General features: G+C 42.3%; 4 protein-coding genes across 8 annotated transcripts; 2 read left to right on the top strand and 2 right to left on the bottom strand.

Moving 5' to 3' along the window:
- Positions 1-6,970: 6,970 nt before the first annotated feature.
- On the bottom strand, positions 6,971-16,500 carry LOC133888608 (probable DNA primase large subunit). Of its 2 annotated transcripts, none has more exons than XM_062328911.1 (20): positions 16,123-16,500; positions 15,960-16,021; positions 12,144-12,247; positions 11,955-12,036; positions 11,821-11,880; positions 11,634-11,688; positions 11,305-11,324; positions 11,117-11,200; positions 10,970-11,034; positions 10,576-10,624; positions 10,444-10,491; positions 10,263-10,352; positions 10,122-10,181; positions 9,969-10,028; positions 9,704-9,778; positions 9,543-9,628; positions 8,441-8,534; positions 8,248-8,355; positions 8,074-8,148; positions 6,971-7,386 (listed from the first exon to the last, which is right to left on the bottom strand). In XM_062328911.1, the coding sequence occupies exons 1-19, from the start codon at positions 16,262-16,264 to the stop codon at positions 8,116-8,118; spliced, it is 1,377 nt and encodes a 458-aa protein (XP_062184895.1). In that variant the 5' UTR covers positions 16,265-16,500; the 3' UTR covers positions 6,971-7,386; positions 8,074-8,115. The 2 variants fall into 2 exon arrangements, with proteins under 2 accessions (XP_062184895.1, XP_062184896.1); XM_062328912.1 differs by having other exon boundaries at positions 6,971-7,383.
- A 14,754-nt stretch (positions 16,501-31,254) lies between these two features.
- Positions 31,255-33,376, top strand: LOC133889764 (B3 domain-containing protein Os04g0386900-like). Its single transcript, XM_062330236.1, has 4 exons — positions 31,255-31,348; positions 31,736-31,802; positions 31,900-32,099; positions 32,970-33,376. Exons 2-4 carry the CDS (start codon positions 31,745-31,747, stop codon positions 33,273-33,275), a joined length of 564 nt encoding a protein of 187 aa, XP_062186220.1. The 5' UTR covers positions 31,255-31,348; positions 31,736-31,744; the 3' UTR covers positions 33,276-33,376.
- Positions 33,377-47,957: 14,581 nt separating this feature from the next.
- Positions 47,958-53,264, top strand: LOC133888196 (uncharacterized). Of its 2 annotated transcripts, none has more exons than XM_062328347.1 (6): positions 47,958-48,326; positions 49,047-49,258; positions 51,032-51,313; positions 51,827-51,949; positions 52,733-52,855; positions 52,943-53,264. In XM_062328347.1, exons 1-6 carry the CDS (start codon positions 48,140-48,142, stop codon positions 52,943-52,945), a joined length of 930 nt encoding a protein of 309 aa, XP_062184331.1. In that variant the 5' UTR covers positions 47,958-48,139; the 3' UTR covers positions 52,946-53,264. The 2 variants fall into 2 exon arrangements, with proteins under 2 accessions (XP_062184331.1, XP_062184330.1); XM_062328346.1 differs by having other exon boundaries at positions 47,959-48,326; positions 52,948-53,264.
- Positions 53,265-53,672: 408 nt separating this feature from the next.
- Positions 53,673-56,745, bottom strand: LOC133889727 (uncharacterized). Of its 3 annotated transcripts, none has more exons than XR_009903927.1 (6): positions 56,448-56,745; positions 55,446-55,549; positions 54,768-54,881; positions 54,244-54,327; positions 54,008-54,146; positions 53,673-53,916 (listed from the first exon to the last, which is right to left on the bottom strand). XR_009903927.1 is itself a non-coding variant. In XM_062330183.1 (6 exons), exons 1-5 carry the CDS (start codon positions 56,635-56,637, stop codon positions 54,090-54,092), a joined length of 549 nt encoding a protein of 182 aa, XP_062186167.1. In that variant the 5' UTR covers positions 56,638-56,745; the 3' UTR covers positions 53,673-53,951; positions 54,072-54,089. The 3 variants fall into 3 exon arrangements, 2 of the variants coding, with proteins under 2 accessions (XP_062186167.1, XP_062186168.1); XM_062330183.1 differs by having other exon boundaries at positions 53,673-53,951; positions 54,072-54,146; XM_062330184.1 differs by lacking the exon at positions 54,008-54,146.
- Positions 56,746-67,148: the final 10,403 nt, after the last annotated feature.

Genomic DNA, 67,148 nt, shown 5'->3' with positions numbered 1-67,148 from the left:
TGCGCTGTGTGAATAGTAACTACGCATATGCGCATAATAGTTTCATCGTATATATATACGGTGAGTCTATTCTATATCTAGGTATACTGTAGTTTACTGTTGCATCACCCTCTAGTTACAACTCAAACAATTGTCAGTTACAATCTGCTAGGTAGAGCAGTTACAATCATGTGTCCAAAAATACATAATTGCAGCACGAGAAATTAACGAGATATGTTTTAGATTATACTACGATTACAATTGTGCTTCTTAGGTTGTATATCATTAGACAATGAATTCTTTAGTAGTTACATTCATCCATAACACAATTGCAACTCAATTTTTTTTATTTATGTCTTTGTAACTACCAATCTTATGAATTGTAACTTTACTATTTTTAGATTGTAACTGTAAATGATATAATAGTAACTAGAGTTAAAACTAAACATATACATGTATATATGTATATATATATATACACATTCAGAATCGATCCTGCACATTATACAAGGAGCCCGACGTACCTCAACTATACGAGCGACATGTCCATGGCTGAGGTGGCGCGCCATGTCTATGGGCCATTTGCAAGGTGGAAACTACTATAAATAGTCAATAACACGGTGCCTCGAGCCTGCACTACACAAACCAACATCAACAGCGCTCTGTTGTGCAATGGACATAGGTTTCTACAAGCGTGCCAGAGGCATCAAGCACAAGACGGCGATGCCCTCCTACCCCCGCCAACCTACCGCGGCGGCCCCAACCACGCTTGCCCAGGCCGGCAGCAAGGCGAAAACCGCCGCCGCACCGTGGGCGCCGGTGCCAGCGCCACCTTTGGCAGTGGTCGCCGTGGACAGCAGCGGCGGACGCGGCGGCGGCGACGCGGACGCGGACGCGGACGTGGACCGCCGCGCGGCCATGTACATATCGAGGGTGCAGGAGCGGCTCCGGCGCGAGCGCATGACCGAGGACTGGAGGAAGTACTACGGATCGCAGTTGCCTGGAGATGCCACTGTGCATATTAGTTGAGTCATGCAGCTCATGCTGCCGTGCACTTCGTAATTATATGAGGTCATGAGGTGTGTACGCATATGATGATGTGTTCATTTGAGTCTGCTGAGCGAGCAAACTGTGTAATACTCCGACTGGTCACGAGGGAGTGTCGTTTTACGTGTCAATAAGGTCTTCGAAACACAATTTTATCTTGTAATATAATTAAAACGGTTACTATAGTTATAGTACCCTCGAAAAAAGTGGTATAATTGTAACACTACAGGTACCTTTTTGACACAGATATACGTGTATACCAGCAAGTTGACTACGTGCATACCAAAACATCTCTTTTTGTTTAACTCTCGACTGAGTGAGGGTGTTTTATGTTACCTTGACTGAAATTGCATGGGTTGGGAGAGAGCTGAGTCCAATAGACTTGATGATAATGTATAGAGTCGATCATTGTGTGCTAATATAGGCTAGAATAATGTTACCATACTAGAATATAATATGTTACTATATATATACTTAATACCCCTCAAACTCAAGGTGGTATAAGAGGCTCAGAAACACTAGTTTGAGTAGATGAAGCTGATGATATGCTTGAATTTGTGCTTTGGTGAAGAAGTCTACAACTTGTAACTCTGATGGCACATAGTGAAGAATAATGGATTTTTGATGACAATAAGATCGAGTAAACAAAGCATCAACACCAATATACTTTGTGAGTTCATGCTTCACAGGATCATTTGCAATTTATATAACATCAGTATTATCACATAGAAGAGGTGTGGGTGCTTCACAAGACACATCAAAATCAGCCAACAACCAGCGAAGCCATATAATCTCTGAAGTGGTAGTGGCAAGAGCTCGAAATTCTTCCTCTGTACTAGATTGTGATACAACAACCTGTTTCTTAGACTTTCATGTAAGAGGAGAAGTATCAAGAATAATACAATAACCAGTGACAGAACAACAATCCATCAGATCACTCGCCCAAGTGGAGTCTGAGTAAGCATAAAGCTGAAGCGGACTAGAATGGGCATAGAACAAGCACTGTGATAATGTTCCCCTCAAGTAATATAATATCCGGAGCAAATGTCCAAAATGCACAGAAGTGAGAGCACTCACAAATTGACTCAAAATATGAATTGCATGAGCAATATTAGGTCTGATGACAATGACATAAACAAGGCTACCCACAATACACCGATATCGAGAGGGGCCCTCAAATGGTGTACCATCGGTAGGATGAAGTTACAAATGAAGCTCCATAGGTATAGAAAATGTCCGGTTATCAGTAATGTAGAGCTAGCCATAAGATCCTAAATGTATTTAGATTGAGAAAGAAACTCTTTTCAGAAGTCATAACTTCAATCCCCAAAAGGTAAGTAATAGCGTCTAAATCAGACATTTGAAGTTGTTCACTGAGTTGCTTCTTCACATAAGCAATATGCTTAACATCATCTCCTGTAATCAACATAAAGAAGAAGCAAAGTACGCCCTTTTGGAGATAGATGAATAAATAAAGTAGGAGCATGATCACTAGGGAAAAAACCAGGAGCCTGTATAACATAAACAAACTGCTCAAACCAAGCACGAGGAGCTAGTTTGAGGCCATATAAAGCACAACGAAGATGACAGATATATCCTGAAGGAACATCAACACCTTGGGGTGGCTGCATATAAACTTCCTCATGGAAATCACCATGAAGAAAAGTATTCTTAACATCCATCTGAGAGATAGTCCAGCAACAAGTAGTAGCCACTGCAATCAAGGTATGAACTGTGGCCATGTGAGCAATAGGAGCAAATGTCTCATCATAATATTGACCCTTGGTCTGTTGAAAACCTCTAGCAACAAGGAGAGCTTTGTATCTCTTAATAGAATCATCTAACTTTGTCTTAATCTTAAACACCCACTTACATGTGATAGGAACATTATGAGATGGTAATGGAACAAGATCATAAGTTCATGTATGATCAAGTGCAATAAGTTCCTTAGACATAGCAGACTGTCACTCAGGAATATCAGATGCCTCATGATAAGCAGATGGCTCCTCAACGACAACAACACTCACACGAGGAAAACCAAATAGTCGCACAATCACATAGATTATAGCGAGAACCAGTAGGCAAATCATCAACAACACCAGGATCAGTAAGGACATGAGCATCATGATTGGCCGAAGAGGTGGGATTGGACGGGTGATAAGAAGGAATTGTGTTCCGACAAGAATAGACATGGATGATAGGCGAAATATATGGTGAGGGAGCTAAATCTGTGGCAGGAGTGGGTGAAGGAGTTGAACTTGAATCAAAGGTGGGTGGAGGAGGCAGAGGAGATAAAATAGGGGCATAATCACCAGATGAAGGAGGAAGACATAGGAAGGAAGTTGACTTTGTGGGAGAGGATGAGGGTTGAGTGGAGGGATTATAGAAAAAGGGATAATCCTCAACAAAGGTCACATCAAGAGAAATATGCATGCAACGAGAGGAAGGATTATAGCAATGATAACCCTTATGCTCAGGACTATATCCAAGAAAGACAAACTAAACCGATTGAGCAAACAACTTATTCCGTTCACGAGGTGCAAGCAGGACATAGCAAGTACATCCAAAAATCCGAAGATGATCATAGTTAGGAAGAGTACCAAAAAGAGCATCACCAGGGCATTTTTCAGCGAGCTTTGAAGGCTGCTATTGATTAATAAGATAAACGGCTGTAGAAACAGCTTCTTCCCAAAAAGAAGAAGGAAAAAAAGATACAATGAGGATTATACGAACAGACTCTACAATATAGTGATGTTTTCATGTAGCAAATGCCATTTTGAGCATAAGCCACGAGGTATGAGAACCGAGCAAGAGTGCCCTCAGAGGTGAGGAACCAACGAAAAACTGAAGAGAGATATTCTCATCTAGAGTCAGAGTGAAAGATTTTAATGACAATAGAGAATTGAGTGTGTACCATACAAGCAGAAGATTGATATATAGAATACAACTATGAGCGATATTTTATGAAATAAATCTAAGTATATCGAGAATGTTCATCAATAAAAATGACATAATAGTTATAACCACCTTTCGAGGCAAAAGGTGAAGGACCCCATGTATTGAAATGAATAAGATCAAAAAAAAATGTGGATTGGAAAATACTACTGGAATATAGGAGTTAGAGCTGTTTACCAAGCTTGCAACCCTTATAGTGAAAGTGGACTCAATGGGCGTATAACCTAAACGACCTTGACGAATCAAAGTAGACAGACGCGATCCACATAAGTGACCAAGACGATGATACCACTTAACAAAAGATGAAGTAGATGACAATGCAACAGATGACACACGAGCGATAGAGCTGGTGGAAGGAGGAAGACGCAAAGTGTCCAGAACGTAGAGGCCAAGAGACCCACTACGACGATGGTCAGTCCCTCACACTCCCGCTGCGAAGATCTTGAATAAAACAAGATAAACATCGAATCCAACAAAACGATTTGGTCAGTGACGTGACCTACGGAGAGAAGATTAATAGATAACTAAGGTAAAAAATGTAGAAAGTGGAAAATACACTCTAATAAGTACAGAGAAAGTCCACTCTTAATAATTAGGACCATCAAATTTAATAGAGATAGCAATTACACTTGCATGCAACATATTAGAAGCAAATGGCAATAGCGACATCTGATGAACAGTAATAGCAACTGTGAACAATAACAGTGGCATCAGATGAACAAGTGCAGCACAGTGGTAGCAGATGAACAGTAGCAGTAGGTGCACAGTAGTAGTGCAATAGCAACAACAATAGATGAGAACAGTGCCCGTAACAGATGAATACATTCCCCTGTTCTCTGTAGAGCATAAGCAGATGTGGTGCCTCCGTGAAGAACTCATAGCCGAATTGGATAGCATACGTCTGGATCTACTGGGCTCCGCAACAGGCAGAAAGGACACGTCCGCGAGGCCCTCTGCGACAGGCCTCCGCAATGGGTGGCAAGTCTCCTCAAAGGGTGGTAAGCACCCGTGACAGCGGAGGAGCGCACGCGACAGCAGAGGAGTGACCAGTGGAGGAGCGCTCGCAATGGCCGCAACGGTGGAGGAGCTCTCGCAACGGGCGGAGAAGCACCTGCGACGGGCTACGATGAGCCTCCGTGACGAGCGGAGACGGACGACGATGGGCCGCCACGACACGCACAAAGTGGCATGAATGGATGCATCTCAAGCGCGAACAAATGGATCTAGAGCACGGACAGAAGAGGCAGCTGTGTGACGATGTAACGACAGATGTAGACGGCACCGATCAGGAGATGGAATCGGCTCGACAGACGTTAGACGGAAAAAGAAATCAGATCGGAATTAGGTAACCCTAGTTCTAGTTCTGGGCTGTGATATTATTTTTTAAAAATAGATATTATTTTAGAAAATTGATTTTATTTTAAATAGATGTTATTTTAGTTTTTTAAGTGGTGTTTTACTTGAGTGTTCATATTAAAGGATATTGGAAAATAAAATTTCAATTCAATTAGTGTGATAGATTTGTGGTTTATATGCTATTGATTGAATGTTGAAGAAATCAAAAGGGATAAACATGTCATGTATGAGAATTTATTGCAACTTTATTCTATGTGCTGAAAGTTAAAACGACATCTAAAAGAGAACAGAGGTAGTACCATGTTACCCTAATTGGAATTGTGTGTTCTGAGAGAGCGAGTCCAATATGAATTATAATAATATGTTACCATACCAGAATAATGTATTATTATATGTATCCTTAACATTTTACATGTATCCATGTAATTAATGTTAGGTATATACATAGATGCTCCTGTCGCTAAGAACATGAAGCACATGTAAATGAGAGGAATTGGTGTAATATGATGGATTGTTAGAATACTAGAAACCACACACCTGTTACACACATGAAATCAATAATATTGTGATGAGGACCAAAAAATTTTATGGGAAAAAATAAAATTACAACATCAAGAATAAAACCCATGGCTTAGATAATCATTGTTATTTCAATATATTTTTTATTTGATGTGCTTTTCTTTGGAATCTTAGATACTTAGTTAAAATTAGATCATTTTTTTCTAGCTTAAATAATATGCTTATAATGAAAGAGAGTATTCACCGAGCAATGTAATCAAAATAACATAACGTATGGATACATATCAACGATAATGGAGCTCAAGTAGACGAAGAAGGCGACGTAGCTGATGGCAGGGGAGGGAATGCCAAGCCACCGGTTGACTTGTAATGGATTCTTTGCATATTTTTGTCATGTTTAGTTCAGACTACTTTCAATATTATATTCTTCCTTAAAATGTTGAGATTGACATCACACCATAATGTGGATTTCACAATCTGCTTGACCAAACCACGATGAAAACAATGCGACTTTTACAAGGACGTAATGAACATAAAATTACAAATGTGTTACAAAACTAAAGATCATTGCAATCAACGATAACCGAAACATGTATAAGAAAAAAAATTCTAAATTATTCATGATCAATGCACAAACTAATTGGGTTAGGATGTTCCAAACATCACAGCACACAACTCACTTGTTTCAAAATGCAAAAGGGGTAAGACAACATCCAAGATGTAACGTTTGCAAAATATGCATTGCTTAATGCTTCAGGCAGAACTCATGGGTCATAGCTACAAACATGAACAAATCAAACGTTGCAGCATAACTGATGCAACGTTTGCAACTCAGTGGCCCCAAGATTACATTAGTAAGAGGGATCTGTAAATTTAATATTGATTCACTAGGGATCTATGTATGCATGCCTCTACCTATTGCTGTTCGCAGAGTAAATTACCACTCTTCTACTAGTCTATTACATATATTAAAGGGACCAGAGTTTGAGCAATACTAAGATCAAGTTACTATAGCTACCGTTTATGTGAGTTCGACGTATATATATATACATATTTATTTGAAATTCCAGAAAAATAGCAAAAGGAATAATAGTTATATTGATAAATAGGCTAAAATAATCTAAAATACATAGAAAAATATCTAAAACTCAAAAAAATATGAAACAAATTTAGTTAGATTCGTATTACTGTTGTCTACATGTTAAAATAATGCGCATGCGTGAAAGTAACATTGTTTTCTGCATAATTAAATGAATGTGTTAAATATTGATAAATTCATAAATAAATATTGAGATGTCCAAAAATGGTAAATCCAACTTTTTTAGTTTTCTTTTATTATGCTCTGTGCAACAAAAAACAGGGGCGGCGTAGGCACACCAATCCATCTAGTGTACAATGTGGCGCCATAGCTTGCACGGTAAGACAGGTCGCTGTTGGAATTTGGAAACAGCCAAGAACAGCATTCCGGCAATTTGGCTAGGCGTGAAAGATCAGCTAGCGATCACCACATATAGATTCGACGCTGGTCTGCTGCATGGACATAAAATACAATTACATGGAATTAGACGTTGGAATGCAGCATGCCTAGTATAAGTAAACCTGAGTTTAATTTTTTGCATGACAAGGAAGCGACAGGTTCCTCTTATTTTCCACCCCAAATCACGATATTAGTAGCTAGAAATTAGCATGATTCTTATTCTATAACTACAAGCTGATAGGAGTGACAGCATTTAGTATACACAAACTCCAGTAAAGATCCTGCTCCAGGAACTAACAGAGGACCTGTACGAATTCAATGCACCAAAAATCCAGTAGCAAGACAACCAGGATGAGGCAAAGCCACATTCTTGGAGAGTTTACAAGTCATGCATAAATCAGAACTTTACCAAATGAGTATGGTAAGCTTCCAAAACGGAAAAGGGAAAGGAAAAAAATCTTAGGACTGTTGGAAGTCGTACACTTAAATGATGCATTTTGAAGGTTCAGCTGTTGCCGATCCATTACAGTTTAGTAACATGAGCATTATTTACTTGAGCAACCCAGAAGGAAATTCCAGCAGAGATATGGATTACATATTGTCATAAAGAGGAAATGAGTGCAGCATGTCTGTTATTTATCATTGCACTTTAGTAATTCATTAAGTCTTCAATCGGTTGACAGGTTAATAATAGATCATAGAATGCTAAGCAAAAGCTGAGTGGTGTCCAAACTTGGTACCTTTTTTTTGTGAATGAATGCATATTGCAGCAGCAATACAATTTAGGTCGCTGATTGGCTCTCCACTGTTTGGTTCTGTGCATTGAGACGTATTTATTAATTTGAAAGATTAACGGACTTGACAAAAAAAGCATAAGAAAAACAGTCACGTGTATAATAAACTATTACACTCACTTTGGCTCTCAAAACTTTCTGGCTTTCACTGAAATATTGGTTTGGGTGGTTGATTCCAGAATCACATGAGACACCATGCGTTGCCTCAAAGGTCAATGTGCAAGCTAGCTGTATATTTAATTATGCCAGATGAACCAGTCAGTTTAAGGATAGCATAATGCTCAATTAAGCTAATGGAGATGAAGTACAGCACCTGGTAATGCCTGTTCTTCACTTTATCCATTATCTCTTCCAATGCATATCCACCGACACCCAGTTTGTTGAGAGCTGCTCGCAAATTTTCTTCACTGCAAAAACAGTACACCAGAGGCAAAGACATGGAGCAAACATTAGGTACAGAGTAGGGTAGCATTATGGCTATCTCTGCAAAGGCGCAAATTGGCAGGTTAAGTGACTTCACAACAGATGGTGTTGTGGTCATAATCAAGGAAGAAACCCCATCATGGACAGCAGGAACAAGGAGACTAGACGAAACCATACTTGCAGCAATTACGACAACATAACTCACTGCTTTGCTTAGTAGTTTCGTAATGTAATATTTGGTTCCACCTGGCCTAGTTGTTAGGTTTTAGCATCTTTTCTTGAGCCTTTTTACAATCCCTGGAGAGGTACCACTAATTATAACTTGGGAGGTACAAAAAATTAGTACCTCAGGTAGCAAATTTTGGTACCCCCCCAAGGACTTAAAAAAGCTCTTTTTTCTATATTACTATGCTACCGTACAAAAAAATGAAAACCAACTTTACTAGTTATTCCGTAAATGAATTATTAGCATTTATGATGCTGTTCCTTTAAAAGAAAAGTAGTGCTGCAAAGGTTTCCCAACAATATGGACTTGACTAAAGAAAATGTTAAAGGGATCACAATGTTAAATTGCATTCATATTTGATAAAACAAGTACCCTCGGAATATAAGCTTATTTTTTTGCTGGGTCTGATTTTTTCATTAGAAAAAATGGAAGTTGGAGGGTGTTGTATTCAGATTTCTGGGTTTTAAATGATATCTTACTTCCACCTCGAGGTTCAGGAGTAATCTAGTAACTTATACTAATTCCATCGGATTCAACATGCTGTTATTCAAGCCGAAGAATATTATTAGCATGTAAATCAAAGGGACACCATATTATCACATACTAGAGAGACATGCTAGGCAGCAAAGGGAAGACTGGAACAGAAGTAGCAAACATACGAAGTGCTACTGCTAACAGAAAGTTCAGAGCACCCAGTAAAAATATTAGTTGCTTCTCTACTCTGTTAGTTATTGTGTACAGGAAGACTATAAGGATGAGATCATACCCAAAATGTCGATAAGGGCAACCATGGTGATCACCAACACCAGGTGTTGCAGAAATGATCTTTTGACATGAATATGGAGTGTAATCCTGGAGCAGCATTTGTAAGAGTAAGTAATAACTCCAGTGCCGTTTCAAGTTATGCACATAGCATGAGGGGCTTACCGTCCTTTTTCCTTCTTTTCCATAATTATGTCTGATACTATAGGCATATTCCTTGTCAAACCGCTCAGAGCCAACCTTATCCAAAGAGCATACACATCAAGGATGCAGAAATGTTCAACTCAGGAGACATTATATTTATAGCACATTAACTCAACGTGCAATACTACATGTAGTGACATTATTCCAATAAAATGTTTTCTTGGCACAGTCACACTTTCTCATAAATAAAGTCGCATATTTACATTATCTAGGAAAAGATAAGTACCTTCTGAGAAAATTCCACTCTCCAAAACGCAAGAGCGTCCTCCAACTTAAGTCCAGCACCCTAGATCATAAAGTTCAGAAGTTACCATGACATAATTTTAGGTACTTACAAAACCTAGTTTCAGACTTTCAGTCTAATTCATTCAACTATTACCTTAAGAAATAGACCAAACTGCATTCTACCCCCATGCTTCAGATGATGGTTCTCTCTCAACTGCGCAAAGAAAAAGAAAACACTAAGTAACATGTTTCTCACAAGGTAAGTATATCAACAAGAACTTTTAAGGTTCCTCACCTTATCTAGCATATGGCACATACAAAGAGGGAATGAAGTTCTAGCCAGTTGGTCGATATCCTTTAGAGAAATTTCGGCAGCATCCTTTGGCTGTGTAAAATATTATATTTAGTAGGCCAAACAATTCAAGTGATATGCTAGCAACATTAGGGCAAGAAAATATAGTTAAATAACATCATACCTGAGAGTAATCAGGTCCAAAATATGCATTGCTTAATGCTTCAACAATCTGTCAAAACAAAATTAGGCATCATAGAAGTTATTAAAAGATCAGTCTGAAAGAAGGGTAGGAAACTGGTACACTGATACTCACAGGAGTCAACCTGTCCTTTTCTTGTTCCTTAATGGTTGCCGCCCATTTTCTGTACATTAAATAATTTGACACATCATAGCTTAACACGAGTAATACTAATGAGTAACGACTGGAAAGTTGAAACAATGTGAAGACCATGCAACAACTATGAACTCAAGCTTTTCATTTGTCTAAACATGAAAATGGACAGTGTTTGCAAGGCACAAATGTTATATGTCTATAGGGTAGACAGCAACTTGTGCTTTTTATTCTATGTGAATTAAATTATTTGCAAACAACAAATCGGTAGGTAAGTATATATAAAGCCACAAGAAATATTTCCTGAGGAGACTTAAGTACCCTTTCCAAACATGTTAGTAGGTACTGAGCAAAGTAAAACAAGTGTGCCATGTACCTGTTTGTTAAAACAAGTGCCTTTGAGATATTGCAACGGAATTGGGTAACCACAAGCGAAACCACCTAGCAAATTATACAGATATGTTATAGATTGAACATTAACCAAAAAGAAATAGAATTTTTCTATGTCATATTCACAGCAAACCTGACTCATCGCAACATAAGCATAGCCTTTAGAAAGAAATACTCGGCGGCTGGCGACAAGATCAGGAACTTCCTCAAACGGTACCTTAATAGGATTCCAATATGATTTACTTGAATTTGTTGTTTGCAAAAAACAAAAAATCTAAATGAATACAGAGATTAACAGCAAAAAAAGGTAGGTGTACATACCTTGAAGAACACAGATTCAACTGCCAAAACAAAAGGTAAAAAATGAATTAGCTCCTAGTGAACGAACAGAATGCAGATAACAGAACACCATTCTACTCAAAAAGCAAACGAAAATTGATGACAAAGTTTGATGTGGTAACAGTTTCCCATAATTGTTCTAAACATTACAACACATTTCCGTTCGGAAGAATCCCAAAGTTCAGTTACAATGGTCTAGCCTCTGTTTGAGTATGTTAACCGCTTAGATGATCCATGAAAAATATTAATCATTGAGAAGCATCCTATTCTGTAACTCATTCTAACAGTGGTGAATAAGAATTGTTACATACCAGTTGCAGATTGAACAATGGAACGTGCAACTTGGCTCAACTTGTCTTTCACAGCCTAAAACATGAAAACAAGAACATTTCACTACTGCACCATGCAAACAGGAAAAGGCCAACCACAGCTGTTCTACATTGTTAAGCACCAGGATCCAAGTTCTCAACAGATCTATTAAGTGTTCATAGTCCATACCTCAAATTCGGAGTGTGGCAATGCTTTGTATGGCAGTTGAAACTCACTCATAAGCATCCTCTACAAAGTACAGTGCAACAGTTAAAGCTAACTATTTTACTTATCAATTATATGATAAATAGAAAGGAATTCACCTGTGCTTCCGGACTCTCGAGCCGAAAGCGATACCGAAAAAGTGTAGTCTCCATGGAGAGAAACCACTTTCGCAATTCTTCCCTGTGTGGTGTGTATCAAATATAGCTTTTCAGGAAGTTGGTCAGAGAACCACAAGCGAACCTCCAAGGTTACTACAGTCTGCAGAATGCAAATGTGAGAAAGCTTACGTTCTGCAGTAGACAAGGCGGAGCACAAAGTGGGATATTATATCCTTGTTCAAAGTCTCTGCTGGATCCTGGTGCCTCATGTGTGCCTTCCACAGCTCACTAACCTGAAGTGAAAGCGAAGCAGTAGATATTTCAGTTTAAATAAAAATTTCAAACTATTGTCAAAGTACAATGCTAAGACCATATTGCAAAAAAATCGCATTATCCAACTTCAATCTATGGAGAAAGCAACAACGACAAGTAGAAATTTAAATCACCACTAAGCTCGTACAAAATGAGAAGCTACACTTGCCCCTTCTGTGGGGAAGCTACACTTTAGGATCGGAGTTCGATCACCATATTGCGTTGCTGACCGATGGAACGCGTGGTGGAATCCTCATGGCGTGGAGGGGGGGGGGGGGAGGAGCTTGCTCCGCTGTCTCCTCCCGAGTCGACGTCTACTCGGTGTCTGTCCAGTTTGCGGGGGTCAACGGCCGACACTGGTGGCTGACGACAGTGTATGGCACTCAACTGGACGTAGATAAACTCCTTTTCCTTCAAGAGTTGTGTAATGTGCGCTCCAGATGCGCGGGCCAGTGGGCGGTGGCTGGTGATTTTAACATGATTTACAGGTCGGCTGACAAGAACAACGCGAATCTTGATCGCGCCATGATGGGTCGATTCCGCTGCCTTCTTGATGACGCTGAGCTTAAGGAGCTTCCCGGACAGCCTCCTTCAGAGCACAGCGGCAGGCACTTCGGACCACTGCCCGCTAATTCTAAGCCTTAAATACAACTTCCAAGCCACGTCGCCTTTCTGCTTCGAAAGCTTCTGGCCTGGCCTCGCTGGTTTCCAGGAGGTGGTCGCCCAGGCCTGGGCGAAGCCGGTGGAGGACGCCTGCCCAATGCAGCGCTTGGCGTCCAAATTCTCGAACCTCACCCGATGCTTGCAAGTCCGAAGCCAACGGGCTACTGGAAATATCAACAACCAGCTAAATCTGGCCCGGGAGCTCCTCCATCGCTTTGACATAGCACAAAACAACCGGATTTTAACATCTTCTGAGATTTGGCTACGTCGCCAACTGAAGAGACACTGCCTGGCTCTCGCATCCTTCCAGCGCACTATTGCACGCTCTCGGTCGCGCCTAACATGGCTGCAAGAGGGAGATGCTAACACGTCCTTCCACTTGCATGCGAAGTTCCGTACACGGAGGAATTATATTACTTCCCTAAAGGTTGATGACCGTCTCCTTACCTCCCATGATGATAAAGAGCAGGCGGTCTGGGATTTCTACCACAAATTACTTGGCACTCCACACCATCGACAAGGCAGGCTAAATCTTCCTTCTTTCCATCCGGTTGGTTTTGATCTGGGAAGTTTTAAAGTTCTGCTCACTGAGTTTGAGGTGTGGGAAACTATTAAGAAGCTGCCGCTGGACAATGCACCATGTCCGGACGGGTTTACGGGTCGCTTTTACAGAGAGTGTTGGCCGTTGATCAAAGAGGACATAATGGTTGCGCTCCACGCTTTGCACTAGGGAGATGGTCGGAAGCTTCATCTCCTAAATTCCGTGCTGCTGGTACTGATCCCTAAATCACAAGACACTGAACAAGTCACTGATTTCAGACCCTTAAGTTCGATCCATAGTTTTACCAAGCTCGCCACTAAGATCTTAGCAAACTGTCTTGCGCCGAGACTGGACTCGATGGTGGCCGTGAATCAAAGTGCTTTTATCAAGAGACGATGCATCCATGAAAATTTCCTCCTCATCTGACAAATGGCCAAATGTCTGCACAAACAAGGAAAGCCCTGAATCCTGCTAAAGCTTGATATTACGAAGGCGTTCGACTCTGTGTCTTGGCCGTTCTTGCTTGAGGTGCTCGAACATTTGGGTTTCGGACCTTGGTGGAGGAGAATTTTATGCAACCTGTTCGCTTCCTCTACAACTCGAGTTCTCCTCAACAGACACCCGGACGCGGTGATTGAGCACCGCCACGGCCTGCGCTAGGGCGACCCGTTATCCCCATTGCTCTTCATTTTAGTGATGGATGTGCTAAATGCCTTGTTTGTTAAAGCCGCGCAGGAGGAACTTCTTCCATTGTCCACCAACGACATTGGTCACCAGGTCTCCATGTTTGCGGATGACATCGTGCTGTTCCTCCATCCATCACCCCAGGACTTGGCAATCACCAAGGGCATCCTGGACTGCTTTGGAGCGGCATCAGGCCTCTGCACTAACAAGCTCAAAAGCTTTGTTATCCCAATTCAATGCAGTAAAGCAATCTGGAGCTGGTGCGCTTGGAGTTGCCATGCGTGGTGTCGAGCTTCCCTTGTAAGTACCTGGGCGTTCCCTTGTCCATTCGGAAGCTGTCCAAGGCCAACCTTCAGCTGATTCTAGACGGCGAGCTTTTCTCTGGAGGGGGCGACACAAAACGCAAGGAGGCCATTGTGCGGTGCCTTGTTTGCCGACCGCACAAGCTTAAGCCTCGGTATTTACAACCTTGAGGTTCTTGGCTGGTCGCTCCGATTGAGGTGGCTTTGGCAGCAAAAGGTGCATCCAGACCGGCCATGGGTGCCTCTCAGCCTCTCCATTCAGAAGAATGCATACGCACTCTTTGTTGTTTTTGTTACATCAGTTGTTGCTGACAGGAAATCCACTCTCTTTTGGTCGGACCGATGGCTGCAAGGCCGCTCCTTGAGGGATCTGGCGCCACACCTAATGCCGTTCGTGGCGAAGAAGGCCTTTGCTGACCGCACTGTCTTTGAATCTCTTCAGAATCGCTACTGGATCTGCGACATTCGGCCCAATCTTCCGCTTCTAGCGGACTAGCTCCGTGTCTGGGACGCTTTGGAAGGGGTGGTCTTAACGGAGGGGCTCCCTGACCAACATCTGTGCCTGCCTTCGGCCTCGGGCACTTTCTCCTCTTGATAAGCTTATCGCCAGTTCTTTATGGGTTCCATCGTCTTCGAGCCATATGAAAGGGTTTGGAAGACCTAGGCGTTGTTAAAGGCCAAATTCTTTATCTGGCTAGCTACACTTAATAGATGCTGGATGGCGGACCGTCTGGCACGTCGAGGGCTTCAACACCCAACATGTTGTCCGCTCTGCAATCAGGCAGAGGAAACGATGCAACACTTGCTCGTTGGGTGTGTGTTCGCCAGGGAGGTGTGGTTCAAGGTGCTCCGGCGCATCGGCTTACATGCTTTGGCCCCACAGGACCCGATGATGGCTTTCAAGACTGGTGGCGGAATGCACCGTGCCAAACTCCCAAAGGAGCTTGGAAGGGACTCAATTCCTTGGTCATCCTGGTGGCATGTTCCATATAGAAACATCGCAACCGCTGCGTCTTTGACAATGATCGACCTGGTGTATCACCACTTCTCAATAAGATCTTTGATGTGGCCGGCCTTTGGGGAACTGCGGGAGCAAAGGGTTTACATTTGTTGCTTCTTTGAGTTTTCTATTTCAGGTCGTTTTTCCTTTAATGGCGCGCATGTAATCATCTACTAACCCGGCTGTTGGTACGGCATTGTATTCGGACGGCTCTTTTCCTTAATATAATGGCACGTAGCTCTTCTGCGTGTTTGAGAAAAAATAGTAAAAAAGAACTAGAAATTTCAAGCAGTAATATAGTCTATGAGTTAGCGATTCTCCATTTCTCTAGCCAAATCTAGCTCACGCCAAGGTCTAAGTCGTACACGAGACCACGAGATTCACTGAAACTTTCACCTACTTGTGCACAAAACCGAAATCTTCACTAGAAAAATGCTCCAACCATAGTTTCCTCCCCTCAAATCACCCCCCAAATCAGAGAGCAGCGAGGGAGAATCGCTTACCAGTTTCTCCATCTCTTCCGGCCTCTTCCCCCGCGAGAGCCCATCCGAGATCCCCTTCAGAACTGCCCGGCACAGCACAGCAAAAAACGCACCGCGCTTTAATCGTTAGACAGATCTGAAGAAGAAGGAAGAAAGGGGAAGAAGCGAGCAAGCCCAGCCGCACCACGGAGGCGGTCGATGGCGAAGAGCTCGAACTCCTCCAGCCGCACCTCCAGCTGCGGCGCCGCCCGGTAGGTCGGCAGGCCCCTCGCGCCGCCTACGCCGGCCGCAGCCGCGAGCTGCCGGTGGGATCGGACAATCTCCATCCCGTTAGGATGAGTCGCGGCGATAAAGCGAGGCGCTTGCTCTCCTCTCTCTCTCTCTCTCTCTCTCAGACTCGGGCGGGGCGGGCCGGAGAAGGGAGTGGGGATTGTTATTTCTCGGGGTTTTGGCGGGAAACGGGCTTGCTTTTCCCGCGAGGGAGGACGACGACTTGGTCCCTCGTCTCCGCGCCCGGTTGGGCCTAGCCTAGGCCAGCCCTCTTCCGGCGTTGCGACGCGGAAGATCTTCCCGGGCGCGAAGAAAGCGCAGCGTGGATGGATCTTTTGTTGCGGCCCAAATGTCATGGTGGCTAAGGCTGGCGAGCCAACGGTGCATTTGTTTGGAGGGAAGGTTGAATGAATTAGGATCATCTTTGATTTTAAGAATACGATCATCCAAGTTGTTTGTTCGATTAAGTGGATAAGATGAATTAATTTTATATTTAATTGCAGGGATGAGGGTGGATATGATGAGAATAATTAACTAAATTATATCTCTTAATATCAAATAATAATAGTTTATCATACACAAATCGATATGTACTAATGCTTATCAGCGTTAATCTTACATTATTAATTACTAATTAACAATAAGAATGTTAATTATCACTAATTATTCTCTAATTGATACAATTATACACTAATCAACATACTATTATACTTATCAACCATAATATCACAATATTAAATACTAATTAGTAATATAACATGATCAAGATTAGATAAGCTGGATGGCCTCATTTGGCAAAAAAACTGACTCACTTTATCCAATATATATGAGAATATTCTTCAAAGTGGATGACCATATTCTATTCATTTTTCAACCAAACATTTTAAAAGGATGAATCACCATATCCCATCTAACCTCATCTTACCAACCAAACACACCTTAACAGATTGATGAAACCGGCAGGGGCTCAATCCAAGCATGCTCCCAAAGTGCCAATTCTTTCTCAAGTTCCACCAAACGGGCACATACTTCGACCACTAGTAAAATTCAACCGATTTACTTCAGTTATGATAATCTTGGTGGAAGTATAATTCATTAATTTGCATGCTACTCACATCATACCAACATGCAAAAAAATAATTTGTAAAAATATATAGCAGGCCTTGAAAACTAGGTTGTTTTTTATAAAGCCACCGACGTGAACGATTATATTAGATATGAAAAAGAATTGACACCAGAGGTGGTGAAAATGTTTAGTTACAACGCCATAGGCCAGAGAGGGAAATAGGCCATATGGCCAAGAAACAAAAATCTTGAGTTGAATTCTCCCGACTCATTCGAAGCTCAATTAAGACCGACGAGCCCACCATGGTGAGAATTCCCTCACTGCTATTAAAAAACTTCATGTTCGTTCACTATCATTAAAAAAATTTATCTTACTTACTTGCCATCGGTTTTATCTTTTCTTCCCTCGGCTCACTCCGTGGAGCTGCCGGCAGAATTGAAAACACTGTATATGGTTACTGTTTCAAGGGTACTGTTTGTCATGACAGCAGCCTTCGATTCGTCCAAAAATAAATGGTTTCCTAGTTCTCTAAAAATTATAGAATTTTTTTATATGTTTCATAATCTATGTGTAATCTATTTTAATTAGATTTATCGAAAAAGTTTGCATAGAATTTAAATTAAAATTTTCTAAAAAGAATACTTTTATAACTTCTAATAATTGTTAGTACCTTAAATAAAATCACAAAATTTAAAAAAAAACACTAATATTTTTCATATGTGATAGACGAATTTTTAAAATTATTTCTAGACCTAGGTTATATGGTGAAAAAATGAGTTCTTTTGTAATGTTAGAAATAATTTTAGACATTAATCTATCGCATAAGAAGAATATTAATAATTTTTTCTAGAATTGTATTATTTTATTTGAGATCCTAACAATGGTTAGAAATTATAAAAATAGTATTTTTTGAGAATTTTAATTTTAATTATATATATATTTAGGTAAATCTAATTAAAATATTTTGCATATGGATTATGGAACACTTACAAAAAGTTTTAGAATTTTTGGAGAAATAGAAGACCATTTTTTATAAAAGGCCACAGTGCCCATAAACAGTATCAATGTGCAGTACCCGTGTGCAGTGTTTTCGACAGGAGTTCTGCTGGCAGTGTCACAAAGTGGCAAGGAGGAAAAAGATAAAATGGATGTCAAATAAGGAAGATGAAAATTTTCAATGGTAGAGAGGGAATATAAACTTTTTTCAATGGCAGTGAGGAAGTTCTCCCTATATTATATTGTAGGTTGATTGGTTGCCCGCAAGAGAGGAATTTGGCCTGATGAATGCATATAATTTCACATAGAAGCGTGTTTGGTTGCTTGTGTATACTATTTCAGCATAACCCAACTGTCATAGTATTGAGTAAGGGGACGTTCTGGCTAACAGATCCCACGAGGATATGGTAACTGGGGGAGATATTTTCTGAACCCTGGCCCATTGCATAACCAGATCAAGGCTCGCTCGACCAGCATGAGCTTGCGCAAGCAGCCTCCTTGCAATATATTGTGATCCTGTGGGACGTCTATACCAAATCTTTCTAATCGTATTTATTAATTTTTGCTTAAGTGTTTTTCTTCCCGAGGCACCTTCTTAAGTGAACAAAGTCATGGTAGCAGTGCCCTGTCTCGTAGCATTAAATACTACAGAGGGGTTTTGCGGACCGACTTGGCACCATGCGACAAATGAGACAGGGTCTGCAGAACAACCAGGCAAGTGGATGAGTTTGTAGGCGGGCTCACAGAAGGTTGGGACAGAATGGTTTAGGAGATAAGCTTGTGGCTCAAGGCGAGGGGACAAGCAGGGCTACCGAGGTAAAGTAAAAGTGGAGGTGTCTAAGAGGATGTGATGGACCCCATAGTACCACTAGTGCAAGGTGCAGTGTGCACGTTCCGTGTGGTGATGGCCTGAGAAAAGAATATCTAGCTATGTATAGGTTTACTGAAAAGGGTCCACTTGTAAGTTCTTCTTCTCTTGTATATAGGGGGATGAACGGGTCTAGATTTGGAGGAGGAACTCATTGTAATCAATTCATAAACACTCATAACAAAATATACAAGACATAGAGTTGTTATCCTTCAGGAGGCCTGAACTTGGATAACTCCTGGTTTTCTTGAGTTCATCACACCATAAGCATCATTCACGCACCCATCGACCAGTACACTTCGAAATCGTTGTCTGGGATTAACCCACGACAGTTGGTGCACCAGGTAGGGAGCGTATTTCTACGTTTTAGTAAGTGTTGGAGATTAGATTAGGCTACCCATGGCCAGATCCACGGCAACCGTTGAGTCATGTTCCGAGGACCCCGATCATTGTGAGGTATTCATCATGGGATACGACCCAATGAGCCCGGTGTGCTCCAAGTATGGGACACCAAATCGGAGTCCGAAGGCTCCGAGGCTCAACGGGAAGTTTGCATGATAGTTCATATAGCGGGGGCAACGGAGGCTCCCATGTTTCGGGTGCCAGTGATGATCCCCAGGCCACGCACCCAGAGGAAAACCAGACCGGCGCCAGGCAAGATCCCTAAATAGGTAAGAGGGTACCCTGAAACTGATTGAATGTGTGACCTTTTAGTCAGGGTCATCTCGAGGACAAGAAAAATGGTCTTCCACTCTTCAAGTTTCTAATAGAAAGAATGACCACTTTCGGCGGATACTAGCAATGGGGGCAGCCTTCCAGGATCTCAACAGGTGACCTTTTTCTCATCCTGTACTGACTACTCCTCAACCAGAGGAGAAGTGATTGCCCTATTTTTCAGCTACCCCCACAAGTTACGGGAGAGGTACTGGTCGTCGAGCGGTGAGGGTTTCTATGACCAGAGATGAATAGGCATAGGACCTCGCATGTCGATAGGCTGTTCACGTTGAATGGACTGGGGGCTGGAGCGATCTCGACCCTACAAGCCAGCGACATCTTCAGGTACACATTTCAATTAAATTTTTAGAGCACCAAACAATGTTGCAAGGTATGATGACATGTTATCTGGAATACGAGCAGCATCCGCATGAGGAGTAAAATACCCACTAGCGATGAGAGACTCGCTGCTGGCTGTAAACCAAGTGCAAATGGTTTCCTGTGCTCGGACCAGACGAATGCAACATACCTCTCCGAAGTGAGAAAGCTAGAGCGACACTTTATCGGTTTTGAAGTTAAGCACGTCCCTCACAAGAACAACCTCCTAGTGGATGAGCTGGCCCATCTAGCCTCTTCTTGCGCACCTGTTCCAGTCGTAGTCTTTGAAAAAAGATTCACACGACCACCCACCATACCATTCTCTTGTCCTTTCACTGTCTGGGGGCTTGTTATCGTGGGACCATTCCCTAAAAGCCTAGGTGATTTTGAATTCCTGTTCGTGGCAGTCGGCAAATTCACTAAGAGGATCGATGCCAAGCCTATTAGAAAATTCACTATCACAACAGCAAATAAGTTCACACGAGTGGGGTAGTGCGATTTGGCCATGGAAAACACATAATTACGAACAAACGGAACTCAATTTGCCAGTCGGAGAATGCGATCAGTCGTTTTGAATGACCAACTACTCGCACGACGACCAGGAACCATGGCGAGAGGACAATACAAACCCGAGCAAAGAGTCCCACAAACATGCTCAAAATTTGGGCAGCTCGATACCAACAGGGCCTCAGGCGCTACCACGACCACAGGGTGCGGGAGCAGACATTGGTCATAGACGATCTCGACCTCAGACGAGTCCAAGAATAGGACATGTCCTAACAGGCTCTTCCCAAAGGGGGAGGGGTCCTACAGAGTGGTCTACATTTCCTGATCTGACACAATTGACTTACCCACAGAGGATGACCACAAATTACACAAACACGCGGAACACGAGTTCTATGTGTAAGGCTACTCAAAGACGAGTTTGTTTTCTATTTTGTAGGATCTTTCGGACGAGCGTGGAACATAGCTTGTAAGTTTTTCAAATTCAAAAACCAGACTCTGTTTTGCAGGATAAGCCAGGTATGAACGGTCTCACCAAATTATAAGTTTTTTTTTAATTCATAGGCTTGACCGCCTGGTCAGTAGTTTTTCGGCCGACGAGATGGTCGGGGGATAGAATTTTTAGGATATGTAGTTTGTTTTTATGCATCGTACAAGTTTTGTTCTACACGATCGATCATATAGATTGAGTAGGAGTCAAAATTGTTCGCACAATTTTGAAGGTATGGGCGTCCGAGGGATGATGACCACGAGGCCATAAGTCCTAGATCAGGTCGAGTGCTGGTCACCCCCAATGGGCTTGTTGTGCTAAGGGTCATCCTAAGTGCCAGGAACCTTAATAGCGAGTACCCCGAACTTACTCACCACTCGAATACAAGAGAAATTTACATGAAGAATGGTCCTTTAATTACAAAGAGACCATCTAGGCATCTCCTAGGGCCTGTTTCTAAACAGTCTATTTAGTACACACGGGACCCAAAAACATAGGGCAGTGGTTCAAACTGAACAGACAAAAGAAGAGAGCAGACTACGGGCATATACGAATTGAAGAGGTCATGGAGCTCCTCCGTGGTCATCATGGATCCGCCAAAACCCTCAGAGACCGCCGGGATAAGGTCAATATCCAAAAAAGTGCTCGTGGACACAGGCTAGGGCAAGACAAGAGCCGGTGGTTCTGACATCTAGCAAGTGGTTGCCCATCGTCACACGTGGTCTGTCTTCAAGGCCACTCACCTCCTCGGAGGCCGCCAAAAACCAGTCGATGTGACTGGTCATGGTGTCTCCGGGAGTGGGGCGAACCTGAACGCGGGCGGTCCACATTAGCAAGTCGAAGGGTGCACAAGCAAGGCTGAGGTGATTGTATAAATATAACCACCGATGTTTGCTATCTCGGGTTATCCATTCCAGGTCTCTCTGTGCCGCGAACAACTCCTCCCGATAAGCTGGTCAAGGAAACAAGTCACAAGCCATGCAGAGTCAGCTAATTAAGCCTCACTTGGCCAACCGAGAACTACACAAGACTAAAGAGTCATAGGATTGGCGCACCTCTGAGATCACTCTGCAAGATCTCTCACTCGGCCGCAAACCCAAGCTCGCACTCGGCCACAACATCCAGACTACGCTGGTCAACAAGGTCATCGGTCTACATGGTCGGGGGCTCCGTGCAGGTAGGTGGGTCAGTCAGTCCTAGTTGCACTCCATCTACAGGCGTGGACGAGGGCTCGGAGCGAGGAGGAGTCTTGGTCAACTTAGGGATTCTACGACTACAACGCTGGCGTAGTCTCATCAAAGAAGTTAAAAGCGTCATTCAGATATATTACAAAACCTAAGTTACAGTCCAGTCTTTACTCCTTGATAGCCTCCACCCGAAAGACAAACTCAACGTAAACCACCGCCCCTCGGAACTCCTCCTGCAGCCTCTCCTTCATTTCTGATCTAGTGACTGCAGCCCCCTCCCGAATGAAGTCGAAGTTGAAGTTGGGATTACAGCTGTGGTAGCATCATAGAACGTACCCTGTCACGTTCCTCACCGTCTGCGCTGCATCCTTCGCGCCCCTCATCCCCAGAATACCTGAGAGCTTATAAAACTTCTTTGAGAGAACCTTAATAGTGTAGGCCCGAGCCTGGGCTGTGCTTTGGTCCTTCGGCTCAATGGCCCCCAACTCGAGGCTCTCCAAGGGATCCTTCAGCGCCTTAAAGGAGAATGATGTGGTTGGTGCGCTCGTCCTCCTTAAACCAGGACTGCTCAGCAGCAAGCACAGCTTTTTCCCACAGGAGCTCACCATACTTTTGCTGAAGCAGGAGCTCTGCCTCCTTTTCTTGTCCTCGATTAGCTTGCGGACAGAGGCTGGGAAGCAGGCAATTAGGGAGAGCAAGTCAAAGGCTGGAAAGGGTTCCACGACCGGCTTCGTAGGCACGGGAGCCACGACCAATGCTCCTGATGTCGATACTGTTGCAGGCGGGGGAACTGGAACATCGTGCTGAGGTGCCAATGGGTGAGTTACGCCCGAGGCCGTAGGTGTGGTCGAGGAACTGCATCAACAACAGAATTACAGAATTAGGAAGGAATAGGAAACTTGAAGCGCTTATGCCTAACTAGAGATCTTACCGAGGCAGCAGAGGCCTGAGCATGAGTCTGTTCCGTGCAAAGCCGCTGTACCGGTTGGTTGGGGAGGACAATCTTGCCAACGAGCCGCTGGTGCTCGGTGTCCCACGTGCATGTTTGGATGTCTCTGCCGTTGACGAGTCCTCCTTCAGTCTCTTCTCTGTGGACGCTTGGCCAGTGGTAGCTTGACCACTTCGAGTCTGGTCGAGGTGGACCTGGTCGGAGCGCACCTGGTTGGAGCGAGTTTGGTCGGGGCGGTTTTGGTCAAGGCGCACCTGGTCGGAAGGAGTCTGGTCGGGGTGGTTCTGGTCAGGGTGCACCTTGTTGGAAGGAGTCTGGCTGGGATGATGTTGGCCAACCCTCAGCTAACCGGCGCCGCTCGTGGTAGCTACCCTACTTTGTGCAGTTTGGTCACGTCCACGGCCAGTCGGGTCAACGGAGAGGGTATGCGAGCAGCAAGATCAATCTCCCAGGCAACTTCTGTAACATTGTCGATTACCAGACGCAATACATCAACTTTGGGATGATTATGCAGCAAAACAAACTGTGAAACCCTGACCCAAGAGAATATTTGGAGATAGAAATCATGAGAAAATGCCAAGCATAACAGTCTGATCCGAGCCCTCTTTGACAGAAGGAGATCACACAATGGAGGAGCGTCGCGCGGAGGGCCAGCTTTCCTCGCGGCCACCGCCATTAGTAATTTGACCCGCAGGTCAATGGCATCATCAGGGAGATCTGGATGAGGGGAATATTAAGACATCGCATGACCAGCAATGAGCACCATGAGGACGACTATGGTGTTACCTGTGAGGCTCTCCCAGGTGGCGTCATCACTCCCGGTGTACTGATAGGCCTAATGTGGTCTCCTTTGCGAGTGGCACAACCGACGCTTAATGAAGTCACGGACGATGTCTGATCCAGACAGCCTGGTGTTCGCAAGCTGTTTGACCCGAGTGACGAGGGTCAGCAGTTCCGGAGTCGATGTAGGGAAGTTCCCCTAGTTCTCGTTGAGGCACGCCGGCGCATCCAACACATAGAGGTTGTCTAAGGAATTTTCGGTCGAGAGATAGAACCATTTCTCCCTCTAGCCCAACCACGACAACTTGAGGATCATCTTAATGTAGGAGCCCGCAACACCATCGCGGAGACGAAAGCCGTAGCTTCTGGTAGCCGGCTCAGTCTATAACCTGACCATGTAGAAGTACCTAAAAAGGTCATGGCATGGCTCAACCCTAATGAAATTCTCGCACAAATGAGAGAAGACGTTCAACATGATGATAGAATATGGGTTGAGATGGAGGTGGCAAATGTCATAGAATGATATGATAGTGGTGAAGAATTCGGAGAAGAAAGGAACGAGGCCGGCCAGGAAGAACGAGGTGAACATTACGATCTCCACCTGGCGGGGAGCTTGGACGTCCCCCTAGGGCGGTACCTGTAAGACACGCGGCCAAGAGCAGGCGACTCTCGTACATCAGCTTTAGTTTCACAGCGGTGCACCTTGACTTGGGGAAGTCAGGCTCTTTTTCCGGTGCACGGTGCCATAGGAGTTGCGGCAGGAGCACGGGTGGAGATACAGACGATGGGCTCTGAGCACAAGGGCTTGGGGGATGACGAAAGGATTAATGGGCAAGCTTTGGCTTTCCAATTTATAGGGATAACACGATATCCAAACTGTCACACAGAGCCCAGTCGTCTCGTGATTCAAAAGGTTGCGCTTGGAGAACTAAAATTCCCTCAGATGTCTCTCTCTCCTATGATCTCTCTCTCTCTCTCTCTCTCTCTCTCTCTCTCTCTCTCTCTCTGGAAGTTTAAAACCTCCCCTCGGGATGCAATTTTATGGGCCCACCATGAAAGTGAACTACGTCGATGGCCACTCCTGGGGTGAACTCGTGTTCACCTAGGGCCCAAGTGGTACGACCAGGTCCACCCATGACCACGCGGCAAACCGCTTAGACCACCACATCCACGAGGGAGCTTAGGGGCTACTGTCGAAGTATTGAGTAAGAGGGTGTCCTGGCTAACCGGTCCCACGAGGGATATGGCGATCGGTAGAGGATATCATCTTCATCGCTTTCACTTGATGATGGAAGCTTCATCTTCTTCTTGTTGTTGTCAACCATCTTTGCTTTGAGAGCAAGGTTTTTCTTGGATGATGACTCATGATCTCCAAACAAGAACATCTCATGAGCACATATCTTTCCCACGGCATCGGTGATGGTCATGTCATTGATGTCCCTTTCATGAAGAAGAGAGATGACAATGTTGTATTGTGGCTTGGGAAGCACCATCAAGATCCTACGAATAATATCTCCATCGGACAATTGGGTGAGTTCAAGGGAATTGATTTCTTCCACAAGCATGTTCATACAAGAATACATGTCATTGCATAATTCATTTGGAAACATCTTGAATTGATTAAGAGCATTCATAAGCACATGATATCTTTCCTCACGAGTTCTCCTAGAACCCTCATGAATTTCACAAAGAGCGGTCCAAATGTCATGAGCGAATTCTTTGCTTCTAACTCTAGAGAAAACTTCTTCACTAATTCCCTCAAATATAGCATTCTTTACCTTAGCATTCCACCTAACTTCTTGTTCGGTAAAAGGTTGATCAAACCCAACAGAGGTGGCTTGCCAACACTCGGGGGAAATAGCCTCAAGATAGCTCGCCATGCGGACTTTTCAATAGGCAAAGTTCTTTCCCTCGAACCTTGGCACACTACTTCCGCTCCCCGGGGCCATTTCTCTAGGATTTTAAGCCTATCAAGAGCACGATGCTCTGATATCAATTGAAAGGATCAAATTGCCCAAGAGGGGGGTGAATTGGACGCTAATTAAAACTTCTACCGTTTTCTAAAATAAATGACAACCTTAGCCTAGATAAAAGAGAATGCAACTACGTGATATAAACTAGGATAAGGCAACTAAACAAACAAGATAACTAAGAGGGAGAACGGTAAAGTGAAAGGCTTGCAAGAACCAAAATACTCAAAGTAAAATGCGGGAATGTAAATAGTTGGAGAAGAGAACACCAATTTTTTTCCGAGGTTTCGAGAAATTGGCACTTCCCCATAGTCCTCGTTGGAGCATCCACCAAGGATGTAGCTCCCCCTTGAGTCACCAAGACTCAAGTGCTCCCTCTTGATTGCCCCTTCTCCATCTCCGGATTGGCGGGCATCAAACCAAGTACATCATCTCTTCCCGGGGCTCCCACAAGTCCTCCAAGAGCTCAGCGAGAACACCCTCGATCACCAAGACCGTCTAGGTGTTGCCAACCACTAAGAGTAACAAGCTTCAAGCTTCACTTGACAAAGATAAAGCCTAGACAACAGCTAGATGCACACTTGTTACTCTCCAAGCACTAAAGATGTCCTTAATCTTCAACTAAGAACTTGAAATTAAACACAAGTGCTCTCTCTCTTGCTTCTAAATGACACACCAAGTGTATGAGCTGCTACAGGGTCGCAAGAGCAATTTTTGAGACCAAATGAGTGGGTATTTATAGGCTAAGGATCAAGAATTAGCCGTTGCCTAACAACCTAGAATTTTTCTTAACGCCGGAAGGTCCAGTGTGAATACTCCACATTGGAATATCCGGTGCTAATATCCCTGACAGAATAGCCGTTAACTGTTCCATTAGCCGTTAAAGCTCTGGCGTTTCATCCGGACTAACGCCGGATCATCCGGCGCATTGAAACCGGCCAGATGATAGTTTGCAACCTCACTGTATAAAATCATCCGGTGTTTACTCTTCACTACGCCGGACCATCCGGCGTGTAGAATCAAGCCGAGACTGAACTGCAAAGATTGCTCCGGCGATCTCACCACTCGAACGCCGGACCATCCGGCGTGGACTGCAACAATTTTTCAACTCAGAACTCTTAGGAAATTGCTCCGGTGCTGACAACAATTTTGTCGCCGGACCATACTGGATAAGCTAGAGAATTTTGCTGACCTCGACCAAAGTAAACTCCGGTGAGTACACTCTTCATACAGAGGATCATCCGGTGTGTTGAATATTCGCTGAATTCAACCAATTTAAACAATCTTGAGTTCTAACTTCTTGGACACTCAACCAAAAGCTTGTATGAGCTACCTAGCTCTAGAACTTCACAAGTATGCATCAACTATGTCTAGACTCACCTAGGTCAAGCTACAACTCTTAACCCCCTTTATAGTACGGTCAAAAGACTAAAAAGAAATAGAACCTATACTACTCTAAGTGTCCTTCATCTCCTTGTGACACTTAGAACTAGAAGATCCTTAATTTTCATGCACATGTCCTTTGATCGTCCATATAAGCGCTTAAAGGGCCAAGAGAATCAAAGCATCATTGTGAACTAAGTTTTTCTTTTTCTTTGATACCGTTCAAAACACATATGTTAGTCACAATGATACGGTTGTCATTAATCACCGAAACTCTTACCACTTACCTAGGGGCCTAGATGCTACAATAGGGTCTGTAAAACAACCAGGCAAGTGGATGAGTTTGTAGGTGGGCTCACAAAAGGCTGGGACATAATGGCTCGGTAGATAAGCTTGCGGCTCACAGCAAGGGGACAAGCAGGGATACCAAGGTAAAGTTAAAGTGGAGGCATCCAAGAGGACGGGATGGGCCCTGTAGTGCCACCGACGCAAGGTGCAGCGCGCATGCTCCTTGTGGTGATGGACTGAGAAAGGGATATCTAGCTAGGTATGGATCTACTGAAAGGAACCTATTTGTAAGTTCTCCTTCTCTTGTATATAAAGGGAATGAACAAGTCTAGATTTGGAGGAGGAACTCATCTATAACCAGTTTACAAATACTCATAACAAAATACATAGGACGTAGCGCTGTTATCCTTCGGGAGGCCTGAACCTGGATAACCCCTGATGTTCTTGAGTTCATCACATCGTAAGCGTCATCACGCGCCCGTTGATCGGTACACCCCGGAATCATTATCTAGGATTAACCCACGGCACCAGCAGATGCAAATGTACGTCCGCAATCTTTCCTCCATAGCCTAGTCCGGTGTATGAAGGCTTCTGTATTAGCTCATATACACAGGTCCACTTGTTACTGTCACAAATCACCTTCATGCGAACAATCAATAATAATCTCAACTCTTGCATCCGTTCATACGGTCTCATACTCAGTCAACCAAATAAATACTCAGATCAACTTGTCCACACATATACAACCAACCAAACATTCTTCTTTTCAACAAATATGATTCCGTTTAATCTACTTCCCCTCAACCTATATATATGATCTATACGGACAAAACTCATGCGAGCAGTTAAGGGTGGCCAACTCATTCATCAACTCTGCTTGGAAAATCCTTGTTCTCGTCACCATGATTCCATATTGACAGTCGCAACCCAAGAGTCGGGGTGCAAAATCGGCCATGAAAATTCATATAAATATCACATGTAAACACTATACATCAGAATCTTGTAGGAACGAGAGTGGCAACTAGAGGAGGATGAATAGGCGTCTCAACAAATTTCTTATGAAATCGATGGCCTTCTTCTATTTGGATCACCCAACGCACCTCAAAACTCAAGTGGAAGCAAAAATCGAGAAAATCGAGGCAATACGACTCTACGGATGGTATATGAACCATAGGTTTTATTTAAGATCAATTCATGTATCTTAGCATTTGAAAGATGACAACTAGCAAAGAAACTAGAAAAGAAGAACACCGAGCAACTAAACTCTCCAAGTTGATTGTCTAGAGGCAAGGGAATTGAAGACCCCATGACATAAGCGTGTGTATGCAAATTTTATGCCTCTAGCAACAAGAAGAATGACCTCTCAAGGTGTTGAAATTTCAGTCCAAAAACCAAAACGAAAATCAAAACCGAAAAGGAAAAACTTGCACACAAGGCAAGGGAACCAAGAGAAGAAAAATAGAAGGAGGGGAATTTAAGCATATGAAACAAAATAAATTTCATTACTCAAAGAGGTCATCCCTATTTTTTAAGCGAATTACAAAGATTATCCTCTTAAAACTCTCACCTCTTACATAGGCTAAACACTTATCTTCATCTCCACTAAAATCCTAGCACAATGCTCTCATATGGCTGGCATAAGTGACTCAAATAGCTGGTTTATTATCTTTCATAGTTCTATCTCTCTATTTATAGGACTAGAAAATTTGACCTAAAGTTTTCTAGCTTTTTCCTAAAATATTCCTATCTTGTAGTACACTTCTACCTACTATCGAGAGCATTTTAGTCTAGTTTTTTTCTTCATTCATCGGACAGCCATGATGCCTTTATGACTTAGCTTCGCCTCGATCCAAGCTTCGTGATGGTGACACGTACTCCTCCAGTTCTCCCACGGTTTTGAGGCTAATCTGCAAAATCCTAGCACGCTTCTCAAAGCGTGACTAGCCGCCACTTGCTTCCACCTGAAGCAAGCGCTCCGATGATGACGCGTGTCCTCCGTCTTGCAATCTTGACAGCTAACAAGTCTCTCCCGCTCCCGATTCCTCATGCCGCCTTGTCATTTGCACCGACATCCCCTTCGCTTAACTTTATCAACACGCCATCTTAATTATTTGTTTCATATTTTGCTTAATCTTCATGTGTATAGCTAGGATCACCCTTGACTCCGTTCAGCCCTACTTGATCATTCGGCATCAAGCACCCGCTTAGCCCTGATCATCCGCCATCGACTGTCAAGTTGCATCCATTACCTGCACACCTTAAAACAAATATACACATATCTCTACACTCCAAAACATCTCCAAATTAGTATAAAATCAAAAATTTTAACTCAGAGCACATCCTGTAGAAAACGTGAACACCGAATGTTCCGGTATGTTCTGCTCCTGAACACCGGACCATCCGATGAGTGTAACACTATCTGTTCTAGAAAAATTTTACTCTCTACAAGAAAAGATCTGGTGAAAGCTTCTAGTGATCTCATGTTCATCACCAGATAATCCGTGTGTGCTAATCCACCGAATCACCCTGCTGTAACCTCTATGCAACAAGAGATCGAGTGTATTGTTCGGTGTTCACAATTACAGCACCGGACTATCCGGTGTACATAATCAAACTTGGCGTGCAAAATCTCCTCTCTGCAGAAAATACTCTGGTGCTCTTAAAGTCCATCACCGGACCATCCGGTGTTTGCATTCATTTCTGCTTTAGCACTGAAAATGCTCCGATGATATCATCCGGTGTATCCACCACACTCACCGGACCTTCCGGTGTATTGATCTCCAATTTCGTTCGAAAAATCGCTCTCTGTAAGAAATAGTCCGGCGAGTACACACTATCCACACCGAAACTTCCGGTGAACATCCGATGTTCACACCGGAACTTTCGATGTATGTAATTTTTCTGCGTATAGAGAAGAATTTGCCAATTCCAAACATCGCTAACTCGAGTTAGACAAGAACAAGAACAAGTATCCACAAACACATGCTAACCAAGTTCAAAACACATCAACTGTATCAATATCTCATCACATACAAATCAAAGCATTTTTCCACTTAGCTTCTCAAATCCATATTTCTACGCAACAATTTAATGCTCTGTCACTTCGCTTCTGAGAAACATCATTATGAGTGGCCTAACCTTTGCTAGATGCCTCGAAGTACGTGTGTTAAGCATATATTACCTTCGTTTTTTACATATTATTTAGAACATCGACACGTCTTTAATTTACATATTTTAACATTATTTTTAATAAAACTTGTTAAATATATAGTTTTTTAAAAAAATTCATGGCAAATCCATCCATACCATTTACATATGTCAAATTTTAGCAATTATATAATCTAAAACGAGGTAGATACATTCCCACCCCACCAAACACGGATTCACTGTGATCTCGTAAGTCGTGCAGCAGGAGGAAAAGAAAGCAAGCAATAGCCATTTCAGCGTCTGTTTGCAAGTTGTTTGTACCGAACTATCGCTACGATACTGCGGCCAGCTGCCACTGCGCAGTGGCAGCAGTCTTGGGTTTCTTCTCCATCCAGCCGTCCTCTTCCTCCTTCAGGAAAGGTAAGAATCCACCGCTCCCGATCTCTGTTCTTACCGTCATTTTTGCTCTGCTGCAAGATTTGGTGTGCCTCGTTGATCTCCAGACCTTTTCGAGCCCTTCACTCTTTGTGGTAGCTCTGCATCGATGCATGCTCGTGTCTAAATTCTTGGGCCTTGGTCCTTGATTTGTTATATTGCCAATATTGCACATTCGCTGTGCAATCTCACATAAACTGACCTGGAAAGGTGAGGAAGATATCTTCTAGTCTCTGCTGGTAGTTTCTCTGTTTTCCCCTATCTAGAATGGTAGGAACATGCATGTTTGCAGCAACGGTGATATACTGATATGTTAATTCGAAACGAGTTGGTTTCCAACTCCTGATTTCTGCACGCTGTTGTCGTCTTCAGATAGAGTCAATGGCAAGTGATTCTAGCACCGCAAACCTCTCCTCTCGGGGATCACTCAGCATTGCAGGTATCCCGGGGATGTCTTTGATACGCTCTGCATTCTGCATCTTTTTGTTCCTGTTCTTGTTTAACTTAGAGCACTCTTCCAATTGCTTGAAAAGCAGGTACGAAGGGTAAAGCAGTGGTGAACTCTGCAGAGAAGAGTGGTGATGCTGCTGTTAGCCCTTCAGAACGACCTGATCTGCGATCGGTGTCGGAGAAGCCGTGCGTGGAGAGGATTCAGCCAAGGATCCTCCCTCTCCTGGGGAAGCCATACTTCACATGCATCATCCGCAAGTCCCATGTTCAGCCGCCGTTTCAAGTGGTATACTGCTACTCATACTCTGTTCTTGGAAAGGAAATTTGGCACATTTCCTAAGGCACTAGTCTGCTGTTAGGTGCATGTCAACATGTCGTACATGACTGATGGCTGTTGTACCAGCCTAAGATGGCGCATTTCATAGAGAAGATTGCTGAACATAAAAAAGAAAAAAAGAATTGCTACATTCTGAATAAGGCTAGAAAATCTTCTGACACTCGGTCTTTTTTGGAGAACATTGAAAGTCATAACCTTGTTCTGCAAAGATTGACATTTACCTCAACATTGTTAGGTCTCATAGTTTTGATCGTCTCTGGTGGAATATAAAATTTACGTTTAATCCCTCCACACGGAGTATATTGCGAGCGTTTCTGAAAGTCTATTGAACAATGTATGCAGCATCATAAATTTTCATTAGCTTAAACTAAGCATTGTATCCTTTTTTTAGATAATGGAATAGAATCATCCCAACCGCTGCATCAACAAAGGATGCACAAAGCCGTAAGCATTCTATCCTATTCTTTAGAAAGCCTATACGAGGAACTGATGCTTGAGCAAGTTGGTAGTGTATGAAGTATGAATTGTCGGAAACCAGTAGTTTGTAACCTAGATCTCAGACAGCTGAATTTGCATATGAAAAAGTGTATTTTCATTCCTGACATTTGTTCCTTACTTCAGAATTGATGTCATGTAGAAGCCTCTGTTTACGCATTCTTGCTAGTGTCATCAGTATTACTTTCTTGCACAAATCAAAGATTCTCGGCCGCACACTACTGAATTAGACATCAAATTAAGCCCAATCTGATGAAACAAGCTTGTTGAATGAACCGCTCAAGTTTATATGCGTGTACCATCTTGTGCGTGAACACTGAACAGGTGGTTCCAAAGTCGCTTGCGCCGTTCCTCCCGTCGAGCACGGTACCGGCGACACTGACCTGGAGTGGCCGGTCGTGGGAGATGCGGTTCACCGGCGGGCGCCAGATCCAGCGCCTGGAGGCCGGGTGGCGGAGCTTCGCGCTGGACAACGGCCTGAGGCTCGGCGACGGGTGCGTCTTCGAGCTGGTCGACGGCGCCGCCGAGGCCGTCACGTTCAGGGTGCAAGTCCTCCGCGACGACATCCCCGCGGCGATCCGGGAGAAGGCTGGCGGGTACACATCGTCCAGCCCCATCGTCATCGACTAGCTATCCCAGCCCGTGCCATTGTCAGGTGTGGCTTGAAGTCTGAACTACACAGTTCGACGTGTTACTATGCTTAGATGTTGAAAATTAATCTTGTTTTATGGTAGATTTAGTTTTGGTATGTAGGTGAGTTTACGTTAAAGTAGAGAGTTAAAGTATGATTAGAGTTCTAGTAGAAATAGAATTGTATTGGAGTAGGATTAGGAGTCTATTATTTGATCCCTATATAATAAAGGGAGGGAGGCATCATATAATGTGTTCTAGAGAAGTGAGAGGTGTCAACAGAAAAGAGTTATGTTCGTAAATTATAAAGTGTGTATGCGTGAGAAATAAAGTAGTAATGTGTGTTGAGAAAAATCTCGTCGTTCTTTTGTGTGTTTATATTTTTCGTGGTTATTCGATCCTGATGAAAAAAAAGCCAACATTAGAATTATGATTTACGATGGCCGTTCATTTGTTCAAGTTCAATGCTAAGAATAAAAGATACCTATTAAAATGTACTTAAGTTGTCGGCCGGTACTATAAAATGGTGATCTCAGTACAAATTAAATGATTAAGTTGTAGACCGATAACATATTTTAGAAAAGAGGTCCCGAGGTACCTTCCAAGCACTGTAAAACTTTTAGGCGATATGATATGCGTATCTGACTAAATGGAATGGTTTGGCTTGTGGCAAATGCTCGGCTTCATCTTTTTCTTCCCGGCTTGTGCAGTCGTGCTGCATGGAAGGAGTATGGATGGACTACGCCTCTCTGAAATTGTCAACTTCTGTTTCTTTTCGTTTTGGGGCTCAGGCGTTCCTCTTGTTCTGATTGCCCAACCTCATGTGGTAAAGGAGACCATGATTGTTGATGGACATCTTGATGTTTGCATCATGCAGCTGCTGCAAACAAAAAAAACTTGGAGAAAAGAATTGGTAGGTGTTGGACTTTTATATGGCTTTCAATATTTATTTATAAGGATAATTGCAAAGAAATCACTACTTTTATGTTATTGCAAGCTTGCCACTAGAAAATTAAAAAATACTATTAAAACTGTCATTCGAGTGACATCCTTATAAAAAATAAAAAACTAGAGAGGTATTTGTAAATGCCCCTTATTTATATGATCATTGTCTATTTAACTCGATGGGGAAATATTCATATAATTGATGCATGTGACGAGAAATAACTGATGTGGGATTTTACTCGAGGAATTGGTACTCGATGTGCCGAGATCGATTGTACTGGAATACAATGGAGGAATTAATTGAGAATGACTATATTGGAATTTTGTTTGTATATACATGTTTTCCTCAGGAATAGCAGATGACGGAGGAGCTATGTTTATTTTATAGGATTGGCTGTGCATGCTCATGACCCACATGATCAGATTGGTATTAATCTCATGTTCACAATCTAGTACATGATGCATGACTCGCACAAGTGTGTTAGTTACTATCCGATGGCTGAAAGCCCTGCAAGTGCACATGCCACTGTTAATAGGTTATTTAGAATGAGTAAGAGTATAGTATCTACAAGGAATAGAAAGTTCCTGTGAATATAATAGAATATGTTTGTGTTGTTTTCTAATGAAGTAACTATCTTTGATTTGTGTAGCTGCAAGAAAATGGAAATACCCATAATTAAATAAGACAATAAATGCTATAAAATAAATCGCATGGATAAAATATGTTGAAATTAAATAGCAGAGATCAAATGTACAAAGGATATTCTCGAAACTTTGGTTCACCCTTCTATAGAGATTAGAGAGTATGAATTCAATGGATACCACTGTGATATCAATATTATCAATATGAGGGAGAAGCCTAAGATGAGATGGATCCTTTTCCGGGACTTGCATCTCCTCATAACCCTAACTTGCTGGTTGTAGCCTGGTCTTTGCAAGTGATTTAATGGGAAAGCTTAGGGCTATAACATTAACATGTGGGTCTCTACCCCCCCCATTAGTGATGCGAGTAATCAAGGTTGAGCATATCACTCTGCAGCCTATCATCCCCATCATACCTAATGGTGCCTTCCTTCAAGACCACTAGGGCTAAGGGAATGTGCAGTCAACGATCGCACATCCCTCACGGAGAAGGATCATCTTGCATTTGTATCAACATTCCAGCGGATCCCTGATATTCATCACATAACCTTATATTTGGATCCCCTAATCTTAAGAACTAAATCAACTACTCATGAATAAGAATTGAACACATGCACATAGAGAAATGGAAATGAAACAATCTAAATAAATTGAGAAATAAACAATAAAGAAATTGTAGTGTAACCCGTTGCAACAATATTGTCTATTACAAATCCTGGACTGTAGGTAAAATATTTATTGCTAGTTCTAATGAGGGAATGTTGTGAAAATGGCGGTAGAGTGAAAATGGCAGCGTGAGTAAGGAACCCTAGGCGGCGGCCTCTCTGTGTTGTGATATGATGGGGGAATCCCCGATGAACTGATCTCTCTCCGCTTATATTAGGTTTTCTGTGTGGAGAAGCCTTTTCTACCAGCGGGACTACTTTCATCATGTTCTGTTTGATGAGTGAACCCAACAAAGGTTGGTACAGTCAAGTGAGTGACTGTATTGCAACACTTGTTACTCTCTGGAAGCTCCGTTTGCAGTGTTTTTTCTTCAGTTGCCTTCCTTTTCGGTCTCCGGATGTTCCCGGGTAGGTGGAAATCCCCAAAATCCTTAGGAAAGCGCATGAATCATCTAATTATCTCCTTCCACATCTACGAGATTAGGAGTATCTAATAAGATCTACACTTATTTTTTATCAAATAACTTAATAAAGATAAATAAGTTATAAAACACTACCATATATCACACTATCACAGATAGTTTTTTAACGCATATCGCAGACGAGGAATGAAGTCGTTTGTACGAAAGTGTCTATGATATTAAGCTTGTCATGGACATTTAACCATTTATCTATAATATGATATGGCACAGACGATTTTCAATAAGAACCGTATGTGATATTCTTTTTAGAAAAAAATACATTTTCAAAATAGGAAAAATAAAATAAAATTTTTTGCACCTGAGCCACCCCGCGAGGTTGCGCATCACAAGTCACATGATTTTTCTTACAAAAATGTGCATGTGAGGTTTGTAGGCGTCGAACCCATTATCTCATGTCTCGTGCGTAGCTTCCTTGCTATCTCATATGTACATTATTGCTAATAGCAATAGGATATTTTATCATTGACTCTTGTTATCCAAAACTTTAGACAATTATTTGATCATGTAAATAACTTCACATGAAAAGGTTATAAACTATAAAGTTGTAGATCTTGTCGAAAACTACAATTTTCATATTAAAAAGGTTCTTCATCTGACTTCGTATGAATATTTTATGAATTTTTAAATGTATACTACAAATGGATATTTATAAAACTCGTCTGTGTTGATCAGCTAAGCTTTTTTGTGGAAGTGGTGGACTGTGAGGTGGGGGACATTGTGGTTCATCAAGGAGCTAAAAATAAAGCACCACCAAGAAAAAATTTGGACACCAACACAACCAATCAAGTGAAGAACAAATCAGCATGGCAGACAATGTTTTGGGATGATCATCTTGTTGGTGCTGTTGTTGAGAGAAACCTAGATGAAGATGAGCCAATTGGTGTTGAGGAGGGACATCTGTATGGAGTTGTTGACCCACTATCCCCCTAGTGAGATATTTTTTCTAGATGTCCCTAATGACCATGAACCTGCTATTGTACCAGATGAGGAGCTTCCTCAAGATGAGCAAGATGGTGTTGTGCCTGTGTATGTGCACGATATAGAAGACCCAACTTTTGAAATTGATGCTACATTTGCTGATAGTGATACATTCAAGCTTGCTATAAGGCAGCATGCCATTAAGCATGAATTTGAGCTCGATGTTATCTACAGTGATCAGAAAATGTACAAGGCAAAATGTTATAGAAGCATTGATTGTCAATGGTTCATTCGTGCAAAAAAAGATAAAAGATTCAAAAACATTCATGGTACTTATGAGTTCTGCCTTTTCATTTACTCTTTTTAGTGTTTGTGTGTAATCTAACTACCTTGCTTTCTTGCAGATCATGGAAATTGGAGATGAACATACACGTATGTCGATAAGTAAGATTACTAGCAAGATGGCTTCATAAGCTTGGATTGCAGATAAGGGGAAGGACATAATGATTGAAGAACCAAACATTGGGTCTAGAAAATTGCAAGATAGGTTGGAAAGGAAGTACAATGTGAATTTAGAGCATGGCCAGGAGAGTGTGGCATGGGAGGCAAAAGGCTCTAGACAGTATACATGGATCATGGAATGATAGTTTTGAAGGGCTTAGAAGATTCTAGGTAGCTGACGAGAGAGCCAACCCAGGTAGCATTATTGACATCGATGTCAAGACTCGCAATGGGAAGCCAGTCTTCAATAGGCTATTTGTCACCCTCAAGCCATGCATTGGTAGATTCTTGAAAGGATGCAAGCCATATATGGGATGTGACTCAACTTTTCTGAATGGGAGGTACACAAGCCAGCTTGTTGTAGCTACTACAATCGACGACCATAACTAGTTGTTCCCGGTGGCTTATTGTGTGCTTGACAAGGAGACCACTGATAACTGGGAGTGGTTTATGCAAAGATTACAACATGCCATTGGTACACCTCCTGGTTTGGTGATATACACTGATGTTAGAAAGGGGCTTGAGTTTGCTATTAACAAGGTCTTCAATGTTGGTGTTGAGCATAGAGAGTGCTTTAAGCATCTTCTCAGTTGCTAGGCTCAAGATGGCTTATGAGAGTTATATCATACCTTTAAGAGACAAGGAGCCATGGCCTCAAGTTGACATGCCCTTCCGACAGAGCTGGCCCTGAGGGGGGTCGAGCGGGGTAGCCGCCCTGGACCCCTAAGACTGAGGGGCCACTCCTCGTGTACTTGTGTATAGTATGCATATCTAACAGTACGATAACAGATAGAACTAGGTCTAAAGTAGCAGGTAGCTCTAGCAGTCCGCACAGTAGGATGCAAGTGGCATGGTTCCTCCGGTCAAAAAAAAAAATCATGTAACCTGCCTGCCTAGCCTATTTAGTTGTTTACCTATTTCATGTTTTCTTCCGTCCACATAGTCCAGTTTCCTGCGTTTCGTGGGACCACAACTCCAAGGTGTCTTGCATGCCCGCAACTTCGATCGAGAACATGCGTCAGTCATTGCCATATAAGTTTTCATTGCTAGTTTTTCTCCTCTATAGTTTCTACTCCACCTCAAATGGATCCGACCCTTGCTGAGATCGCACGTTTGAAATATGGAAAGGTCTCCTCTCACTTCGGCAATCAATGGGTCTAGCGTTTGTACTGTGGTGCTGGCACCTGCGAGCAGATAGATCCAAAGCTACTATTGTTGCAAGCTACCTGCTGCATGTACCGATGAGTAACTAGAGCTGCACGTAGCAAGTTATACATAGGCATAGGAGTATCTCTACCTAGCTAGCATGCATTAACGCAAGCATACGTATGTGTACTCCGATCCCTCACAATTTTATTCCCGCGAGCATTTACGATAATTTTATTCCAGCTTACCGTAACGGACGTATTCCAGATTGTTCAAACTTATCATAAATGCTCTTGGACTCTACCAAAATATTATCTTTGTAATTGATATATAAATATTTCAATATTTATATTCAATGGGTCCTATTTTTAGTTTCGCCCCGGGTCACTAAAATCTCAGGACCGTCCCTGCCTTCCGAGTGCTACCTCCCAATCTTAGAAGATCAGCGGGAGGCATAGAGTTACTAGGATTAAGCCCTCTAGTGATACTGGCACAAAGTCGAAGCAATGTGGTAGATGCAAGAGATTTGGTCACTTCCAGAAGAACTGCAAAGAACCTGAGTGGCAAGAAGGAGATAGCCTTCCACTTGCAATACGATCAACTAAGAAAAAGCAAGCTATAACACTCACATTGTAATTGTAAATCTTTTTATTTCCTTTATTTTGATTCTAACACATTTTTTCTAGTTTGTCAGGAAAAGAAAGGAAGCTCCTATTATTATTTCTTCATCCCAACCAGTTGCTGCAACAAGTTTGTCTCAGCTTACTACTACAATGACTTTGTCCCAGCCGGATGTTGCAACTTCTTTCATGTAGTGTGCAAAATGGAGTCATATGTCTTGAATGATATTTGGGGGCAGAAATTTTAATGTAGTGAAGCACATTGCAAATCCTATGTACTTGCTGAATGCTTTAATCATGTGTACTTGTTAAATCCTATGTTTGTCCCAGTTGCTAAGCACATTGCAATTGTTGCTGAAATGTATTGTTGAAAATATCTGGAGATGTCTGTATTCTCTTATTCTCTAAAAATATATTGCTGAATTTATCAGTCACATGCACTTATTCACCGAATATGTCTTGCATTCTGCATACATGGTGCTGAACTGATCACATTTCCACACGGGATACATGTTGCTGAAATGTGCATATGTATTCACCTTTATTCACACATACATGAGCTGAATTGACTTGTATATACATCACCTGAATCAAAGTTAAATTCGCTTCACATACATGGTGCTCACCACTTTGATTCACACATACAAATGCTTCTGAATGCAAAACACACAAACTACTGAAAAAACTTTGCACAAAACAAAGCAAAAAAACTCTGAAACAACTTTGCAGTTCCATCGGTTGATGAATTGTGCGTACACCCATGGTGGCCAGTGAAGTAGTGGCACATGCGAGGCTTGCCCTCCGCGGTGGAGTTGTTGGCCGCTAGTCTGCATGCGAGCTTCAGCCCATCGTGTGCACACGGCGAAGCTCGATAGCATCATCCGTGGTGGCGTTGCTCAGCGCCAGTCTGGACACGAGCTCCAACGCATCATGAGCCCACGGTGGTCAGCACCGTGGCGGCATCCTATGTTGATCGCACGACAACTGGAGGTAGGAACCCGTGGGGGGTAAAAGGGTTGGCATGGCGTGGTCCAATTGGTTGCAGGGGTCCGAATTGGGGCCTAAATCAATGGAGGAAGAAAGGGGCGATGGTCAGAGAATGAGGGCCAAAGGTGGCAGTGAGGAGGCGGAGGCGAAGACGATGAACCGAGGGGCATTTTGGACCTTGGTTAATGCCGTCTAGCACCTATCAGGGGCTTGCAAGATTTTGGTGGTATGGATGAAAGAAATTTGGAGAGGTGATGGTATGAATGGAAGAGGGGGGAAACTGATGGTATTGTTGGGTACCATGGCTAGTTCGATGGTATAGATGAATTGCCCCTTACTTATTTCTACACAAATACATACAGTGGTAGGTATGTACAAGCACAACAAGGGAAAGATAACAATTTAGTGGTAGGGTTGAGATTTGCTCAACAACTGAAACCTATTAATCCAGTAAGATAACTGGGGCTGAAGCCCACGCAACACAACACAAACCCGCTGAGCGAATCACACAATCATTTCTTCAGACACCTAGCGAGCAAATGGGGTTCAGGTGAGAGGGTTCCAAATACATGTTGAAGTGAGGGAGAGAAACTTGTTGTTGTGGTTGGAGTGGAGGTGGAAGCAAGCACAAACAGACACTCAGTTGATCTGTCGTCAGCTCATTGATGGTGGCCTCGCACTCGTCGATGAAGGTCAGCCATGCCAGTGACTTACCCGGGTTCTGGTGCATGAGTGCAAGCTCCCCTTGATCTCCTCCAACGGCTGGACGACCACCCCCCAGAGCACTTCCTTCCCCTTCCTTTCCGACGAACTTCTCGAATTCCTCGACTTGGCGAGGTGAGTAGGTTAGCACGTGGCGATGAAGACCCTAGTCCCCCGAAGGGGACAAGGATCCCTCACTTCACACGTGTGAGCAGGGACAAGGATCCCTCACTTCACACGTGTGAGCAGTTGGATCTCAAACGAATGGACAAGATTTAGTGGTACAATATTTCTGTAAACAGTAGCACTTCTATAGTATTCATCTGCTGGCAACTGTAGCTACTTTTGCATCCGACCAAAGGTGCAGCCCCGAGCTGGAACTCGACACCGACCATATGCCAATCCCACGTGCTACTGTTGCAGAGCCATCTGTTTCTTGCTAGCTCTACTCCATTAGAGTCAGGAGGGGCATAAAATGATCCGTAGATATCCATTGATCAACTCTAAATTAAATTAATCAAATAACTAGTCATTTTAACACAATCAAATTTACTAAGTAGTTGATTAAGTTAAATTAGAATAGATTCATGGATAAATACATGCTCATCCTTACATTTGACGCAATTATCTCACTTAGGTATTCCCCTCGGCTCTTGAACTTTCTTGCTCTTTTACCCTCTTGTCGCTGCTCGTCCTACAAAGTGGGGAAAAAAGGAAAATAAGAGATCAATGGTGAATACAACACAAATCATACATGTGCGTGAAAATAACAGGAACATGACAAACTTTAGAACCTGCACTTGCTCCTATGTAAATAAGTACATTAGCAATTGATGCATGTACAGTAGGCTATAAATATGGAGACTTTGGATCTTTCCTTGGCTATCCAAAAATCATCGAATCAAAGGCCTGCTATTGACGTTTAGAAAATATCGGAGGCATAGTACACCGATCGATGCAAGCACACACGTTCATTGTTTAGACACATTAAATTGTTTCGTGCTTTACATTCTGAATCCAACAAGATCTTTTTTTATTTATTTTGAGATCAAATTTAGCGAGCTATTGTGTAGCATCAAGATGTCCAAGAGGAGGTGAATTGAGTTCTATTTTTTTTTTCTAAACTTAAAATTATTGCAATGAAATATAACAACCTTAACCTAAACATGTACTAGTTTCTAGGTGAATCACAAAGAAGCTCAATCAAGCACTACCCCTATTCTGGCAAAGCAACCATACTAAAGGAAATTGCATGAATGTAAATACGAAATATATGCTAGAAGTAAATTGCTCAAAAGTAAAAAGAGGGATACGGAGACTCGATTTTTTCCCAAGGTATCAATAAGTTGGCACTCCCACATAGTCTTGGTGAAGAGGTAAGTTGATAAGCTACCCCCATTAGAGAAAAAAAATCAATGAGTAGAGGTTTCCATGCCTAACATCAACATCACTAATAGGCATGTAAATCAAGATAGCATAATTGTGCTACCGATAGAAGATTGAATTTAAGAGATTCAATAAGTAGCACATTAGAAATAGAAAGATAATTGGATAAGACAATTTTACCCAAGCCTTCAACCTTTTCTTTGGAGTTGTCAGCAAGTGTAACTTTCTCATAGTCTCCATCCTCTTCTTCTAGTGAAGTGAACATCTTGACGTTGCCTGTTATATGTTGTGTATATCCACTATCAATACCCAATGATACCCACTAGTTGTTACCTTTTGTCATAAGGAACATAGTAGGTGGAGGTAGTGATGTTAGAGACCCCTTGATGGCGAGTCTGGTAATTTCTTCATCTTTACTTGATGAAGAGTCACTTGAGATCTCACCAGTGAGCCATTCACCAACAATGTAAGACTTGAAATCTCCATTCTTCTTGTTCTTGAATTGTTTCTTCTTGTTGAAGGGTTTCTTCTTCATCTTGTAATGTTTCTTGGGATTGTCTTTATCATCACTCTCATCAAGATACTTGCTCTTGCCCTTATTCTTGGAAGCCTTCTTGCATTGATGAGCCAAATATCCAAACTCACCACAATTGTAACAATCCATCTCAAAGATAGACTACTTCTTTCTCGAGAATAACTTCTTTTGTTGGGGTTGAAGTCATAGCCAGTCTTGTTCAATTTCTTAAACATTCTTGTAGTTATTCTCATAAGAAGTGTGAGCTTGGTATCAGAGTCCTCCTCCTCCTCATCTCCATCACTTCCACTTGATTCAATCTTGCTATTTTTCTTCTTGTCAATGCTTGCCTTGAATGCGATGTTTTTCTTGGACAAAAAAGATTTTTCTTGCCCGCTCATCAAGTATAGCTCATTTGCGGTGATCTGCACCAAGGCTTGAGCAATGGGCAACTTGTCAAGATCAAGTTGATGTAGGATTGATATTATTCTGTCACACTTCGATCTTGTAAGCACTTGTAGAATCTTCCGCACCACTTCTCCTTAACTCATATGTGTGAGCCCAAGTGCGTTCATTTCTTCAACTAAGACATTCAAGCGAGAATATATGTTATTAGCATTTTTATGACGAATCATCTTAAAATCTTTGAGATTATCTTGAATGATATATAGCCTTTCCTCAGGAATATTCCTAGATACCTCATGATTTTTAAAGACTGACCCCAATCTTGTGAGCACAAGTAAGACTACGGACTCTACTAAACACTTCCTTGCTGATACCCTCAAATATGATGTTTCTAGCCTTAGTATTGAACTTGGTTTGATCTTGATTGAACGGTATGGGATAGCCATAAGCGGTGGCATTCCATACTTTGGGATCAACGACCTCGAGATAATTAGTAATTCTAACCTTACATATACCCCCTCCAACAAAAAATACATGAAGTTTTTGACTTTTTGCGGTCTTCGACGTGCAATTTTGATCACTATTTTCTATTAGAATATAGTTAAAATATCTAATAAAAATATAATATTATGGAAGTATTTTTTAAGACAAATCTACACATATGATTTTTATATTTCTAGACAGCCAAAGTTTTAAAAGTTTGATCAGATATTGATCAAAGCGTCAAGTATTTATGACCGGAGGGAATACAAAGTCATTGACCTCAATGTATGGAACGATGTCGACCTCATTAGGCATCTTGCTCTAGGCGGTGAAGCCTAATATGTGAGCATGAGACTCTGATACCTATTGTAGGATCAAAATGCTAAAGAGGGGCGAGTTGGATTCTAAAACTTTTCCTAAACTTAAAATTATTGCAATAAAATATAACAACCTTAACCTAGATGCACATTAGTTTCTAGGTGAATCACAAGAAAACTCAATCAAGCATTATTCCTATTCTAGCAAATCAACCCTACTAAAGGAAATTGCATGAATGCAAATGTGGAATATAAATACTATAAGTAAATTGCTCAAAAGTAAATAGAGGGATAGGGTGACACGATTTTTTTCTGAGGTATCGAGGAGTTGGCGCTCTCCCTGGTCCTTATTGGAGCACCGGTGCAAAAGTATAGCTCACTCTTGATCCTGCACAAGGGACCAAACGCTCCCTAGTGGTAATCATTCTTCACTCCGGATTGGTGGACTCCAAACTGATAAATCTTCATCTTGGGACTTCAACAATCACTTTATCATGAAGCTCCTTAAGACCAAACACCATCAAGATGTCTAGGTGGCGCTAATCACCAAGAATAACAAGTTAAGAACCTCACTTGATCCAATCTAAGTCAAAGAGATGAGTGGATGCACATTAGCTATTTTTCTAACACTAATGATGTCCTTAATCTTGCAATTAAGGACCCTGGAAATCACTCAAGTGCTTTTTCTTCCTCTTAACTCTCCACAGATGTAAATAAGCTCAACCACCAGCCAAAAGAGTCTTCATAGCGCAGAGGGAGGGTGTATTTGTAGCCAACCACTGTAAACTAGCCGTTATCCCATTACCTAAAAAAATTGCATTCATCGGATGATCTGATGTTATCCAAAAACCCTTCATCGGAACATCCGATGTGTAGAAGATTTTATCCTTCGTAAACTAGTTGTTACTCACTAGATGATCCGATGAGGTTTGAAAGCACACAATGGAACATCCAGTGAGTGTATAATTTTTAACCTTTGCCAATAGTGGCTTTGTGCAAACACTCTGATGCACACCAGAACATTCAGTGATAACCTTTCAATGCACACACATCAGAACATCTGATGTGTAGAACTTCAGCTAACCACTTAAAAAAATGCTCTTTGTATAAATTCTCCTATGATCATCGGATCATCTGATGGTCATGGCTTCATTTTTTTCTCTGAAAATTGCTCTCTGTATAATTGCTCCAGTGCAATCATCCATTGTAAGCATCGGATCATTTGATGAATACTTTCAATTTTAGCTTCTTCAAATCAATTCAAACTTGGTTTCGTCTTCGATCTTCATTTTCTTAGGCTTCATCTAAGTTGCATAGTGCTAGACTTAGCTAGTGTGTATCACAACTATCTCTCTACCTTAAACTAGATCAAACTACTATCCTCCACCACCTTAATAGTACGGCCAAAGGAGAAACACGAGCTCTATCTACTCTAGGTATCAACCCAACTCCTTGCGACACATAGAACTAAATAGTCCCTAATCTTCGTGTATATCCTTTAGTAATCACCATAAATACCAATATAGGAGCTGAGAATACCCAAGAATAATCACAATGACGTAATTTTCAATAATCCTACAAAACACACGTTAGTCACGATGATCGAGTTGTCATTCCCCACCAAAACTCGAATTAGACAACTAGATGCTTACATATTGTAAGGCTACATTGCTTAAAAAAAAGTCAGTTTAATAATTTAATCTTCATTCTTCGGTCCTTCACTTTCTGCGAAGTAGAACAGAAGAGAAGAAATGAATGAATTGAGATTCCTGACTAATACTTTCAAACGCGAACAGTACAAAATTCAGATGCTACAAACATTTTGAATATCGACAACTACAGTTCTAACTTTTTGTCATATATATCCCATACAAATGCATCTTAAACATTTTCTGAGGGTAGGAAAGATTGATAAATTACCTTAACTCTATATCATAGGAATAAACTACCCTGCTGAGGAAATGAACTAATCTGTGATCTAGTGAACTTACTATATACATGCTCAGAACGGAAAACTTCTATAAATATCTTAACGTGGTAGAAATAGTAATTGCCAGTTCGATTAATTTGTTTTTGTTGTAATAAGACTAATTTACTTTCTAGCACCCACAGCTCAGGAACAGGAAAACCACTAATTTTCTTGCAGTAGAATTGACTGTTGAAACTATATTGGATATCAATAAAGCTACATGCAAGATCTTCTCTGTCTCTGTATGGTTGGCCTAAACCCAACCCTAAAAGCTTTCCTATTTCATGAAGTTTTCCTGTAGCTAAAAAAGATATAACCTTCAAGGGCGCTTCTGTTGCTCTGCTATTGAACCATGTACATCACTTGCACGTGAGCTAAAATGCTTCATGTCGGAACTCTTTTGTTGTTTTGATATTTTTTCTTCCTTTCTAATTGAACACTATTTAGCTAGCATCGCTACCTTAGGTGAGCACAATGGTTCGCAACTTTGCATTTCTCTTGTTCTCCCCTTCGGTGCCTTCTTTCTTGAGTTTTTTTAAAGTAATATTAATTTAATGGAATATTGTAAAAAATATGTATTTTTAGAAAATTACAAAAATGGTACCCTGTCGGCAGATTTGCTAACATGCCACTTGTCGGCAATTGGCCTGCCGACAGGTGGTGAGACACAGGTGGGGAGCTTGTCAGGTATAAAACACATGTTGGTAAATCAATTGTTGATTTGCCAATATTTTTGTAATTTTCCAAGAACACATAATATTTTTGCAAAATATTATTTTCTAAAAAAATCTTCTTTCTTCAAGCAGGACTTCCTTGTCCACTGCATGGTATAGATATGGTTACATGTCCAGTAAATGGCAAGGATTAATCAAACACTCTTTTCCCTGCATCTTCACCTCTTGCAGCATCTATTCCTGTGCTATTGAAGCATTCATGGGCTACAGTGACGGTGAAGTCAATCCTAGATTGGTTGCCAAGAGGAGCAGTCAGCCTGCTTGGCAATGACGGTGGTGTTGCCGCTCACCGCACCAACCGACAGTGGCAGCATTGTTGCAGGCTGGATATGGAGATGAGCAGTGCACATAGGGGAGTCATCTGTGACAGGGAAGAAGCGCCGGAAGGTGCGGCACAGTCACATGCAGGGATGGAGACGGAGCTGGACATCCGCCTCCCTTATTGTAACCGCCTCCCCTATCGAGTTTTAGGGCAGGGGAAGTGGGGGCATGAACGCGGGGATTGCAAATGTGATGGGATTGAGAGCACAGGGCGACAACTACTGCCAGGGAGGAGACTGTATGCATGCCCGTCTAAAGCTGCACCACCCAGCCCTTACTGTTGTGTCAGATGATTGGGGATAATGATGGTGAGGGCCGAGGGAGCGCCGAACTTTTCCCACAAGCGCTTGGTCAGTCGCACTTCGCCTCGGCCATCCATAGTGAGCAAGGGGTTGTGGGGGGGGGGAGCGGTTGGCCGATGGGAAGCGGAACGCAGGATGGGAGGCACCATAAAAAATAAGGATGATACTATTTAACATGCATCTTAAAATATATAGCGAGCAAGGGGTTATGGGGATATTGTGGTTGGCTGATGTAAAGCAAAACGCAAGATGAGAGATACCATAAAAAATAAGAGTGATATTATTTAACGTGCGTCTAAAACCGTGTTTGTCTTTGATCCACTGATATGAGCCGTCCGATCATGATCGAACGATCTAAAGATCATGTTCACCTTTCAACCTCATCTGGGCTTGTACTGCCCGTCCTCCTCTACCCGTCTTCGGTTGCCTGATCACATCCTTACCTCTCACCACCCTATTACTAACCCATTCAAGGATCCTCCACCGTCCATAACCAATAATATTCTCGCCACCGTCTCTTTCCCTAGGCTAGCTTCCCTTTAAACTTGGTAGTAGATAAATCCGTACCGAAAAACCACCTCTACTAGCCCGTGGTATGTCACGCACTGTGTTCTTTTTAAGCAAAGATATTGCAGCCGGACAGTCACGGGCTCACGGCCTCACGGGATCCGCGCCCCATCTCTTGACTAGTTAGTACTAGGTTGACCCAGCACCAGCGAAACACGGAAGCCACCACGCCAGCAACCACCGCACACTCCCTTTCCCCACTCCCTTCCACATCCATCCCTCTCCGCTCGCGGCGCCTCGCGCTGCTCCTCCGCCGCGATGCCCGCGCGTTGCCCCTACTTCGCCCCCGAGGAGTCCGCCCGCGGCGTGCGCGCGGGGGAGTCCCCGGCGGCGGCCCTCCGGCGGATCCTGGCCACGCCGGGCGCGCACCAGGCGCCCTGCTGCTTCGACGCGCTCGGCGCGCGCCTCGTCGAGCGCGCCGGGTTCCCGATCGGATTCATGGGCGGTGCGTGCGCCTCTCTTGGGCTCTGGCGTTCTCTGGTTCGGTTGGTTGACGGTGTTTGTGTGTGCGGTCGCGGTAAAACCCTCGAGGTGGGGTTTAATTTGTTCGAGGACTTGAGATACTAATCGGTTGGTGGTTGGCTTCGCGCCGCCTGATCCCAATCGGAGCAGATTTACCAAATCCTCATTCATTTCGTGTGTTTGTGTTTCGATTAAGTCACATAACCAGTAGTGTAGAGAAGAATTATCCTTTTCAGCTTTTACTGTTCAAAATTTTGCACGCTGAGCGGGCGTGTTCTAGGGAGAAATAAAGAACTAGTTGCTAAAACTAAGCAAACTGACAACTTCATCATTACGATTTTATATTACACGAAACTGCATAGTGGTACATCAGTAGAACTAGACCCTAAGTCAACCTCAAGAAGACAACCATTCTGTCTCGGACTAGAGATGTTTTCTTAATTATTCTGACTACATGCTGCAATAGTGTTTCAGTGCGAAAAAGGTAAAATGGTTTGATTAGAACTGTAAAATGTAGTTAAGGTTGCCAGCATTTCTTCAATGAGAGCACAGGTTTAATCAATGACAGGGGTGAATGTGGAAATTACTTTTGTGGGCCTTGGAAATAACAACAGACAAGATTTTGCTCACTGTGCTCGTCCGAAAGAAACTTTTGGCAAATGTTAAAGGTATCTCATACATTGGAAACTTTATGTCTTTTCAGGTTTCTGTGTTTCTGCTGCTCGGCTTGGCTTGCCTGATGTTGGTCTCATTTCCTATGGAGAAATGGTAGACCAAGGACGTCTAATCACTGAAGCTGTATCAATCCCAGTGATTGGTGATGGAGACAATGGTTATGGAAATTCTATGAACATCAAGAGAACTATAAAAGGGTACATAAATGCTGGTTTTGCTGGAATCATGCTTGAAGATCAGGTGTGCTCTCTAAGGAATACTGATTAAGCCTTCCCTAGATTGGCAGCTCCACTTATCTATTTGGACAAATTAGACACATTACACTCGTTTCAACTAAAAGCTGCTAGATGTCTGCATAGTTACCTAGTTGTTCTTGAGGACCACAACAATTGCTCAATTTCTTTCTTACATTTTGTTTATATATGGCATACATTGTGAAACTTAGTGTATATGTTCTGTGAACATTTTTCTTTATGTGATACGAATAGGATGTATTCATCCTGCTGAAGACCTGTGAATGGCTAGGATTAGTACCCCTGCTCCAAGATGCTGTGTTAAGGGGATGTAGCTAGCAGGTGCCATCATTCAACTAGGAGAATGGGGATCACAGTATTAGTCACTGGACCCATTTTGGATATTGTAGATTGTAGACCAATTCAGATTGCCCATATGATGTCAAGATGTGTTTTCTGTAGTGGCTAGCAGGAAAAGAACTTTGCCCAGTTAACACCTGTAACTGGTTGTGGTGACCCCGTTACCCAGAAGGCCAGCACACTAGTAAAAGAAATTGATAAATTTATATTTGGCCCATTTTTCACTCGTTGGGCTCTCCTTTGAGCAGGGGCGGACCCACGTTGAAGGTGGAGGTGCACAAGATACCGGGTAATTTTGCGTTTTTCAGTGATCCATCATATGTAGCAGGCCTACAGGACACCTCTAGTCTAACAAGTAGGACACCCGGACCTCTAGCCTAACAAGTAGGACACCCGGACCTCTAGCCTAACAAGTAGGACACTCAGTCATTTTTGTTCTGGGTCGCCACTGTTTTTGATCTTGTTTTAATATCTATGTCATGTATATTTCAAAGTCTAGTTTGTCTCACAAAAGATCAATCTTTTTAACAAAAAATTCAAATTTCGTTTGAATGTTTTTTAATGGTTATTCGTAACCTGAAATCTCAGTGACTCATGGTTTTCTCTTGAAGCTGTTTTTTCTTCCTTTGTGGGCTAGTGGCCATTTAGGAATGCTTGACCTAGGTTCAAGCATTGGTTAAGTAGGGTTAAAAGATTTATTACAAAAAAGGACAGATTACTTTTGAATGATGTTGGTAGTCTTTTGTAATCCAACTGAATTGTCTTGATCTAATCCAGTCATTGGCATTACTACCTATTATTATCCTATTTTAAATATATACTCTTCGACTTTAAATATATACTCACTGGATACCTTCCTAGTTACTGTATCGACTCAGTTGTTGTGTTATAGGAGTCTAAGTGTTACAGTAGTCTAATTGAAAAATGCAACTGTTATGGATATGCTGAAATGTTCAATCTTTTAAGCAAATGCGCTTTGCATTTTATTCCAAAAAATATTGCAATTGAATTATTACTATTTTGCACTTACTGTAATCAAAATGTAAGTTAAAGCACACTATCATATGGCATATGTTCTATGGCACCACAGTTATCTACTTATCTATTTTGACTGCTTAACTAACATAATATCACATATGGTCTTTGTCATGTTTAGCTCTCACGGATTGCAATAATGAGTTTAATTTGTTGATCTTTCTGGTAGTTTAAGATGATAAACACTGCCACTGCCCAACAAAAAAACTGTAGTGTGGTTGACTTGTTAAATGCTACGTTTGCAGGATGCATAATACGATGCTTGTCCATTTCCTTTTAGATTTGCTTACTTTGGTTATATCAAAAGATGCGAAGACTTTCTGTTTCATAATTGATTTTCTATTTAGTTTACCCTGAAAAAAAATGACGTATAGCATGTTTTAAGGTGGCACCAAAAGCATGTGGGCATACTGAAGGAAGGAAAGTCATCTCAAGGGAGGATGCAATCATGCACATAAAAGCTGCTATAGATGCTAGGAAGGAGAGTGGCTCTGACATTGTTATTGTGGCAAGGACAGATTCTCGTCAGGCTATTTCTCTTGATGAAGCATTATGGAGAGTAAAGGCTTTTGCTGATGCTGGAGCAGATGTTCTGTTTATTGATGCTCTTGCTTCAGTAGAAGAGATGAAGGCATTTTGTGCGATTGCACCAGAAGTTCCAAAGATGGTTAGATCTACTCTATGTTTTTGGTGCCTTTCTAATTACGTGTGATGGAAATTTTGTATTTATCTGTCATCGGAGGAATACTTGGGAAGAATTTGTAGCCTAGTTAACTAATGTTATATGCATGGTTATGTCAACTCTTGCTGGTTTGTGGTTGGTAATTCGGTAGTAGATTCTAGATGTTTTTAGTATTCCTTAGAAACCTCTGCTAGGTTCTAGATGTATGATCTAATGTCTCCGTAGGTGTATTTATGTCTCTTAGATTTGGATAGGACGGTAACAATGAAATGGGGTGATTTGGCATCTCTAATGCCTCTATATGGACTCAGCTTTTAGTATACGGATAAGACACGTTCGATGAACTGGTTTGCTTACACCATCACCATCTCCCCATATTTCCCCAGTCTGAATTGAAAAGCATGCCTGTACAAATTAGTTTTACTGCCCATATTTCCAAGTTGTCCCTTTCTCTAGCAGTGACATGACTCATGAGGACATCTATATTGGCTTATGCAGGCAAACATGTTAGAAGGTGGTGGTAAAACTCCCATATTGAGCCCTGCTGAACTTGAGGAAATTGGTTTCAGACTTGTAGTCTATCCTTTATCCTTAATTGGGGTATCAATGCGTGCAATGCAGGTTTGTTTATTTATATGCACAAAGCATGTGATATTATTCTTTTTTATTGATCTATGTTCAAGGATGAGGCTATGAGTGTCGAACTGCTGATAGAGATCACTTGCATATTTAGTTTGTTTGAACACGAGCGCAAAGTAGTTTTAGTTCTTGTTGATCCCTTTTCTGCCTCAGGATAGTTATTTCATACTTATTGCGCTACATTTCCTTGGTGTAGCTCTGATTTCTCATACTTTCGGCTGGCAACACATTCTCTCCATTGCATTAAACATCGCCTGTGTTATTTTTTATTGGTCAATCATGTGAATAAGATGCTCCAATCACCTCCTCCATAAGTTTCACATTCTGTCATTATTACACATCAAATTAAACAATTGTCTAACTAGGACCAGAGACCACTCACCATAAATTGCATTTATCTGTACTGGAGACTCCAGTGCAGTTCTCTGCTCCTAAAGGCATATAATCCGGGCTTGGAACTCCTAGAAACCCAGCTCTTGAAATGTAGCTTGTTGACCAGATACAATATTGATGTCTTCCAATTTTCCAGATCCCACACAATATTCCCTAATATTAATCTCCCACTTAACATCCCATGGCCAAAACATGTTCGAGAGCACTTAATATATGACTGTAATATATCTGATTTGTTGAATATCATTTTGGTGCTCACAAATCACAACTACTTCTATTGAGTAACCTGGCAATTTTCAATACATTAGGTGTTTCGTTTTGGTATCAAAAGCACTACTTATTGTTCATAGTACAAGAATCTCTGACATGCAGGATGCTTTAGTTGCGATAAAAGACAGTGGTATACCTCCACCTGGCAGCTTGCCGTCTTTTCAGGAGATCAAGGATACTCTAGGGTTCAACCGCTATTACAAAGAAGAAAAACAATACCAAGTGGTGAGCTACTTTTTCCTCTCTTACTCTGTCAATATAGATATGTTTAACTTGCAGTTTCTTACTCACATGTTACTCTGGTAATGCAAGTGAAGGAAGCAGCCAAGGAGGTGTGAACTCCAGATCTGCAAATCAACAATAATCTGCTGTAGCCTGATTTTGTGGATCTACTGGATATAGTATCCAGGTGCCCACGGCTTAAGCACCACCGTACATGTTTTGCTTCCACCAGAGTGATGCAGAGCAACCGCGTTTATGTTAAGTTGTAATAATAACTGCTTAGCACTATATTTTGAAGAACATATATCTGGGAGACTGGTACTCCTTTTCTATTTTCGCTGGCTACCCTGTTGTGGTTTCAACAATCCTGAATGTGTGATTTCAATATAAATAAAGGAAGCCAACTTGAGTATTTTTTTTCCCTCCCAGTGTACTTCATGGACAAAATTCCCGCTATTCTGGTGTACTTCTGTAAGGTGCACATAATAATATAGAAGGGCGCGACTGCTGAGCCAAACAGTCATGGCATGTTCTCCAGATATTAATCTGGGACTGTCACCCCCTTGACTCTGACCATGCTTTATCAAACTCTGACATACACATTTTGCAGAGTTGATGGCAAATATTTCCTGTTTCAAGTACTTGAAAGTTTTGACTTTTGTTGGATTTAGAATAGTGCGCTTAGTTTAATTTCAAAACGGATTTTCGACATTTAGAGTGCGTTTTATCCAGCTTTTATAGAGAACTGTGTTGAAAAAGCTCGAGGATGATGGCATGAGAGATTGATAGTTCGTTTATCAGCAGGCATGAAGACAGAAGATATCCACCAACAATATAGGAACACTTCAACTGCTATGCACACTGATTTTTTACATGGATCCACAAATTATAAAACGATAATTCTTTAAACATACGAATAGCTAATATGACCACTGCCCTACAGATCGTAACCGAAGCGAATAAGTTGCATCTATCTTAGCGGATCATTTGAGCAGCTTCTGTTTGTGCTTGAATAGAACGAAACGTCCTCTTCCCATTTCTTGTCAATTTACCGAAGCTCCAGCCTGCAACGACGCCAACTTCGATCACAACAGGTCAACTACAAAATAGAAATCAGGCAGTGAGCACAATATTTCCGTTTAACTCAATACTTACAAGGATTGGCAGAATGCGTGACAGGACTCTTATGTTACAAAACGAATGGAACTATGAAACATACAGGATGTGTAATTGTAGTTCATAAGAAATATTTCATCCTGTTATCTCTTCTCATGGCACGATACACGGCTTGAACCTGAAAAGCAACAGCCAAAGCCTCAACGAGTCAACGTCTATGCAAAAACGAAATGAACAGAAAAAGGAACCGAGTAAATAAACATTATTTGCCTTACCTGCTCACTCGAGACCACACGAATCGGCCCGATCTTTACAGAAACATATTTTCCCCTGGAAGACAATTTCTGAGATACCCGGCCCTGTGCAAACCATTTTGACTATTAAGAGATTCCGAGGAACAAAGCAAGGAAATTACTATAAAATACTTAAATAAACGTTCTTAGGAAAACAATTACAATCTGACATTGGAGTTTGACAGCTCCTATGATACACTGGTACACACTCTTTCTTCCATGTCTTCACAAGGGAAAGAAAAGTTTGTATGGATGATGGAACTATTAGTATACTAGTACCATCTAAGAAGTATATAAACAACAAATAACTAAATATAAAAGTAATAATGCATCATTGGAGTAATAATATTGAACTTATTAATGATATAATCAATGTACCACACTACATTGGAACATTGATTATATGCAAAGCACAAGCACTCTGAAATCCAAGTCTGTGCATCCCCCCCCCCCCACCCAACAACTACAGTATTAAAAAACTGTTTTCAACAACTGTAAACACTAACCTTGGGAATGGATTCTCGAAGAACAGATTCAACAGCAACTACCATTGACTGGACAAAATCATCACCTCCAGTACCAATTGCTGTAAATCCTCTATCTGTGGGGTATGAATTTACCTGCGAAGCAAAATAGGATGGTTTATTAAGCAATGCTTAAAATGAATACAGAGTTTTGGGGTCTTCAAGGTTCCTTCAATTTTTAATTCAAAAACTAGGAGGATAGACCAGAGATCCGGAGCCATGCACTTCTTTGCACACAGAATAAGCATTAGCATGCAGCAGTCACAACAATCATGATAAAAGCATATTGAAAATGAAAGCCTAGTATGACAATCCTCAAGTGTTTGTGCCCTGAGATGTTCACAATTACTACTGTTTTCACAACAAAATGCCTAACACCATTAGTGGTGTAAAATATGGTATAAAATATATAGAAAAAATACCATGAATGACTATGTCATGCAGTGACAAGTCACATGATCTAGCTTCCCATAATTCACCATTTCACGAAATCAGAGCACATCATAAGTCCTACATTTGTATGAACACAAAAGCTATCAATGTACAGTAGCCAAGCTATTGCTTACAGAAGGAGCCTAATGTTCACACAAAAGAACTTTACAGCCATCCTGCATGTAAGTTTGCAACAACAAATAGGCCAAGTTGGACACTAAGACACACCTTCTGATCGAGAACAAGCCATTCATCGCTCGCATCATTCGTCACAGTACCACCCATGACCATATTTGTCGTGAGCGCAACTCTTCCTTTAGACCTTGCTACCTCTGGTTTCAGAAAAATAAAAATCAGTATGAAGTAAAGCATGGCATAAACTCTAAGCGAAACTTTTAGCTCGGTGGAGAAAAAATGTATCTTTATAAATATGAGAAATGTAGCAACATTTAGTTCGTTAGAAAAGCTGAAAAAAAATGTAATTTTGCATTACTATATTGATCAATATCCCAATTCGTCTATGTGACTGTGCTGTCCTATAAGCCAGCAAAAAAGATAAGCCTCTGCATTTCAATTGCTCTTACTGAACATGCACCTTGTGATTCACTTAGTAGATTCTTTCGAATCATGAAGTTATAATCTTGAAGAACAGGAAGCACCACGAGACAGATAAACAAGAAGTCGTCGTTTTGAATAATTATAATCCAACATAATAATAAGAAACCGATTATCCCATATATGCAAGAACGAGAGGGGAACAAACACTCTTCTAACAGAATTCCTCTGTCCTCCCACCATATTATATGATCTTGATGTACGCAATAACTTAGATTTCCAAGCTCTGAACAGGTATAAGCCCAGCATCATTCCAATATGTGAAACTACCATCGAGGATAGAAATCTCTTGCAAGCAAACACCACGTGAAGGACTAAAGAAAACCGTGCCAAAAATTGCCTCGGCATCATCACAGTAAGCTACAAAAGAATCCCATTTCCCTCCAACTCCATCAAAAAACAGCGGCCAATCATTGCATATCAATCTAGCCCCATAAATCTAAACACAGCAAATCAATCCATCGCTCAGTATCCTCACATCTATCATTATGTAGTACTACTGCACCAATCAAGCGGGCAAGCACCGGCCGAAGCGGCTAGCAGAAGCGGCGAACAATCACTTAAAGCACAAGGAGAGCAGCAACTAGTAAACGGAAGTGGGAGAGGAAGTCTCACTGGAGATGGCCTCGAGCACGGCCTCCTGCGGCGGCTGCCCGGGGTCCCCGCCGGAGCAGCAGCGGAAGTGGGGGCGGCGGCGGCCGCCAGGGCGCGCCCTCGCCCCCGGTGCAACCGCGGCGGCGCAGGGGAGAAGATGGAGGGGGTCGGGGAGGAGCAGGGAGCGGAGCGCGAGTGCGCGGCACGCCATCGCCGTCTTCTTCCGGTCGCCGCGGCCGCGAGCAGAGAAGAAAGAGTTGGTGATATTTTCCTCGGTTCGCGTCTGTCTGATGGACTTCGTTTTCGTGGAGGGCCGACAAGCCGTTAGATGATTTTTCTTCTTCCTTTTCTTTTTATTTGGTTTCGGTGGGCCTGAGGAAAGGCCAACCAGCCCAACATGGCTTACGGCCTGTGCGTAAACTTGATATGGGTCTTAGTTTTATCATCTTGATTTATTTTATTTTTAAATAAAAAATTACAAATATATATGTTCATTTTAAAAAATTACAAATCTAAGACTCCTATCACCCGTTAAACACACGATAAGTTGACATGACGTGCAAATGTGGACATGCATGACTTTTTGTCATCTGCTCAATAAATATCGCTTGTTCAAAAGACGACATTAGTTAGATTTGTAATTTTTAAAACAGGCATATATATATATATATATATTTGTTTGTAATTTTTTGATTTAAAATATAAAAATTAAAAATTCTGTTATCTGCCCAACCAATTCATACTTGGAGTGCTTCTGTTTCAAACTTCAATCTTAGAAGAAAATCAATTTGCACTATGTGAAAAAAGTCATTAGTGACGGATGATAACCGGTATTAGTGACGGGTTCTGTATCCGTCACTCTTATCATGTCACTAATGATAGGTCATTAGTGACAGATTGTAACTGTGATCCGTCATTATCGACTGAACATTAGTAACGGGTTGTAATCTTGATCCGTCACTGATGACTGATGAACATTTTTTATTTTTTGACAAAAAAAGTTAAAAAATATTTTTTTTCACCTGAGCTATCCCAACGCAGGCTCATCCTATATGCCTTACAAGTCACACTTTTTTCACATTATTTTCAAGTTTGCATTCCATAGGAATCGAACCCATGACCTCCTACTCGCGCGTGTAGCCACCTTACCACCTCTGCTATCACATAGTTGTGATAGAAACCAGATATTTTATCTTTTTAACCATCTTTACCGAAGGTCATTAGTGACACATCATAACCATGATCCGTTACTAATGACTAATTTTGCCAAATTTCGTCGAGAGTTATAATTTGATAGGTGACATAGAGTGCATTTGGTAAAACAGGTATAACTTTTATATACGGACTCTGATTTTGACGTTTTTTTGACTCTACGGACATCTAAAAAAAGTTGCATCCATTTATCCCCAACTTCGTTGAGTTCAGAGAATTTTTTGAGGCAAAAAATAGCTTGGAAGATTGAGTTCTTGCCCTCGAAAGTTTCTACACCTTTTTTGGAACGTGCGCTTGTGTCCATAGCCGCCACACCTTACATCAAATTTGAGTAAAAATGTACAATGATTCCTATTCTAGTGCTGCTAAGGTGAGAAAAAATAAGAGAAAAATAAAATAAAAATAAAAATATTTGCGAATATCGTCATTAGTGACTAGAGTTGGTCATTAGATCCGTTACTAATGACTGGCATAGGACGACCTGTCACTAATGAGTAGATCATTAGTGATAGGTCAAATTGTAACCCGTCACTAATGATTAGCTTACGACGATCCGTCACTAATGACTGACCTAGGACGATCCGTCATTGATGACCTAGTCATTAGTGACGGGTCACAACTTGACCCGTCACTATTATCATCAGTGGCGGATCACAACTTGACCCGACACTATTGTCATCAGTGACGGGTCGTATTCATTAGTTGTGGGTCACAACTTGACCCATCACAATTATCATCAGTGACAGGTCATGTTACGACCCATCACTAATGACCACTCATTAGTGACGGGTCTATATCTAGTTCTGATCAGAAGGGATATTAGTGACGCGTCCTTATTGGACCCGTCACTAATAGGACATTAGTGACGCGTTATAGCGAAAACGATCATATTAGGCTATGATTGTGATTTTGGTGATTAATGATAACATAGTCAATGAAACTAACATATTTATCAAGAATATATGTTAGTAGGTCTCATGGATGTAATATATGAAGAAACCACTGTAACCGGGACAAATTTGGACTGAATTGGAAAAGTCCCAGGGTGTTTTGCCTCACCAGAAGGTCCGGTGAAGAGGAGTTCAACACACCGCAGCAATGTGACCCGAGGCAGTTTTCCCTCACCGGATGGTCCGATGTCAAATGGGCAGAAGTACCAACATATTGTTGGCAAAGGAGAAGGTAGAAGACCTCACCGGATAGTCCGGTGATCAGCAAATATGTTCACTAGAGTATTTCCTACAGAGAAGAATTCAAGTGCTAGAAAATAAAGATAAACTCATCGGATAGTCCGGTGTTTGGCTCTGTTTATTGTTCGGTGAGCTTTGCAGCAGAGTAGAAGAAGTTGAACTCACCGGATGGTCCGGTGACCATAGGAGATACACACTGGAGCAATTTAAGCAAAGAACGTTCGAAGTGCTGAAGAAGTAAGATTAACCCACCGGATAGTCTGGTGATAAAGTGATGAGCACCGGATGCTTACATCGGAGCAATTTACACCGAGAAGAAGGAAATACTCGGATTGCTCAGGATAACTCACCGGATAGTCCGGTGATGATGTTGCAGTATACACCAGAGTGTCTGGTATTCACATAGACTTGAGCGGGGTTCCAACGGCTAATTTATATTAGTGTACTCACCGGATCATCTGGTGTTAACAATTTTTCTGAGTTGTTGGGTTAACGACTAGTGCGTGAGTTTAAGGTTCTAAATACCCCTCCATTCAATCATTTGAGTGTGCTGGAGTCAAGAGAAGTTCATATACACCTAAGAAGACATCCAAGCCACCAAAGTGCTTAAAGTGATCATCCAAGGCGATTAAGTACAAGATTAGTGAGTGATTAGTGCTTATAGGCCTAGATAGTAAGTTGCTAGGTGATTGCTGCATAGAGAGTAGATCAATGAGTGATCCAATAGTGTACCTCTTGGTATGCTGGTACCTTGGAGTCTTTGTGACTCGCTGACAAGTTTGTTGACCCTCTGACTTGGTGTGGAGCGGCAACAAGGTGATTATGCGGGGACATGGAGACCCTTGCCTTTGTGGCTTAAGCTCCAAAGTGATCACGGCGGCGAGAAACCGGAAGAGAGGCTAGTGGTGAAACCTTGCCTTAGTGGCTTGGTGGCTTATTCGGGTGGAGATCTTGTCTTTATGACTCGGTGGCTCAAAGGCCGTGACCGGGTACTATCGGTGACATGGGAACCAGGGGTCCCCGAGTCCCGAGGCCAGGATAGCAGAAATGCCATGTGGCACCATCCCTCGGGGACTACCTCCCCGAGGCCCAAGAAGACACAATTTCAGGAGGGGTGCTCGGGGCCATGAACAGTGGTCCCCGAGTACCCGAGTTCCCTGAGGACCCGAGAAGGCACAGTTTCGGGAGAGGGCGCTCGGGGCCATGAATAGTGGTCCCCGAGTACCCGAGTTCCTCGAGGACTCGAGAAGACAGTTCCAGGAGAGGGCTCTCGGGGCCATGAATAGTGGTCCCCGAGCGCCTGAGTTCTCCGAGGACCCAAAAAGAAAGTTTCGGGAGAGGACGCTCGGGGCCATGAACAGTAGTCCCCGAGCACCCAGAGTTCCCCCGAGGACCTGAGAAGCCCCTTGCCGGTGGACGGACCCCACAAGGGCTCAGCGGTAAGGTGTTAGCTGGTGAGAGGCCCGATGCTGCATTTAAGAGGGAGCATGGCCTGTCACTTCCAACCACTCCCACACGCCTGCTGTCAGTCCCTGCCACCACCTGGTAGGGAGGCATGGCGGCATTTAATGTGACGGGTCCTATCGCATGTCATCCTGCGCGGCTTGGAAATATCGTCGCTAGGCTCAAGGCATATCACCTGCCTGAAAGTGCCTAGAGGGGGGGGGGTGAATAGGCTTTTCTGAAATTTAAAACTAAAAACAGCGGATTAAACTGCCGGATATTCCGGTGAAGTCCGGATACTCCGGTATGGTCCGGAGTATCCGGTCTAGTCCGGAGTATCCGGCCTGACAGGAAATTTCAGAATAACTTTGAACTAAAGGCTACAGCTGGATTCTAAGAAGTGCACTAGGTCAAGTAGATATTACTAAGCTAGAATAACAATTAAAAACTAGCAAGATTGATACTATAGCAAATTAAATGACAAATTACCAAATGCACACGATCAAGTAAGTTTAACAAGTAAGAACACAAGAATATATCCCGGAGTTCGGCCACCTCACAAAGAAGTGCCTACGTCTCCGTTGAGGAGCTCACAAAGAGCCGGGTCTTCTCCAACCCTATCCTCTTCTAGCGACCACAAAGATCAAGCTAGAAATTCTTACTCAATATGAAGATGCTTACAAACTTCCCGAGGCACACCACAAGTTTTGGGTGCTCTTCGGGCGACTCCTTTCCTTCTAGAAACCCAAAGCTTCAAAGGAGATGATCGCAGTAAATGCTCGATGAAGAAATCAATGCTCAAGTGGCTTGAACCCTCTCCAAACACACACTCTCAAATTTGTGCAAGTTTTGCTCTAGAGATGATTGGAGGGGCTTTGAATGCTCTTTAAGTGCTCAAGAGTTCTCAAGGAAACCAGCCACAGCAAGCTTTTGAATGATATGGAGAGAGGAGGCATTTATAGCCCTCTCTCACAGACTAGCCGTTACAGTTTTTGTCAGAGCTTACCGGAGTATCCGGTGAACACCGGAGTCTCCGGTCCTAATTCCAAAAACGGCGTCAGAACGGTCACGAACGTGTCAGAACTAGCCGTTACAGTTCTGTTTCATTATCGGAGTCTCCGGTGAACACCGGAGTCTCCGGTCCTGACAGATTTTCCAAAACAGACTAAGTCCGGAGACTAGCCGGATCCTCCGGCATCTCCAGGTACCGGAGTATCCGGTGAACACCGGAGACTCCGGTCTTTACTATTTTTTTATCAAAAAGATTAAAGGCTAACCGAGAGCCTTCTGCCGGAGTCTACCTCGGAGACTCCGACTGCACACAAAAGATTTTACCGGAGTATCCGGTGAACACCGGAGACTCCGGTCTTTTTCTTGAAAAGATTAACCCGTAACTGAGACTCTCTGCCGGAGGCTAGCTCGGAGACTCCGGCTGAACGCTGAGTACCGGAGTATCCGGTGAACACCGGAGACTCCGGACTCAGAAGATTTTCAGAAAGAGTTTCGTGTCCGTGAGTGAATGTGTCTCTCAATTGGGTGATTCTAAAGGATCTCTTGAGCATTGAGACACTAATCAAGCAAATGAATTTATCCATCTAAGAAAAAATCTATCCTAGACTCAATTTCAAAAGAAAAAGAATTTAAGCCCTATATTATATCATTCGTTGATTCTTCAATTGTTTCGACGGGCGTCAAACGTCATTTACCTTCACAACTAATGCTCATACCTGTTCAATACTCACAAAGCATGTTAGTTCTTTAATCGTTTTGTCATCAATAAGCCAAAACCCACTTAGGGGGCCTAGATGCACTTTCAATCTCCCCCTTTTTGGTGATTGATGACAACCCGATTAAAGGATACACAAGGATATATGAAAAAGGTTTTGAATTCTAGAAGATATGGTAAGCTCCCCCTAAATGTGTGCATTGTTTTAGGAATTTGAACACAAGAGCTCCCCCTATATCCTAGAATCCGTGGGATGCAAAAGTTTATGAAAAGACATAGAGCACACAAAACTAATGAAAGTACAACAAACATCATACTAACATAAAGGTCTTATGAATTTAAATAACACAAGGTTCATCACAAACAAGAATCCAATTGTCCAACGGCGAAAGAGATTTAAAGGAGACCAAAACTAAGGAAACTAAGATAAAGGATAACTATCTCTCCCCCTTTGGCATCAAGCACCAAAAAGAGAGAGCCTACTCGCTGCTACCATCTTCCTCATCTTCTTCTTCCTCGTTTTCACTTCCTTCGTTGCCGTCAGAGGAATCGTCTTGAGCTTGTTGTTGAGAACTCTCGGCTGCTGCTTGAGCTTCATCATACCATGCCCAAGGGTTCTCAACCTCAAAAGGTGCACTCTCCGCTTCATCTGACTCAATAGGAGAGCAAGGAGGTTGGAGATTCATGGATGTGTACATTTGTTTCTGACGATTCTCCATTTTCTTTAAGCGAGCACCTTGATCCTTGATTTGAGTGGCATTGTGAGTGCAAATCTTGAAAATTGCTTTGAGAGCACTCTTGATGAAAGAAGACCCTCGAGGTGGAGCACGTCTCGAGGCAAACGGTCTTGAGCTAGGAGGAGCACGAGGAGGTGATGGAGATGGAGAGGGAGCTCGAATGTTCAAAGGCCTCATTCTGTATAGTTCATGCTTAATCTCCTTTACAAAAGTCTTCTTGGATATCCTTTCAATGATAAACATGATATAAGGGGCATATCCACAACTTTTTATGGGCGACTTGGATGTAAAAACAATTTCCTCCCAAAGAAAGTGAGCCACGCTGAAAGGAGCATGATCGTTTGACATAGCTGCAAGGACATTTCTGGAGATACTTTGAACTGTTGTTGCATCTCCACTCTTGGGCACCAAGGTGAGCCGGAATAGGGAGTTCAAACATCGATAGAAAGGCCTCATCCCTATGAGTTTTCCGAACTCAACTCGTCCATGATTTAGATACATGAACCCAATTTCTTCCAATGTCAGTTGATTCTCATTGTGAATTTGATCCTTGGAAGTATCTCTGGCATCTAGATGGAACTAGTGAGCGAAGCCTCTGAAACTGATCCTGTATTTGACTCCCTCTGTCATCCAATGCATAATGGGATTTTCACATCCCTCAAACCACACTGTGGCATAGAATTGTGCGATAACCTCCTCGCACCAATCATACCTGAAAGCCATAATATTTTTTACCCTTTTGCTCTCACAGGCTGCAATCACTTCAGTGAACACCGGGTCATTCTTCCTGGCCATATAATCCCAATCAATCCATTGCATGGGAGTAATAGACTTCTTCTTGGCCAAAATTACTGTCTCATAGAAGTCTGCCTGAAAATCATTCCAGAATCGATAATCGGCAACATTCTTCTCAAAATCATATGGGTTGTTTAACCTTTCACTAACAACCCTTGATACATTCTTCATGTAGTTTACTGTCCTTTTTGGAGCATCAAAAACAGAAGCAGTTCTCCGGGGTCTGTGAAGCTTTAAGGGTCCAATGACTTCATCAGCTTGTTCTTCTTCATTATCCTCGGATTCAGATGAGTTATCTTGTGCAACACCTTTGCCTCTTTCTTCAGTAGAGGGCATTCTTCCTCGACCTCTTCCTGCAGTTACTTTGGCTGGCCCCTTTCCCCTTGCAGACTCTCGGCCTCGCATAGCTTGAGATTTGGTTCGGCAGATGGTCACAAGGTCCCTGTCACCACTTCCAGCAACTCTGCCTTCCTCGATGTGAATACCACCACTTGCGGCTATTTTGCGGACTCTTTCACCACTAGCATGGCCGCTTCCACTATCTTCTGATTGGGCAGGAGCACTTGATTCTTGAGCACGGGGGTCACTTCTTTGTTTCTTCTTCCTCTCGAAAGTGCGACCCTTCTCAAAACGGTCTCCAGCCATTGTAAGAATACCTAGAAGAAATGGAATGATCAAAGAATTTGAGGAGTAAAAGATTGGACAGGAAAAGCTGAAATTTCAGGCTGATACCGGAGTATCCGGTGAACACCGGATACTCCGGTCGGCCCTGACAGGAAACCTAACAAGCTAGGGTTTTGAAGATATGGCCAACTAGAGATGAAACAAGTTTGGGAATGGGTCCTAGAGGGTACTAGGAGCTATTCTACCAAAGGAAAACAACTCTAGACAAGAGCATTGAGAGATCGGAAAGATTGTTGAAAACGGTACCTTTGAGCTCAAATCCTCCGGGGATTTTTGAGAAATAGAGATCTCCGTAGATTCCGGCCTTTAATCCAAGAGAGAAACGTAGCAAGACTTGAAGATCCTTGGGTTCCTCTCAAAATCGCCGGAGAGAAGGTTGTTTGGAGAGAGGACAAGAGAATAGATGGGAAGAGGTAACTGTTCGGGCTGGGGAAATATATAGAATTCTGGAGACACCGGAAACTCCGGTGTAGACCGGAGAGTCCGGTCCTGATACTTTTACCGGAAACTCCGGCGGAGACCGGAGACTCCGGTCCTGACACTTGTACCGGAGACTCCGGTGAATACCGGACTATCCGGTAATTGGAAACAGAACAGAATAACGCTGAGGCTGTGAACAGTGTCAGGTCCGGATACTCCTGTGAACACCGGACATTCCAGGACCTGGAACTGTCACAGCAGAATTTAGAGCTGAGGAATTTGGAAAAAGATTTTCTGGAAGGAAGATGTTGGACAAGAGGATTAATTTGTCAAATGTGATCAGCCAATCAAGCATCATTACATAACTATGATCACAAGTTACAAATTATGATCGGGAGATCAAAAAATCCAAATAATTTTGAGAAAAACACTCAAAATGCAGTTTTCGCAAACTCTTAACTAGAAAAGCTATAAATCTACAACAAGCAAGTGTATGCAACAGTTCAAGCCACGTTCCGAGAATCTAGGACATTTAATTCACTTCTCAACTCACAAAACCTTTGCTCATCTAGTGGTTTAGTGAGAATATCGGCTAATTGTTTTTCGGTTCTCACATGGCGAATGTCAATATCCCCTTTTGTTGCATGATCTCTCAAGAAATGGTGTCTAATATCTATGTGCTTGGTTCTTGAGTGTTGTACGGGATTGTTGGCTATTTTGATGGCACTCTCATTATCACATAAAAGTGGAATTTTGGGAGTTTTGTGGCCATAGTCTCTTAGAGTTTGCTTCATCCATAGGAGTTGAGCACAACATGCTCCCGCGGCAACATATTCAGCTTCGGCAGTGGATAGAGCTACGGAGTTTTGTTTCTTGGATGACCATGACACTAAGGATCTACCCAAGAATTGGCAAGTACCCGAAGTGCTTTTCCTATCCACCTTACAACCGGCATAATCGGAGTCCGAATAGCCGATAAGGTCGAAAGATGACCCTTTTGGATACCAAAGCCCAAGGTATGGAGTATGAACTAAATATCGAAGAATCCTCTTAACGGCCATTAAATGGCACTCTTTGGGAGCGGCTTGAAATCTTACACACATGCACACACTAAGCATGATATTGGGCCTAGATGCACATAAGTAAAGCAAAGATCCTATCATGGAACGATATACCTTTTGATCCACGCTTTTGCCTTCTCCATTGAGATCAAGATGTCCATTAGCTTGCATGGGCGTTTTGATTGGTTTGGCATTCTCCATGTCAAATTTCTTGAGAATATCTTTGATGTACTTGGTTTGACAAATGAAGGTTCCTTCCTTGAGTTGCTTGATTTGAAATCCGAGAAAGAACTTCAATTCTCCCATCATGGACATCTCAAACCTTCTTGTCATGATCCTACTAAAATCTTCACAAAATTGTTGATTAGTAGAACCAAATATAATGTCATCGACATATATTTGGCAAACAAATAAATCATTATCAACATTCTTAGTAAAGAGAGTAGAGTCGGCTTTGCCTATTTCCAAGCCCCTTTTGACAAGAAAATCCCTAAGGCATTCATACCATGCTCTAGGAGCTTGTTTTAGCCCATAGAGCGTCTTATGGAGTTTAAAAACATGCTCGGGATGTTTGGGATCTTCAAAGCCGGGCGGTTGCTCCACATACACCAATTCGGAGATTGGTCCATTTAGAAATGCGCTCTTCACGTCCATTTGATATAACTTGAAATCATGGTGAGTAGCATAGGCTAATAAAATACGAATTGACTCTAGCCTAGCTACAAGAGCGTATGTCTCACCAAAATCCAAACCTTCGATTTGAGTGAATCCTTGAGCAACCAAACGAGCTTTGTTCCTTGTTACTATCCCATTTTCATCTTGTTTGTTGCGGAAGACCCATTTTGTCCCAATCACATTTTGTTTTGGCCTTTCCACCAAAGACCAAACTTCATTTCTTTTAAAGTTGTTCAATTCTTCTTGCATAGCCATTATCCAATCCGGATCATCAAGCGCTTCTTCTACCTTCAAAGGTTCCAAAGAGGAAACAAAAGAGTAAAATTCACAAAAATTTGCAATTCTTGAACGAGTAGTTACCCCCTTTTGTATATCACCAAGGATGTTGTCCACGGGGTGATCTCTTTGGATACTTTGATGAACACGTGGATGTGGCACTTGAGATTGATGTTGGATGTCTTCCACTTCATTATTCAAGAAATTGTTCGGATCTTCATGGTCTTGATGTTGATCTTGTGATCTCTTGTCGTCTTGATCTTGGGTTGACATTGATGGTTCAACTTGCATTGATAAAGATGGTTGATCCCTATCGATTTGAGCTTCTTGAGTCTTTTCTTGTTCTAGGGGCTTGATTTCGCCAATTGCCATCTTCTTGATTGCTTCGCTTGGTATTTCTTCATCACCTAAAACATTTGTATCCACTTGCTCCACTTGGGAGCCATTAGATTCATCAAATGTTACGTCTCTCGCAATTTCAACACATCCGGTGGTTTTGTTGA

The sequence above is a fragment of the Phragmites australis genome, chromosome 13, assembly GCF_958298935.1.
Source record: "Phragmites australis chromosome 13, lpPhrAust1.1, whole genome shotgun sequence".
Classification (NCBI taxonomy): Eukaryota; Viridiplantae; Streptophyta; class Magnoliopsida; order Poales; family Poaceae; genus Phragmites; species Phragmites australis.
Note: the sequence above shows the minus strand (reverse complement) of the source record. Positions and strands in the feature narration are given on the sequence as shown.

What these genes read in the sequence shown, in the direction of transcription:
- LOC133889764 (XM_062330236.1), top strand. Translation starts at nt 31,745, where the DNA reads ATGGCAAGTGATTCTAGCACCGCAAACCTCTCCTCTCGGGGATCACTC. An exon ending in GGGATCACTCAGCATTGCAG is followed by an intron (nt 31,803 to 31,899) that starts GTATCCCGGGGA and finishes CTTGAAAAGCAG; the next exon opens with GTACGAAGGGTAAAGCAGTG. An exon ending in TTCAGCCGCCGTTTCAAGTG is followed by an intron (nt 32,100 to 32,969) that starts GTATACTGCTAC and finishes AACACTGAACAG; the next exon opens with GTGGTTCCAAAGTCGCTTGC.
- LOC133888608 (XM_062328911.1), bottom strand. Translation starts at nt 16,264, where the DNA reads ATGGAGATTGTCCGATCCCACCGGCAGCTCGCGGCTGCGGCCGGCGTA. An exon ending in CGCCATCGACCGCCTCCGTG is followed by an intron (nt 16,022 to 16,122) that starts GTGCGGCTGGGC and finishes TGTGCCGGGCAG; the next exon opens with TTCTGAAGGGGATCTCGGAT. An exon ending in TTGAATCTGTGTTCTTCAAG is followed by an intron (nt 11,201 to 11,304) that starts GTATGTACACCT and finishes AATCCTATTAAG; the next exon opens with GTACCGTTTGAGGAAGTTCC.
- LOC133889727 (XM_062330183.1), bottom strand. Translation starts at nt 56,637, where the DNA reads ATGGCGTGCCGCGCACTCGCGCTCCGCTCCCTGCTCCTCCCCGACCCC. An exon ending in GGCTTGTTCTCGATCAGAAG is followed by an intron (nt 54,882 to 55,445) that starts GTGTGTCTTAGT and finishes TTTGCTTCGCAG; the next exon opens with GTAAATTCATACCCCACAGA. An exon ending in GTGTGGTCTCGAGTGAGCAG is followed by an intron (nt 54,147 to 54,243) that starts GTAAGGCAAATA and finishes GTTGCTTTTCAG; the next exon opens with GTTCAAGCCGTGTATCGTGC.
- LOC133888196 (XM_062328346.1), top strand. Translation starts at nt 48,140, where the DNA reads ATGCCCGCGCGTTGCCCCTACTTCGCCCCCGAGGAGTCCGCCCGCGGC. An exon ending in GAATCATGCTTGAAGATCAG is followed by an intron (nt 49,259 to 51,031) that starts GTGTGCTCTCTA and finishes GCATGTTTTAAG; the next exon opens with GTGGCACCAAAAGCATGTGG. An exon ending in CACCAGAAGTTCCAAAGATG is followed by an intron (nt 51,314 to 51,826) that starts GTTAGATCTACT and finishes TGGCTTATGCAG; the next exon opens with GCAAACATGTTAGAAGGTGG.